Here is a 72,089-nt window from a genome sequence, read left to right on the forward strand (position 1 = left end):
AAATTTTTAAGCATGACTTTGTTTAATGGCAATATCATCTATGAATAACATATTATTTCCTGGCAAGATTACCATTTTGTGCAAGATTACCAGTATCATAAATATTTCAGAGTTGCTGAGCCGAGAGGCACGTGCAACGGCGTAAATCCGTACTGAGGAGTGGGGGGGGGGGGATGGTCACCATCACCACGATTACAAGCCCATAACCGGACCGGTGCAGCCTTGGGGGGGGGGGGGGGGGAAGCTTGGTGCCCCCCCCCCCCCACACACACACGCACACTTTACTGGGATCGGATGTCCCACTCTTTTGCATGAAATATAAAGTGAGAATAAAGTGGTAGCAAAAATATGAAGACTTTTTGTTCTTGTTGTTGCTTTTTTTTTGCTTGTCAGATGACTTGCGGCGGAAAATCAGACCTTAAAAGTATGAAGACATTTTTTGTTTTTGAAATACCTGTGAGAGAGAGCGGAGCGACCGGGTTAACGGGGGGAGGGTGTGTATGGGGGGGGGGGGTGTCCCTCTCCCACACGAGGAAGATTTTGCATTTTTAGACCTGAAATTCAGCGATCTGGTGCACACTTTTGGTGAAATTTTTGTTTGTTTTTTCTTTAAAAAAAACAATACAAAATGAAATATTCACAATATATTATTGAATGACTAAATCGTGGTATTTCAGCTCTTGCTCCGCCTGTGCGACATCACTGCGAAGGCCTACTAAATAGTGGGGCCTATCACCGGCGTAGACAGGATTGGGGGAGCGGTTAGGAGATCGTGAGGGAGCGAAGCAAGCGAGGGGGAGGGGAGGGTATGGTAGGGGGGTTTCTCCCTCCCACGGTAAAATCTTTTTACATTGAAAATTTTGACATTTTACAGTCCAAAAACTGCCGTTTGTAGCTATATTCTTCGCTTTGGAAATTAAGGGGGGGGGGGAGGCACATCGTGCGCAACTGCTGTCAATCACTGGCAGCAACATCAGGAGAATGGCACAGCGATTAAATGCGAGCGAGTGGAGCGAGCGAGCTTGAAAATTTTGACATAGGCCCTAATGCTTTTACATGCTAAAAACTGCCGTTTGTAGCTATACTTCTTCGCTTAATTGGAAATCAAGGGGGGCCGCACCGGGCGCAACTGTTGTCAATCACGGGCAACAACATCAGGAGAATGGTATAGCGATTAAATGCGAGCGAGCGAAGCGAGTGAGCTTGAAAATTTAGACATTTTACAGTCCAAAAACTGCCGTTTGTGGCTGTATTTTTTTGCTTTGGAAATTAAGGGGGGGGGGGCGCACCGGGTGCAACTGCTGGCAATTACGGCAGCAACATCAGGAGAATGGCATAATGCGAGCGAGTGAAGCGAGCGAGCTTGAAAATGTTGACATTTTACAGTCCCAAAACTGCCGCTTTTGGCTGTATTTCTTCGCTTTGGAAATTAAGGGGGCGCACCGGGCGCAACTACTGGCAGTTACTGGCAGCAACATCAGGGGAATGGCATAACGATTGAATACGAGCGAGCGAAGCGAGTGAGCTTGAAAATTTTGACTTTTTACAGTCCCCAAAATGTCGTTTGTAGCTATATTTTTCGTTTTGGAAATTAAGGGGGGGGGGCGCACCGGGCACAACTGCTGGCAATTACTGGCAGCATGCAACATCAGGAGAATGGCATAGCGATTAAATGAAAGCGAGCGAGTTTGAAAATTTTGACATTTTACAGTCCCCATACTGTCGTTTGTGGCTGTATTTTTTCGCTTTGGAAATCAAGGGGGGGGGGGGGGGACACACCGGGCGCAACTGTCGGCAATTACTGGCAGTAACATCAGGAGAATGGCATAACGATTAAATGCGAGCGAGCGAAGCGAGTGAGCTTGAAAATTGTGATATTTTACAATCCTAAAAACTGTCCTTTGTGGCTGTATTTTTTCGCTTTGGAAATTAATGGGGCGCACCGGGCGAAAATTGCCGGCAGTTACTGGCAGCAACATCAGGAGAATGGCATAATGATTAAATGCGAGCGAGCGAAGCGAGCGAGCTTCAAAATTTTGACATTTTACTGTCCCAAAACTGCCGTTTGTAGCTATATTTTTTGCTTTGGAAATTAAGGGGGGCGCATCGGGCGAAAACTGCTGGCAATTACTAGCTACAACATCAGGAGAATGGCATAATGATTAAATGCGAGCAAGCGAAGCGAGCGAGTTTCAAAATTTTGACATTTTACTGTCCCAAAACTGCCGTTTGTAGCTATATTTTTCGCTTTGGAAATTAAGGGGCCGGGGCGCATCGGGCGCAACTGCTGCCATTCACTGGCAGCAGCATCAGGAGAATGGCATAGCGATTAATGCGAGCGAGCGGAGCGAGCGAGCTTTAAAATTTTGACATTTTACACTCCAAACACTGCCGTTTGTAGCTATATTTTTCGCTTTTGTTTGTCCCACTTCTATGGGGGAACCATCCCCCCCCCCCATCGACGCCTCTGCATATGGGGGTGCTTTTGTTAAGTGAAAGATATGCTGCACACTCTTTGATAAATTAGGGAAATATAACGTCAATCTCAAAAGTGTACAAAGTCTATCGAAAGGGATCCTGCATAGCGGAGCTTTTGCATGTTTATGATTGCAATACAACGATCTGGTGCGTAGTTCTGGCGATATTTGGACAATTTTCCATTAAGATAGTTCGAGATTTGTCCTCATCTCGGGAATTGCTTGGGGGATAAATGATTTGTCTGCCTAAACACTTCCGTAGGGGCGATGCAAATGCCCCTTTGCCCGCCCTCCCCCCCTCCCCCCCCCCCCCGAGATAGATTCGACGCCCCTGATTTTCCCTGGGTATGCTCATAGATGTATCCTGATTGAGTCACCAGTCACTGTCGTTTCTCAGGAATGATTCAGGAAATGGAGGGGGTTCAATTATGGCAATATAGTTTTTGTTATTGTTTGTTTGTTTGTTTTCGTACATATCTTGCAGATGGTCCCCAGTTACTCGCGTCATACCATGTTTACATATAGGCCTATACTATTTGACGTTGTCAACGTCTGAGCCATACCTTACAGTATATGTCGATGTTACTTTCTTCGCGAGCGAGCAAAGCGAGCGAGCACTTGAAAAAATTATGTATACATTTTCCTACAAGATAGAATACTGTTCAGCTCTGTTACCTGTCTGAAGGCCGGCGTACAAACGTCATGCAATATGCCAAAATTGATACAATCACATTTCTTCTTCCTCCATTTGTTTTTTTCAGAATTCAGGGGGGGGGGGGATGATTGTACAGGCCATCCCCCCCTCCTCCATTTCGGGGGGGGGGGGATATATCCCCCCCCCCCCATCCCCCCGGGATTTACGCCCATAGGCACGTGCCATGGACAGTGTACAGAACTTGTTATTGATATGTAGTTAATCTTTTTTTCGATCATCGCAATATTAATTTTGGGGGTTTTGTTGGTCAAAACAATTATATGGGCTCTATCTAAATATTGTAGACATTTTGATATGTCGGCATGTTCGGTTAATGTAGTGGCGTTGGCATAGTCAAACAGTGCGGCTGAGTTGCGTGAGTTCAGATATCCGCACCAGCGACCCCACCACGTATGTATAGGGGTCACATGCAGGGCAACCCTTTCCCGTATGTATCTCCTGATAAAGAGGTGGATCGGGGGGGGGGGGTGCATCTTTATTTGATTTTGTTAAAACAAAAGAAATAAAAAGAAAAATGGGGGAGGGGTGCGTGCGACTCCCCCTTTAATTTTGTATATGGCTTAGTATCAGCGAGACAAGTGACCAAATGCAGGGTTTTAGACTAAAATTCGTAGCCATTCTCATAGCCAAGGTACTTTTATAATGATGTTATTATGTCATATACTTATAAATAAGATATATATATATATATATATATATATATATATATATATACATACATACATATATATATATATAGACATATATATATATATAGACATATATATATATATAAATTATATATATGCATAAATTGCAGAAAGGCAATTGGACTCTTTAGTTCAATATTTCTTTCATCCAACGAACATAGGCGTACATCCAAGGTAAGAAATGCATTGCTTGAAAAATAAAATTCTTTTATAAACTTTACATACTATTTTGCGTCATTATGCAAATTGTGTGTCTGTTTGCGTATATGTAAAATCAAATTTTGCATGACTTTGTTCCACGTTTTCCGCACATTTTTTTTTTTTTTTTTTACTAATTGAGGCTTTTAGATGGATGCATAATATTTTCGATATCTTTTTTTTTTTTGCATATTCGTTTGCACAAAATAAATTATGCAAACTAGGGCTTCTTTGTAGATAGATACAGAGTGTCTCTTTGGATGAAAACGTTTCACTTGCCCCAAGGAACATCTGTGCCAATTGGAACATTTGTGTTAAACTTGCCCGAATGTACCAAGCCTACCGTATAAAAGGGCATTGTAAATGCAACCACACATTTTCATTGAGCATCGATCCAATCATTGTGATGGGGTGTATTGACGGTAGACCACAGTGGAGCGCCTAATGTCTGTTCACGTGATTGTTATCATACAGACTTCAATATACATACGTTTGTATCCTCGCAACGTTCACAACGTACTGCTGGGGAGACGCATTTCATGGGATCTAAACCAATTCTGCTAACGCAGGGTGACAGCAGCTCTTTAGTCAAGTCCAGTGTTCTCTAGAGGCCTTTTCTGTGATGACGCCAATTTCGAGAAAGACAGTGCTTTCCTCAATCGGAAGGTTCTTGGGAATTGTCGTGTTTGTGCTTCCATTGGTATTCAATAGTGCTGGTAAGAACGTAGTGAATTAAGGGGGCATTTTGCGCGATTTGCACATCAAAGGAGATGGGGAATACCCAGAAGACATTTTGTTTGTTAATCTATTTTTGCAGTTTCAACGTTCGTTAGCTTTGGCTGACATCTACGCAACAAAATGACTTCTATTACCTTTCGAAAAACGTAATGTGACAAAGAAATCTTAACGACTAGAAACTTGATAATCGGTATCAACATTTCTATTATCTGTACGCCTAAATTATTTGCCTTTTGCTAGATTCGGAATAAAAACCCAATACAGGAATCAAAGTAGCCAGATTTTATAGTTTTGCTTAACACAGAAACCTTACGCTTCAGAACCTGTTTACCTTCCAATTAAAAATTAACATTCTACTTAGTCCTTTGCAAATGGTTCCAAAACCGCGTTGTCACGAAACAAAGCTTTTTTTTTTTTTTTTTTTTTTTTTTTTTTTTTTTTTTTTTTTTTTAGAGAAAAGACGCAGTTTAGTACTGCAAGATGAAGATTAATGGGATCGTATAGTTTTGGTTGAGACCTAATTTCAGGTTTGTTACATTTTTTGGTGAGGTAATGACAAAACTCTTATGAAATATTAAATAGCATGTTATTCCATGAGGAATTCAACGTTTATTTGATGAAAATGGGTTTTGGAATGACTGAGACATCCAAAGCAGAGCGATTCTAATAAAGTGTGGGACCCACATTTTTTACGATCGCTTTATTTTATTCTGTTTTTTGATGTTTCAGTCATTCCAAACCCGATTTTGATCAAATAAACTTTGAATTCTCAGAATGGTATGCTCTGTACTTTTTCAAAAGTGTTTTCTTGGTATCTCGCAAAAAGTTAAAAGTCCAATATTCATCTCCACCAATGCTGTACCATTCCTTTCATTACACCATAATTATCTTCTTTTCAGGAATAGTTCGTCAAAATTATATCTAGATTCAGCGAATACATAAAAATTGATGAAACACTAAGTAAAAGTACGATGAAAATTGGACAATTCACTCACAGTGATGACATTTGATGTTTTGATCAATATTTCCTGTCCTCGTACTTTCAAGATGCTAACTCTACAGATAGTCATGCGTTTATAGTAAAGCGCTGTGAGGATATTAAATTATGATACAAATACATTCTGCGATATCGAAACAGCCCTGGTCATGTACAAAGCACGTAGAATAATGTCTGTTGAAACATTGAAAACAGATTTTTTTTTTTTTTTGAAATGACATTCCACGTAAAGATCTGTCGTATTTGAGCCTGAGGGATTTGCCAAAAATGTAAAGAGGTAATCTACATCTCTTTTTATTTACATGTATAACGACGAGATGAGAAAGAACTGTTAATGTACAGTGTATATTGACGGACAGCTTAGGAAAGGGAAAGGGGGAAACATGCAATGCGTTTCACATCCTTCGAAGCTGAGTTGCTGAGGATTAGAAGTGAAATAAAAGGATTGACATAAAAAAACAAAGAAATATACAGGGAGGTTGGCATATCATGCTGGCTGGACCATCGTGATAAGTTGCTGGACAAACAAATGTTATCACAACCACATCAAGACAGCCAAATGATTAAAATGTAATTTCCTACGCCAAAAAGCCTCTTTTGGTTGTGTTTACGAATATTACGTGGCAACGGAGAATGTATAAATGCAGTAATATTATGCTGTCATGTTTAAGCCTAAGCTAAGTTAAGGCAAAAAGGTCGATGTGGAAATTTTTGTTATAAATAATGTTATTGCTTTATGTCAAAAATATAGTTACTTTATTGTGTTTGAGGACACGTCGTGAGAGAAACGCAACAATACCGATAAGATGATCTAGTATGAAAATTCAGTGGTGCAAATAAAATGATGACCTTTCACCGCAGAAAGTCATACTGATACCACTAAAAGCGATGAGGAAACTTAGGTTTCAGAAGGATTTACCCAATTGAACACTAAACGGAGGCAGCAGACATTTATCACTTCATCATTTCACCCTTACAACTTGCACGTGGAGGTAAGATTGCCAGATATACTTTCAAGCTTTAATACCCGAAGACATTTCACTTTTCTTTGGTATAACAGGTCTGATTAACTTTGTTTTTCTTTGTTTGGAAATCACAAAATTTATCTCGTTATAGCAGTAACTTTGTAACAGCTGATCTCGCTATGGAGTAGAGTTGTACATAGACTTATGGAGAAGGAAATTGTTGACCGAGGAAATTTCCTCGTCATAACCGATATCTCGTTATAGCAGTACGTGGTTGTTATATCGAGTGGGCCCCAAACACTACAGCCCCTTATGCCGTAGCGCCCCTACCCCTATTAACATGTACACAAATGCACAAATCCACAGGGGCCGCAAAGACTCATGAATTTCCAAGAGGGCGGGATCAGATCAGAAGACGACCCGAAGAAACAAACAGAGTGAATGGCATTGTGATATTGAGTGGGGAAGTTTTGCCGCAGTCTTCAGAAATAAAAAGGATTTAAAAAAGGAGGGTGTACCATTGGCCCTTTGGTCCCTCTCATGCGCAACCGGATGGATTATAACACGAAAATATATGTTGTTGTTGGTTTTTTTTCATTCATATTTCAGTTATGTATCCATGAATATAGCGAAGAAATGTCCAGAAATTGTGATTTAGAGCTGCATCAGGAGTTTGGGAATGTGTTCACTTTAAGAATACGTATATACCAAACTTACAAAAATGTAGTCATTTTACTTCAATGTATGTGGAGATTCAAACGGTTATGACTTTTTAAAATACTGTACATGAACGTGCCACCTTTGGATGATAATAATGGATAGAGATATTCAAGACTCTCGTAAATTAGATAATCTTACTGAAAAGGAGAGCGTATATTTACGAAAATTAATTGTGTATATGGCTTCTTTTTCTTTACAAAGTAGGAATCGCAACTTGAATATACTTCATACAAGCTAGTCGGTTTAGCCAGGTTTATAACCATTTAACTTTTACATCGAGACTGACATGGCATCAGAGAGTGTATGAGTGGATCTCCAACCGCCACCTATTAAATCGCCCGATTTTACCATAACACAGCAGTCATATTGACCTGAATACTGCCTTCTTTACCAGTACGAAGATTTATGTCATGATTACACCACCTTTCCAGAGGTATCAATAAACTGAAATCATACATGTCATAATGTACGTACATAGCTTGGAGAGCCTAAATCATTCTTTAAAATGGCCTACCGTCAACCACTGCATCCTGTCATTTTATGCACAGTAAGCACATGCCAGTTCCCGCCACCTTTTAAATATGTAGGCCTACATCGTGACAGTTAGTTACGTGCCACCTCGGGTCTGGCAGGTAGAACCGTTTATATTCACGCCGAAATTAAGGAGGTGCAAACATGGTGTTCAATTATTGCATAATAGGGCTGCTGTAAACAATCCATCGGGACTCCCCGGTCTGTTAATTTTAATTCCAAACAATTACACATTGTCAAAATGTCCCTCTATCGTTACATTGATGATTCAGTTTTCCCAAACACTGATTTCCCACGTTATACATGAATGCCAATGACAAAGACAGGAACTCAAAACAAGTGAACAAAGCATTTTGCACTGAAAACCAAATAAATACCTAACTCTGGACCCAATTGAAGAGTAGATAGGAAGGGTTGCATTGTCAAACATTCACGTATTTGGATCTTGAATCATACATTTTTTTAAATTTTACTCATGTCAGATGACAGTTGTCGATCTATACATCTCACTATGATGGCATTACTCCACTAGGTAGATCATTAGAAGGCAAAACGATCAATTGTAAAAAAATCCATCAATTACCTACGTCTGCTTTTTCCCTACTTCTTTTATGCTTCTTGTTTATTTCTATGTTTGTTTCGTTTTTGATGATTATTTGTTTAATCTTTTTTTTTGTCACTCCAAATTTTTCCCACCCAAACATTACAAATCTTTTCACTGGTGGGAATGGAGTCCAATAGATTAAATGATAATTGCTAACTCAGAAATCTACATGTATCATGTAAAATCTAACTGAAAAGAGGGGCATTCTTCGTTACTTGCATATTTTGACATAAACTCTGCTTCTTTGACCAGACGGAGCAAGTCCAAAATTCAAGAACTGTACCGGAAACATCGGGAATCAGTACACCACACGCACCTGTGAAATTGTGACCTGGAGAGTACCAACTGCTGAGGACGAATTCATTTCTGTCAGGTTTGAAGACCACATTTGCGCATTCTCTTGTTTCCTTCTTCGGTCTTTATCCACTCTTTACGAATATTTTGATTACTGTTATCAAGACGATCATCATTGTCAGCATAAACCATTGTCTTTATCATTAGTATCTTCACTTCCATTATCTCTGGAGGACACCCTACCTGTCAAAGCATACAGGTACATCAATTTTGCATAAGTTTTTTTTTTTAACTATTAAATATCTAAGGCCACGTTCAAGTTCAAGTTCAAGTTCAGGTTTATTTTTATATTTCCGCTCTCTCAATGATGAGATTACAAAATGATTTGACAGTAAACAAGAATACAAGATATGTACAATCATGTCTGTTGATTGAAGAAGAAAAGAAACAAACAAAACAAAACATACTTGACACAATGTATGGTCATATCATCTGAGAATGCCACAAGTAAATATCAGAAATATGATGGGGCCTAAGCTATACGCTTGGGAAGCTGTAGGTTCCCTAATTCATATAGGCATGAAATGAACGTTGAACACACTTTGAACGCATTTTCATAACTTGGGGACATTTTGTCTTAGATTCACTAATTCACATGGCTTAGAGTGAGGAAGGGAGGAAGAGAAAAATACAGACCCTTGTATCTAATATTTCCTAACCCCTCAACAAATTAAGGTGCAAAATACTGCTTTATAGGATACAAAGTTTATCACATCAAGTTAGTGTCCGCCCTGTATCAGGGGATCGCACAACCTACACTTTTGTCATTGTTATTCTTTCTTTTATGATTTTGGAAGACGATGTTGCCCTTGACAGACCCCTCCATCCGATTTGCTCCGTCAACAGGAATCTATATTGCCACAATTGATATAATTGGAAAAACAGAATCGAATTTTAAGTGTTATGCCGAAGCATTATTATTATTCGAGTATGCTATGTGTATTTTCGTGTCAGAGGCGGATCCTGGCGGTGGCGCACCGGGCGCGCCCCCTTTATTATTATCATTTTTTTGTTTAAACAAAAGAAACTAGAGAAGCACTCTGAGAGTGCAGATCTCCGCCAAGCATGCAGCCCATTTCCATCCGCACTGATCTTGTTCTTCCACAGAGATTAGTGATTTCCACCAAAGATAGTAGCAAGCGTCTTTGATTTCCACCCATACGTATACTGCATTGTGCAGTGCCGTATACAAAGAGGGTCTGGCCAACTCGGTTTTCGGCTTATGAGATTTGAAGCCTGTGATTGGTCAAAAGCTGGTCCCGTGATCTACAGGCGCCATGTCGTTACCAAAGTCAATTACGCGGGCGCGAGCATAGCTCACACGGAGTGCCCATTGTTCGTTTCGCGCAGCTACGCGCTAATATTGCTTGCCTTTAGGACGTCCCCAATATTGGTCACGGTGCAGTGGAGATTGTCATTGCCGTTGTCTACTTTATTGAAGTAGAAGGTATACACGAAATATATTTTGATATTATTATCTTACCGCGATAAACTGAAGATTCGTCATGCCTTCCTGCGCAGCATGGCGTTGCATGAAACGACCTGGCACAAGTGTAATGGCACACCGCTTTCCGACAGATCCAAAAGGAAGGAAAAAGTGGGAAATCGGAGTACGACGAGAAAGCAGATCCAAAAGGAAGGAAAAAGTGGGAAATGAGAGTGCGGCCAGAAAACTGGTCATCGAGTAGCAACTCATTTCTGTTCCAGGCGAGTTTCATTTTACAGGTCAAAGGATCAATGTTAGGAAAATGTTGAAATTCTACTATATCTACAGGTGTGATCTGTTGTTGAAATATTATTACAAATTCCTCCATACCTTGGGGATTACCCAATGCATAAAAAAACACTATTTGCATGCCACCATCACTCCACAAGGACACGTACGGACAGATTTTGGCTATGATGGTCAAAGGTCAAGTGAAATACTAACATGACGGGATTTTCCCCATATTTTTAAAATGACCGCCCAAAGTATTTGAATTGTCATAAAAATAGATTAGTCAAAGTGAAAATGCTCAAATTCCTTAATAATTGCTCAGTCTGCGAGTCTTTAACAAAAAGGTCCATCCATTCACACCTAGTTTAAGGAAAGTAAACACTCGACGCATTAAATTTTGTGACACGTTGTAACACGCCATTTTTTTTTCTACCAAGTAATAATGTGAAACTGTCGTGTAACATTAGAAAGACGTACTCCAGACCTGTTAAGAGAACAATATGGCGGAGGTCTACCAGTCGCCATTATCTTGTATAGGACATTTTCATTTGCTTTTTTTTTTACTTACTTCATATCTATCCAATGATCATGGCAATATAGTTCTAATTTGGTGCGGATGCCACTGAGGATATCCCTCATAATGTAATCCAGGTACTGTCTTGTGCTTAGTTCAATTTCAGACCTTTCTCTTTAAATCATTTTTAAACAATTTGAGATGATTTTACATACCTTAATACGCACTTATCGATGACGTTGTCATGTTGTACATTGTACATAGGTGTATTCCGTTTGAATATAGGCCTTCATGCCAGTTTCATACATATAGGAGTCAATAGGATGGTAATTGATAGTTATGTACGTGCGAATCGTTAACAATTGTGGAATTCGTCTATCGTCTGTGCACAGCTAGAATTGTAAATTTATGTATAATTTTGTTACACAACAATCTTGTTACCTGGACAACTTGCTAAATACAATATATAGCATACAGTCTGGTGACAGTGAATGACACGGCTCACTGTTACTCCTTCTTTTCTTTTCTTTTTTAACAGCAATTTATCATTATTCCTATAAAGGAACTATGCCTATTATTTATCATGTTTATGTACCTCTGTGTTTGTGTCTATTTGAATGTGTAAGAATGATTGCCATGATAGTTGGATTTGTTCAACATGGTTGGAATGAAAGAATGTCCCTTCCCCAACCTTCCCCCTTTCTCTCTCTCCCTCTCTAAGAAAAAAAAAAATAAAGTCCAGCATTGCAGACAAATAGCGGGATGACGATCGCGATGCACATCCCCAGTTTTTTGTTTTTTTTTTGTTGTTTTTTTTTTGCGAGCGTCCACACGTACCAAATTAGCGGGATAGCGATCGCGATCGGTATCCCGCTAATTTGGCGAGCGTCCACACGTACCGAATTATCCCGCTAAAATAACAAAGTCTGCAAACTGGGTCACACAGCGCCCTTACTGCCTTCGCGCACTAACTTTTGTCCATTGTCTTTTACGCGTCAGTGGCGTGGTTCGCGCGCTGTTGTTGTAGACAGTGCTCCAAAGAGGTGAAGGACCTCTTCGCAGAGGCCTCGCTGTTGTGATCACCGAACTAAAACATAGTGGAATGCGTGTTCACCCAGGAAATACGCAGCCACCAAAACTTGCTACCACCGCCATTTTGTTAGGGCGATTTTTCCTTATATGGAGTGCGGGCTGTGTCTCAGAAGCGCAAGACCATTGTCATGTACAAACGTGGATTGTTACGTCATAATCACTAACCACTGGACGGCGTACTCTTGCTTGCGCGCGTACCAGTGGCCCAGTCTGACCGCGCCTAGGCGTGCACTCCATTTGATAAGGAAAAATTGCCCGAACAAGATGGCGACGCAATACGGTAATTTGGCTGCACGGTCCCGTGTATGTTGGGAATAGGGACACGCATTCCACTATGTTTTAGTTCGGTGGTTGTGATGTGCGCATTGCATGATGGGATATAAAAACTCGAGATTCTAATCCCGACCGTTCACACGTACCAGCGCGGGGCCAATTATCCCGCTATTTTGATGAACCAGCGCAAGATTTCTTGGGATTAGCATCGCGATGCTTATCCCGCTAATTTTCGGTTTTTTGTTGTTTTTTTTTCTGTCCACACGTGCAAAAAACTCGGGATGACGATCGCGATGCAGATCTCGAGATTTGTATCCCGCTGCATTGGTGTACGTGTGAATCCGGCTTATATGTCCCTTGCGCCTTTGGGACGCCTGCGCGTCCACGCTATAGTCCCCCAAGCGCAAGCGCTACTGTCCGCTGGGTAACGACATGGCGTCCAATTCATGAGTTGGCCAGACTGTCTTTATATACGGCACTGGCATTGTGTGCTGAAAGCCGCCCGATTTCCCAATATAGCAGCCTTTGTTACGTCATAAACCCTCACCTGCACCGCGCGCCTCGCCCTGGCAGAAACTAGAGCACGCACTTTAGTGCGTGCATGCAAACCTCATTATACAACACATGTATGGAATCTTGCCATCTGATTGGATGAATGCTGGTCACATGACATTCAGAGGAATCGGCTATCCAACGCTCACACTCAATGGCAGTGCAATAGTCGACTATTGAACGGTACAAGCGAGCCGGCAGTGCAATAGACCCTAGGACACACTGAACTTGTGTATCGTACAGCTAGCTGGCATTGATGCATACGCGGACGCGTAGGGTTTGCGCTGCGCCAGCACGCAACAACCGTTTATGTGTACCATACATAGAGCTGTATTTTGATAGAGCTCTATGGTACCACCACCGGTCACCTACGCACGTCGCACGGCCATGCAACTACGTTATCATGGCTACGTAGACCTACCTCTTTTTCACCCGAGCTTTGTTCTCGTCTCTGATGAGGATCTCAACGCATTGCTAATCATGAGTGAAATGCAGCGGCAAATACTAAGAAAGTGATCAAATACAGTATGCTTTAAATAGAGGTAAGCAAACTCTCTAGACCTAGCTATATAGGGTTTAGTTAGACCTTTTTCAAGACCTAGGGGGCCTACCAGAGATCGAGCCAGTGGCAGTACGCTAGTTGGCCTAACGTTAGGCGTAGGCTTTCGCATATGTAGTTCTCGATCTACCTATTTAGGGTTAAAACATATCTATTTTTGGTCCAAACTGTAGGCCATGCCTAAATGTTTCGATATCATGTGTTGTATAAAACAAATATTCAATGTTTATCATTCGTGCGACGGTACCGAATTCGTGCGACGGTACCGAATATTAGTGCGACGGTTCCGAATATTACATTCGGTACAAGTTTAACCGTTCTATTCAACTCCGCTTCGCGTCGTTGAATAGAACGGTTAAACTTGCACGCTCATGTAATATTCGGAACCGTCGCACTCATAAACATTGAATATTTGTATATTATACAACACCTCAGAATGATGTCGAATTGTGATTGGCCAAGAACATGTCACATGACATTCAATAGAAAATACCTATCAAACTCATTGAGAGTGACAGCCATGCAATAGGCCCCTGGCATGGGCGTATTGCACGGCTCGAAGGTACTATAGCACGGCTTCGCGGGGGGGGGGGGGGGCTACTAATGCATGGCCGCTCACAGAATTCTGCAGTGGCTCACACTAGCAAAGCGCCAGCAAACTACGTGCTGGCCGGCTGCGCTGCGCTGCCGGTAAGTCTCACAGACCAGGCGCGGCGGAGTAATGCAACGTTAACGTGTACGCGCAGCTACTTTACCTAGCTAGCATGTATTGCGGCCTTTATACTTACTGCTGTGTTTTTACTTTTGACTCTGATCTGCTACGTGGACCACAGTGATCTCAAAATCAAGACTTCATTTCAAGTTGAGAAACCGTAATTTGATTATTTTTGTGTGTTTTATACAAATTCATTTTCGGAAATAGACAAAGTCTAGACCTATTACACTACTAGATCTACGACATCTCAGATCGGCCTAATAGTCAGGCCTAACTCGATCTAACGTAGCGTAGAATGGGTATAGACCCTGCGGAGTTTGTGATTCCTGTGACTGTGTGGTCGAATCATGACGAGTGTTTGAAAGCAGTACACAGGGTGGTTTACAATTCTCGGCCTAATTGTTACATTTAGTTTTGGGCCTTCCTGAGTTGGCGGTCACTAATTTAGTACTGTGATCGTGGACAAGGTGTTGTATAAAACGAATAATTTATGATTTTGTTCGTGCATTGGGGCACGTAATACCGCACTCGGCGCGAGATTCGCCACTGGTCTATTCAACGCGGCGCTACGCGCCTTGTTGAATAGACCAGTGGCTTATCTCGCGCCTCGTGCGATATTCGTGCCCTATGCACTAACAACTCATAAATTATTCGTATAATATAATACGCGCAGCCTTAACTCCCAAGTTCATTGACCCTACCTGCCAAAATATCAAAAATCCTTCATAAATTCCCCCAAAATTCTCGGATCATTACCAAAAGTTCATAGTTTGTTACTTGTGTCATTCTAAACCTTTCATGCAAGTTTCATCTCAATCCATTAACTACTTTTTGACTTATTTTGCACACGGACAAACGAACGAACGAAAGAACGAACGAACCAACGAACCAACTAACTAACAAACAAACCAACGGTAACGAAAACATAACCTCCCCCTTGGCGGAGGGAATAAAAAGAAAGAAATGGGGGAGGGGAAGGTTCGAGTGTGCACCTTTATTTCGTAAAGGCGCCTCTTACAGAATTCCTGGATCCGCCCCTGCGTATAGCAGCAAAGCTGCTGAGACGATGTCAACTGAAAGTCATTGTTGAAAGGTTATTGTCATTTTCATGCTTCGCTGACTATCATCATGATCATACAAGTATCATGTTTGTTTCTTTGTTGTTGTTGTTGTTGTTGTTTTGTTGTTTTTTTTTTTTTTTTGGGGGGGGGGGTTCTTTTTTTGCCGAAAACCAAACACTAATCTTGTTTTATAACTTCAACAGTCGAGTGTCGGGGGAAGGTCCCGGTTCTACATTTCCCGAGGGCTCCCACGAGATTCAGTATCGTGCTACGGATAATGAAGGCAACTACGCAAACTGCACTATTCGTTTTAAGGTGGTCGGTAAGTGTGATAACTGCTTCCATTACATGTCATTGTTTGTTTGTGACAATGATGGCATTTCAATGAATAAAAAGACATCCTAGTCTGTTCCTTCAAACATACGGAACAGAGGGGAGTTAGTAATAAACTTGATATAATAAAAGAGTTAAATCCGCATTTTCACGTGGGACCAAAACCTAATAAAAGTGAAATTAAACAGTCAGCCTACATACGAAGGTTTGAAGTCGGTGAGAATAACCGTTGCACCTTCAGTGCGCCGCCTGTTTTCGTTAGGGTGATTCACGTTATAAATTTGGAGTCTATTTTCTGTATATTGTTTATGGGATCTTGAGACTTGGATGAGGTTACATCCGCGTGTATACAAACGTGACGTGGGGTCCCAAGGGATAAAAGCTGAATTGACGAATATTATCAAAAAGGACCCCTAAAATGTCGAAGGGTAAGCTGTGGACATCACAGCCCGTTGGCCATGTGGTGATATTTTCTAGCCTTTTCTGCGGATTGCGAATGGTCTTTCGCCAGGGACCATACCCATTTCTGACAGGAGGGTGACATGTTATCATGTTTTTGTTTGTTCGCTTGTTTTTTGCCGTTTACGAATCCAGTCAAGACTATGGCTGCTCCCTCTGTCTTTTGTCCGCACGACGTGTTCCAAAAAATCTCAACCTCCAAAACACGGTTGGAGTTGATTTATATTCACACGGTCGTTTCGTCGCTTAACTACAATCGTGTTTTGAACTTAAAGCAATTTCGGTACATTTGAATGCTCGTATGACATTTTTATCTTTTTCTGGATGTTTTCCCGGTCTAATGCCTAATCTCCAGCATCCTGTCTTCTTTCGAGTCACTTTTATGTTATCTTTTTTTGTGTGTGTTTGTGTGTTTGTTTGTTATTTCCGCGATAGTGATTCGTTGTCCATCTCTGTCGGCACCATATGATGGACACGTGGCGTGCTCCGACATCAATAATGTGAATTCAACTTGTACGTACATGTGCTTCACCGGTCATCATCTCCATAACGGATCATCATCTAGGACCTGTCAGCTGACGGAAAAGAATACCACGGCCAGTTGGACAGGATCAGCGCCCGCCTGCTCAGGTGAGAAAGGGAGGGCACTACTGCGTATAGACCAGGAGCTGGCTGCTACATGGTAAATTTACCCCACCAAGCCAAAAAGGTTTGACCCCTAAGAGCTGCTGGGACCACCCTCCTCATTAAAAAAATGGGCGTCAGCCTGGTCCATGAGGTTGGGTTTGGCCCCCAGGGACCCCCCGAAAAAAGGCCCTCCGGCGGGTGTAATTTACCCCACGGAGCCCATGGATCAAACTTGGCCTAAATGAATGTCCTATGGGTGTACATAATCAAAATATAAAAACTGACAGAATATCTGGTTGGGAAAGGGGTTGCCAGACCGCTTGTTTGCAGGTACAAAACCTCGTTTTTGGTCAAAGAGTCTGCGCCAAGACTATACTGTCCCATAGGCCCTGTACTGTAGCGTCTCCCAACCGTCTTCTTCTTCTTGCTTATGAGGCAGCAGCAGCTAAATAATGTCCCTCAATTGTTGTAGCCAAGTTACAGTCTGTGGAGTAGGGTGTGTCAGGTCCATGTTTTCAGGAGGGCGGAGATCAGGGCACTCACTCAAGATGTGTTGAGCAGTCTGTTCTGGTGCACCACACTGGCAAGCTGCTGACGGGCGTAGCCCCCAACGATGCATGGCTGCATTGAAACGCCCAACTCCCGTTCGAATCCGATTTAGAGACACCCACTCACTCCTTGGGAGGTTTGCTCCTGGGGACAGATGTATTGGGCGTGACAACGAGTTGAGCAGGTCGTTGGGTGTCTTCCCAGCTTGTTCTCCATGTCTGGCAGATGTTGAAGTCTGATCTTCTCAGCGTTGCTGCATGGCGGGAGAAAGGGCGACGAGACTTCAGTCGCTGATGCCGCTGACCCAGAGTTACAGAGCCCTCAACTACGTCGTGGAGGAGGTCGTCCGGGTTGCTGGAGGCCTTGGTTACCAGCCTATGTGTGTGATGTTCTCGGTGCATAGGGGCAGGAGCGATGCCTGAGAGAACAGTAGGAATTCTGTTGGTGTAGGCCGGAGACATCCTGTTATTAATCTCATGGTGTCATTCAGAACTGAGTCAAGTTTCTTGGTGTGAGAGCTCCTACACCACGCAGGGGAGGCGTATTCCGCGGCACTGTGTACCAGTGCTAGCGCACTAGTGCGGAGAGTGGTTGCACTGGCACTCCATTTTGAACCTGCAAGTCGGTGAAGGAGGTTGTTCCTTGAAGACACTTTTGCACTTATGGCCTTGAGTTGTTCCTTGTAGGTCAGCTGCCTATCCAACTTCACTGCAAGGTAGGTTGGTGTAGCATTGTATGGAAGAGGTGTTCCATCAAGAATGACACTGAGTTGCCGACTAGCCTCCTTGGTGTTCAGGTGGAAGGCTGTTACTGTTGTCTTGGGCATGCTAATCTTGAGTCTCCAGATCCTGAAGTACTTCGCGATTTGCGACATATCTGCAGTGAGGGTATTCTCTACATTTGACCAGGCTCTGTCAGAGTGAAGAAGGGCAAGGTCATCTGCATAGCCATACTGTCGTGAGGTTGTGAAGGAGATGTCACTGATGTATATGTTGAAGAGCAAGGGGGATAGTACAGAGCCTCCAGAGCCTTGAGGAACTCCATTCCGCAGTTGGCATGGTCTGCTGGACTGTCCATCACTAGTCTTCAGAACGAACCTCCTGTTGGCTAGAATGTTGCAGAGGAACCTCACCATGTGGCGATCAGGGATTGTCTTTAATAATTTCAGAGTCAGACCCTGGTGCCACACAGTGTCGTAGGCTGCAGTGAGGTCGACAAAGATGGCGCCAGCTCTGTGATTCTTCTCAAAGCTGTCTTAGATGTCATTGGTCAGCTTGACAATTTGGTGGACTGTACTCTGACCATGGCGGAAGCCCGCTTGTTCATCTGGTAATTGTGGGTCAACCACAGGTTCTATCCTCGCCAGAAGGAGACGTTCCAGAAGCTTGTAAGGGACACAGAGAAGGGAGATTGGTCTGTAGCTCTTGGGGTCATCAACTGGTTTGTTTGGTTTTTGGAGAGCAATTACAGTGGCTTTCTCCATATCTTAGGGATGACTTGGTTGGTGAAACAGCAAGAATAGAAATCTGTTAACCACTTCTGACATTTGACCCCGCAATGAATAAGGAATTCCGGTGGGATGTTGTCCGGACCTTGGGCCTTTCCACTCCTAAGTAGGGCTAAAGCATTAGCTAACTCCTCCTGAGAGAAGGGGGCCGACAACCATCCATCCACTCCCGGGGCCTGCCATAGGTTGGTAGTCTCCTGTTTCACAGTTCGAGTGTGGGCCTTGTCACAGTCCTTGAATCGCCCATTGCTAACAAGTTGTTCCGCGATGGAGTTGGCTGACACAGGACATGTTCTAGGTTTGGTACTGTTTCCAGTGAGGCGTTTGAGAGTCTTTCAAGCAACTCTGCTAGAGTGAGTGAAGTCTATCCCTTGCACGGTTTCTTCCCAACGTTTACGACGCTTCCTGTCTAGACAATCAGTCAGTTCTGAGGCTTTGGTGGAAGCCAAGTCTCCAGGTTCAGATCGCAAGAACTGGCTGTAGATAGCATCACATTCTTCGTCCCAGGTGGGGATGCAGTGTCGGCGAAAACCGCGCGGGATGGAATTCGTTGCTGCCTTGATAAGTATATTGCAGAAGTGTGAGTAGGCTTGGTCGATGCCACGGGGAGTTGGTGGAGGGAGATTGCATACGGCTTCATCTACCAAGTTCGAGAATTTTTTCCAGTCGGCCTTGCGGAAATTCCAACGCTTAATAGGCTTCGTTGTGACTGGTCGGACTGGGTTTACTGGTATGAGCTGTGATGGCCTGTGTTGTGACTTGGGAAAGGGGTCTAAGATAATCCGGTGAGGTGATGGGCCTTGAAAGTTGACAAAGGCTAAGTCAGGATTTGACGTTGTATTCCATCTGCAAGAGTGGAAGCTGTCTGGCTGTTTTGGGTCAAACAGTAATTGGACACCAGATGTTGAGGACCAATCTTCTAGTGCAAAACCATCTGGATTAGTGGATGAGTAGCCCCATGAAGTACTGTGACTGTTGAAATCTCCAGCATAGATGCAATGAGCACTGAAGATAGGAAGGGTATTTGGCTGGAGTCGAAATGAGGGTGGCTTGTAGATATTTATAATGGTAACCTCTTCAACTAACGTTGCCGTCCACTCCACTGGTGAGTCTGATGGACATGAAACCAATGCTTTCCAACTGTGAGTACTCTTGACAAAAGTTGCAATCCCATGAATTTCGCTTACTGTATGTGCGGCCAGAGTGACACCAGGGATATTGAGATAAGAGCTGTCCTTAGCATGAGTTTCCTGTAGAAGAACTACTGTTGCTTTATGTGTCTAAAGTAACTGTTCAATAACATTGATCTTGGCTTTGGTTAGGCCTTCTACGTTTAGTTGCAGCATGGAGACGCCTTAATGTATGACATCAAAAGATGCTTGCCCTGATAACTTTGTTTCAGCTTCAGGCTGTGGACATGAAGGATTCATCTTATTTAGAGCTTTACTGTTGCTGCTGCTGTCTCAGATTGTTGTCATTCGCCTGATAAATCAGTCACCTGATCGATTAGTTGCCCCGGGCCCACCACAAGGAGGTTGACAACACGGACCCACAAACACTATTCAGTGCTACTCCATATTCGTGTGTATCGGCTCGAAGGCTATTTATTGCTGAAAGTTCTAAAGAAGAAAAAAAATTGGACGTGTCCTTTAGCTCTTGTGACGTCACAATAATGAATTTCGTCAAAACTGGCTGCTTACGAGTGCTTTGTGTGCGTTGCTGAAAGTTAGCTGCGATGACTGTAGGGGATGACGTCACAACGAGGTTTGTTGGCTGAAGATGCACACTTGTTGCATGTTTCTAGCGTATAGGCCTTGTTCATTAGTAAAGCTGCGTTGACTGCACTGTAAATGGTGACGTCACACTGAGGATTGTTGACTGGTACGCGATACTGAATGTTGATATCTATAGTGACGTCATAGTAGGCTGAAATCCTTGCGTAGGACTATTTGCGCGTCTACTTAGCGTATTTTTGTTTTGTTATACAAATCGTCGCCGGTCACACGAACCGACGAATCACTCGATTTTGGGTCAAATTTTCGATTTTGAGATTTTCAATCATTTCGATAGTAGACATTCCATACTACATATTCTGAAATTCTCAGTGTGTAATTCGGTGAAAGTTTTACGTAGTTATCACTTTTGTAGAAGTATGTAATTCCATTTGTGAAAATTATTTGTTTTCCCCATAGACGCGTGTGTTAAACAATCAGGCGATTCGACGGTTCGGTGACCGCGCGTACTAGAACGCGCGGTCACCGAACCGACGAATCAGTGCGCATTGACTTGCGTGTAGTTTTTGAGATTCAACAGTTCATTGACCGCGCGCACAGTGCACGTACTATGTAATACATGCGTTGACAATAACAACGCTCAATGTACATGTACATATGGACACACATGGACAATGACAACGTTCTTTGCCGACCGAAAATACATGCATGCAGCTCTTTGACGATTTCCCGCCTATTTGTTAACAATACAATTCGATAAAAACTTCACATGTTAGAGCAAGAATTGAAGTCTGATGTACTACAAAAATAATTGGAAATTATAGACATGAAAGTGTAGCAACCATAAGTCAAAAATGGGTCAACTTCGAACGCGATTTTCTCGAATTGTCATTCTTACGCAAACCTGAGGGATTCGTCGGTTCGTGTGACCGGCGACGAAATGATGCACAGGATAGAGTGTGTTAGTGAAAGTGCGGCGCGCTCGAGAGTATTGACAATGGTGCGACATGCACGAGGCGCAGCCGAGTGCATGTTTGCAACCGTTGTCAATACTCGAGAGTGCGCCGCACCTTCACTAACGCCACGAAATAATCCTGTGCATCATTTGTTTTATAAAATGGGTCGAAAACTAACAGCATTATTCACGTACCTTTGTGGGTCAATACTAGTCAGCTACATGTAGCACTCGCTCAAAAGTCAAGATGTCCGAAGATGTTCGTCCCAAACATTTACACACGTCGCACTCGGAAATCCCGCACATAAGTACTGTACGTACGTATAAGAGTATACGTACGCCACGTGTTATGCACAAGAAAGGCCGCCGGCTGTTGTGGCAGCCCGCGGCCCGAACTAGAAGTTGTTTACAGGATTGACAGCGCGTATAGTAGCGCGTGACGCACTTGTAACAACTGATTGAGTGCGCACTGCTAGTGTAAACATTGTGACGTACGTCAGTCCAGGGAGGTGGAAGAGAGACTCTTCTTAAGGGCTTTTTACACTTGTAAATTTTTGCTTAGCCCCGGACTATCGGTGGGGCTAAGGGGGGGCCTTAGCCCCACCGATAGTACGGGACTATCCTTAGCCCACTTTCTGTTTACACTCGTTTTTGCCAAAGTGGGCTAGCCCCACCGATAGTACGGTACTATCTGGCCCTGCAAAATAGCAGGGGTTAGCACCGCAATTGCGGTGCTAGCACCGCAATTGCGGTGCCAAGCAAGTGAGTGTAAACAGAACGAAAAAATAATCCTGGGCTAAGCGACGGAGACGAAGTGCGACCCTCACTGACCAATCAGAAACGAGGTAATCAAGTGCTGCCGGTGCGTGCGTGTACGTGTACAGTACACAGCGTAATTATGAATATTCATGTGGTTTGGAAAGTCCGGGGCTAAGAAAGACGAGTGTAAAAAGGTCAGTTTTCTCCTTAGCCCCGGACAAGAGATAGTACGGGACTAATTGGCGAGTGTAAAAAGCTGAAAAAATTGGTACGGGACTAACGATAGTCCTGGGTCAGAGAAAGTCCGGGGTTAAGAAACACAAGTGTAAAAAGCCCTTTAGTGCATTTACTAAGAAATTAATGCACGCACACGTGACTCATTTCAGCGCTTCCAATTGGCTACATTCTTGAACCCATTTTATAATATTGTTTGACGCTAAGTTTATTATACTTCTTCGACAAAAACGACCAGAAACGAAGAAAAAACCCGGAAAAACTCGCAAACACTCAAGTTACGCAACACATACCAGGGGACAGTGCCAGTTAGTGCAGTAGTAGTCTTGGCGCAGACTCCTTGCAGTGGATAAGCTAACACGTAAGTCAATTCAACCCGCTGTTATTAATTCAGTTTATTTGTAACCCGTTGTAACAACAGATCAAATCAAGCATCATACTGGCTGATAGACCAATATGTTTGGTATTTGTATGAAACAAATCCATTCCAAATACTGGTTAGTTCAGGAATCATAGATTGTGACTGAAACATGTGCAATGCTTATTAGGCCTACATTATACTTAGTTTATGTAAGCTTTAGTCTATCATAGAGTGTGATGCATGACTTCATGTGTAATTTCCACTAATTTCAACTAAATCATAAACATTAACTACACTGTTCTGTATATGGTATGTGACACCTTGAAAATTTAATATCTTCTTTTTTTTGGGGGGGGGGAGGGGATGTAGACGAAATATCTCTTTAATGAGGAGTTGACAAAAATTCTGAAATAAAAGAGAACACAAGAACACTACATGTAAATGCTCTCAACGTGCGTGCTATTGTTAAAGAAAGAAAGTAAGCTAGCATAACTTTCAGCTGGTAATTTCATGTTTCAATGTTGTGCGTATATGTCCAGGGTTTATGACAATCATACTATGATGTGCCGTTTGCGGTATATGTGACACGATGGGTTGAGTTTTGTTTGTGTTGGGCTGGGGAACTGAATATGAAGTATCTCCAGAAATAAGGAGTTGACAAAAGTGCTGAAGGAATAAAGGGACCACAAGACCAAATTAATGCTCTTAGTCTATATGCTATATGAAAAGAGAGGTATTTCAGTAAGCTGATGATTTCATGTTTCAACTCGGTGTGTAGGCCTAATGGTCACTGTCAATGACAGTGTTTGCAGTATGTCCACCATTTTGTGTGGGTATGGGAACTATCACAAATAAAAAAAGTACAATCTATCTCCAGAAATAAGAAGTTGACCAAAAAAAAAAGTGCTGAAGAAATAGTTAGAGAACACAAGAACAAAGTAAATGCTCTTAGCCTGTTTATTTCGTTACAGAAAGTTAGCATTCTATTGTGAAGCTTGTTGTTTCAAGGAAGTTCAGCAATGTACATGTACATAAGGTTAATATATTATAGTCACCATATGTTCATCACTCTTATTGATATGCAAACATTTGTCAAAATCCAGGAGGTCACATGCACTACTGAGTATGAAATTGGATAGATATCATTTTCAAAACCATCAAGCTCCATTTCTTAATGTAATGTTGCAGTTATTCTGATTCGGAATATATTAAAGTCAAATAAAGGAAATGTTGCCATGGATGCTGTAATCCTTGCCTATTTCATGCATCGTAGGGTGGTTTAATCAGCCAAATGCACAACAAGTTTTTAGTTTGAGGTTTTCAAAAGAATCTTATATTATGAGGATTGAGACTTGTTATTTGTATTCAAAAGAGGATATCAAGCAGGAGAAAAGAAAGTAATCCAAGCTATATCCGACTTCCTCTTGTTGACCTAAACTTTATTAAAGGTATGTTTAATGCACTGTTGATGAAAAATTAATGTTTCCTTAAATCTGTTTTACAGCTGGCCTTTAGTGCTGTTGTGGTTGGTCTGAAACTGAAGTCTACCCACAACAAAGGTTTTATTTCAGCATTTTCTGAAAAGCTCTATTTGTGTCTCATAAGGTGAATACATCGTACAGAATAAGTAGGCTGGGTGGCCAGTAAAACATTTTATACAACTCCACACAAATTTCAAATTTCTTCAGTGTTCCTTATAGATCCATATAGTATCCATGTAAAACATTCAAAAGGTATGAACATCTTATAGGCCTGACATTTATTATGTGCAAGATATTTTACAAATGATGCACAGGACAGGATGCGTTAGTGGAGATGTAGCGCACTCGAGGGTATTTACAATTGTTACGATGTTGCACTACATCGTAAATACCCGAGAGTGAGCTGCATCTCCACTAACGCCACGAAATAATCCTGTGCAGCATTTGTTTTAAAAAATGGGTCGAAAACTAACAACATTTTTGACGTACCTTTGCTCAAGAATCAAGATGTCCGAAGATGTTCGTCCCAAACATTTACGCACGTCGCACTCGGAAATCCCGCACATATAAGTACTGTACGTAAGAGTGTACGTACGCCACACAATATGCACAAGGAAGGCCGGCCGGCAGCCCGAACTAGCAGTTGTTTACAGGATTGACAGCGCGTATAGTAGCGCGCGACGCACTTGTAACAACTGATTGAGTGCGCACTGCTAGTGTAAACATTGTGACGTCAGGCCGTGCATGTTAGTGAGAAATTAAATCACGCACACGTGACTCATTTCAGCGCTTCCAATTGGCTACATTCTTGAACCCATTTTATAAAATGTCTGTATTAATAGTATTGAGAAAGCTAAGTAACATAGAGTCATGTGTGTGTGTAAGTGTGTGTGTGTGTGGTGAATTTCTGAATGCAAACTACCCTATGTCCCAGAGTTTAGCGGGTAGTTTGAAGGCACAAACCCTTGTTAAGCGTTAAGGAGTCTGCGCCAAGACTACTACATGCACTAACTGGCACTGTCCCTCACACTGTTGGGAGACGCTACAGTGCAGGGCCTATGGGACAGTGTAGTCTTGGCGCAGACTCCTTGACCATAAACGAGGTTTTGTACCTGGAAACAAGTGGTCTGGCAACCCATTTCCCAACCAGATATTCTGTCAGTTTTTATATTTTGATTATGTACACCCATAGGACATTCATTTAGGCCAAGTTGGCAATAGTTTTGGTCCATGGGCTCCATGGGGTATATTACTCCCACCGGAGGGCCTTTTCGGGGGGTCCCTGGGGGCCGAACCCAACCTCAGGGACCAGGCTGACGCCCATTTTTTTTTTTTTTTTTTTTTTTTTTTTTTTTAATGAGGATGGTGGTCCCAGCAACTGAGGGGTCAAACCTTTTTGGCTTGGTGGGGTAAATTGACCAGCAGCCAGCTCCTGGTCTAGTACTCCCAGTACTTCCAATATTCTCTGAAAACAAAATGCCCAAAGTCCGACAATCAAGGAAATGAAAGTGTCTTCTGAATATCAAAGGGAAACAAAACCCAAATAGAAATGTGGATTGAAAGCAAACAGCAACATTAGTAGAACACATCAATGGAAGTTTGAGGAAAATGGGATAATCGATGCGTAAGTTATGCATTTTTAAAATTTTGGTGTCGGAACTACTGGATGAGGAGACTACTAGAAGTTATGAAGTATGAGTGGACAACAACATAAAGAAAATATAAAGGGAATTTCACAAAATTCTATAGCATAATGAAAGAGCACTTACCGCTTTCAGATAACAGGGGAAATAATTGCTACCCTTAACATTATGTCAGTATCAAGTTGATGGAATACGTAATTTTGATGAAAAATACATTTTTGTGGAATTCCCTTTACATTTTCTTTATGATTATTGTCCACACATGACGCCATTATCTCCAGTAGTCTCCTCATCAGCCGATTCCATCACTAAAACTTTAGAAATTCATAACTCTTGCATCGATTGTCAGATTTCCCTCAAACTTTCACTGATGTGTTCTACTAATGTTGCTGCCTTCACTCAATCCACATTACTCTTTGCATTTTGGTTTCCATTAAAATCATCGTGTCTGATCCAAAATCACTGCATATCATATGAATAAACGTGCCTACATGAATGAATAAGTGTGTGTGTGTGTGTGTGGGTGTATTTGATTTTTTTTAAATCTTAAATCTGTGCTTGAAAGAGACGTAGGCCTACTCGGCCGGTGCGACCTCGAGAGTGCCCCCCAACACATATATATATATACACACACACACAGAGCTGCTTGTCCAATTATAAGCCCAAGACTTTCCATGGCTGTGACTGCCCCCCCCCCCCCTACATACTGATCAGTATCTCTCTCCTGTCAGAATCATTGCTGTTGATAGAGTAGTGGAGAATCAGTTGAAATGGGCGCATAATTCATGGCGTAGGAATCTCCCATGGATGAATACGTATAGTTACCTTACCCACGCGAGTATACTTGTCTTGACGTAGATTTCAAACTGGAACCATGGTAATACATTTTGCGAGTAGGATGTTTATGTAGAGATGGTGAATATTATTACTGAAAAGACGTCCACGTAAACAGAGGCTGATAAGAAAGGCCCAGAAGTGCAGACCTCTTCACAGTAATTTTCGTAGTCTATGGAAAATATTGGTTTTCACTATTTTTTTTTCTTCTGAGTCGAATCAGGGACTGTATACTCAATAACTCTGTACCTTTCATGCTGCTCAGAACTTCCGCAATTCAACTATGTGACGAAAGAGGGTGGAATATGTAGAAAAATATAGAAGGATAAAAGTTTTCATATCCTGCGCAGTCGTCTCTTATCCATACTATTTAAAGATAAACTGGTTATCATATGAAGCACCTTTCATTACGCCGAGGTAATCAATGATTTAACAAATTTGTATCCCCAGTAAAAACTAGAAAAGCACTCTGAGAGCGCAGCGACCTTCGCCAAGCAGGCAGACCATTTCCACCCGCACTGATCTTGTTTGAGATCAGTGATTTCCACCCATACGTACTGCATTGTGTGCTGAATGCCGCCTGATTTCCCAATATAGAAGCCTTTGTTACGTCATAAACCCTCAGCTGCACAGCGCGCCTCACCCTAGCAGAAACTAGAGCACGCGCTTTAGTGCACGCATACAAACCTCAAATACTGAGTACGCGCAGTCTGAACTCCCAAGTGCATTGACCCAACCTGCCAAAATACCAAAAGTCCTTCATAAATTCCCCAAATATTCTCGGATCACTACCAAAAGTTAATCGTTTGTTACTTGTGTCATTCTCAACCTTTCCTGTAAGTTTCATCCCAATCCGTTCACTACTTTTTGAGTTATTTTGCACACGGACAAACGAACGAACCAACTAACAAACAAACCAACGGTAACGAAAACATAACCTCCCCCCTTGGCGGAGGTAAAAATTTTACACGGTGCTCTGTTTATAATTGCACTTGAATATCTGAAGAGAACTTGGACTTGTGATAGAGCTGGATTTGTAAAAATGACTTTGAGGCCAATCATACTTATATTTTACATTTGCTTTCCAGTGTAAAAACAGGAAGCTGAACTTGACTGCGCTAAATTGCGTACAGTCAGTAGAGATTAAAAAAAAAATATTGAATCAATATGAGTAAAGAAAATATAAATGACGTATAAATCAGTATCATTGGATTGGCAAATCTTATGAACAAGATGAATACAATGATACTTCAAAGAACAATGCTATCAATTCCGTGTTCAATGCTGTGTTCCATATGAGTTAAAGGTGTTTTTTTTTCTTCAAATTAAACTCCTATCTCATCCTGAATTGTGAGAATATATTGAAAAACAAACAATGAATGAATATCATATTCATGAGCACAATGATCAGTTGTTATAGATATGGTCCCTTCTATGAGACCAGGAGCCAGTATGACTTTTAACATCATGAAAGAATCTCGAGATTATTGAAAATTATTTTGCAAAATCTCTGAAAAAAGGGGGCCATATACTACAGGAAAAAGGCCCTGGTCTGCTTGGGTGGATCGTGCTAGATAACGGTGTAGCGGCGCGCTGGGTCAAAATCGTCCTATAAAGTTAATAAAGCTGCGTGGTTCTTTAAGGAGACATATTGAAGAAATGTTCATATCACAGGATGAAAACCCATTGAAAGTTACAATGAGAAATGAGAGATGATAGGACATTGTAAAGATGTTTTGTCTATCTCACCTAACTCTGCAAGATGAAAACACAGTAAAAACTTGTCAATAGATGATGGATAAGTATTTCTGTGTTTCTTTGAATAATTTTGGAAGAAATAACACGACTGATGAATGTTACGATTCTCTGAAATTCTCTGCAAATGCAAAACTATAATGTTAAGTTTAATAACGAAAGAAATGTTGCCACAGAATACGAGGGAAACAACATATTGGGTGCAAGCATACAAGCCAGAAAACAGAATAGTTAAGGTACATAATAAAGATAGGAACGTCTAAAAGTGAAGACTACTAACTATTATAAGGAACTTCCTCTCAGTATCAATGTTTTCAGATGCAATTGTTAACATTGAATCATTAATTCTTATAATATGTCAAACTTAGGGTATAGACACACTGGTGCCCTGTACCAGTATTTGCCCAGTGCACTTATTCTTAACTGACATTTTGGAAAAGCATTACATTGGCGGGGGTGGGGGTGCTCTTTCCCTCTACACCGGCAGCAGTGTGTGTCTGGTAAGCCCCGCCCCCCCCCCCCCCGCCCCCCCCCCCCACACACACACACCTTATTTTTTCAAAGCATACATGACTGTGATGACTCTTCAAAGAAGTAGAGCATAACATAATATTATTTATGTTATTGCCCGCCCCCGGTGTGAGTATGCAATCCTTACTTTTGTTTGAGAGTCATGTGTGTGTGTGTGTGTGTGTGTATGTGTGGTGCTTGGGAATACGTTCCTGTGTAGGGCATATTTCCAATCACGTGACAAAATGCGTTGTTACCCCCACATCCAATAACTGGGGTAAACGAATGCATCAGGATACTAGAATAATGGAGAAAAATAGTATGAATGATGCATTTAGTAATAATTTCATTCTTTCAATAGAATTGGATAGCTAAAATTAATAGATTAGCAGTAACAGGCTATGTCTATTTGTCTATTGTCACCTGTAAGTTATTTCCAATAGCTTAATAAACGTATCTGTGCAATTCCATGTTACAATTTTATGTTACTTTGCAATGTACAGTATGCTGGTATGTATCTACACTGTATTATGTCATCTTCTGTATATACGTTTTGCTATTTAATGTACATATGTTCATCAATATTATTCAGGGCTCCATGGAAGACCACTATTTATTGGTGAATGGACTACCCTGACAAAAGATTAGAAATAAATAAATAAATAAAAAATAAATGAATAAAAATTAGGAGGAAATGACAGGAATAAAAGAAATTTACCCTTCATGTTAATGAGTAAGGCATTACCTATGTTTGGGCTGTTTAGAAATCATAAAGGTCTCTCAAATCCAGTAATGCAATTTATTTTTCATTTTCATTGATTTGGCGAGATCTGAAACCATCATTAGAAATCTACATGTTCATTATAGCACTGAAGACAGTGGAATTCACTTAAATGCAAATTACGGACCTGAGGAGTTACCCTGGACGAAAAATAATATGCTTTTAGGGATTAGGCGAAAAATTATGAGTCGAACGGCTGAAAATGTTCGGTGGAGTATTTGTCATGACACTGTAATTGAAATAAATGTTACACTTTGAAGCATCTCACACCTTAGCAAACTTTTGTCTGAAGACAATTATTCTTTTTTTTATATCGTTACTAATCGACCTTTCAAGTTACCATGGCAACTCTGATATCTTTTTAATTGTATCTATTCTTTTCTATATCAGATTATAGCGAAAGATTAAACAATTCTTTGTTTTTTCTTATTTTGAATACAAAACAGTTCTTCTAAAGCCATGTTTCAGCCAGTCAATATATATTCCCACGTTAAGCACTGTTAAGCATCATGTTAAAAACTTAACCCTATAATAAGCAAGACCAACATTTGTCATGCAAATAGTATTGATGCTTTAAAATCGTGGTCTTGACATAGTGTGAGAAGGTCATCCAATTTTCATAAGCATAACTTGTGCAAGTTTGTAACGTCACAAGATCTAGGGCACATGACACCTCTATGGTATTCACAAATAATGAAACTACATTCGAAAGTGGGGAGATCAAAGTATTTGAGTTCGCTATTGATGATCAAAGTTACAACAAAAAAAAAACAGTCAACATTCTTTCCTGAAATGTAAATGTAAAGTGACATTGAATATACATAATACAATATATATTATATATGATATTATATATATATTTTATATATATATGTATATTATATATACATATATATATATATGAGTTTATATATATATATATATATCTATATATAAGAACGACCCAAGTCCATTAGAGAAAATTTAGGAAAAATGGAAATTAATAAAAAATTGCCTACTCCCTTAAGTGTTTTCGTTTATTGGGGTGTTATTAATTCAAATTTGAATATAGAACAGTCACTTGAATGATTATCTGTATTTGCATGACTACGTAAATGGCTTTCAAACGCGATAGCGAAATCTGGACTTGGGTCGTTCTTATGTTCAGGTACTCATATATTTTTTTATATATTCATCCCACAAAGGGAAAGTTTATATTGACGTACTCTTACGTGTGCTTGCAGTTTGACCTGAAAACATTTCATTGCCTCCACTCGGCCTGTAGGCCTACTCAGCATTAATACTCAAGGTCAAAAAAAATATCAGTACTTCTCTGCTTCATCAAATTTATGCAATCGCTGATGACAACTCACTAAATTTGTTTTTTGACAGTGATGTTTCAAAATGTTATCTTGAACTCCCTTTTCTCTGAACACACGACAGTATGTAGAATGCAAACAGTTAATTTTATATGCTGTTATAATTGCATATTGATTTTTGTTGTTTATAACATTGATAAAGCAAGTTACATGACAGAAAACAGTTCACACAACACGTAGGGGTACACACAATAAAAATATTTGATGTCCGCCACATGCTTTATTTTTATATTAGACTCTCCGATCGGACCCAGTGTCAACCCAACTCCAGCCGAAACAAATAATTGGAAGCGCATTTTGTATATCGTTCTTGGAGTAATTGGAGCGATCGTATCAATAGCAATAATTGTGACATGTATCATTTGCTATTTTAAAAAACGCAGAACATAATGAATAGTGATTTATGTAGATTCAACTGCTCCCGATTTGCTGATGCCTCTTGTAATCGACGAGTTCAAATACGCATTTTAAAAGAGAACTGTTCTGGAGATGTCGTGTGGGAAAACTGTCAGGACAGTTCATGAGTTATTGTATTAGCTTCAGCTTTAGTTTATAGCATTTGCTATTCAAAGTCAACCTGAAATGTATTCACGTTGACTGTGAAATAAAGAGTTAAGGATTTAAAGATCGAGAAAGTAATGATATTTTTCGTAACTTCTAGGCCCAATTAGTGTTTTTCTTCTGTAATGACATACACTGTATCTGACCTGTACCTCGCTCGAATGATCACGCAACTCTCCAGAAGTTTTGTGCCGCGGATAAATGTACGATCAGTCATTTCGATAGGAACGCGTAGTGTGCAATTGCATTGTTCCCCTGTAATTAAGTTGCTTAAGGTGCTTAAGTTGTGGAGTTTACTCTAATTCCTATTTTTAGATAAACATCGGTAAAAAAACAAACAAAAAAACAAAAAAAAAAAACCACGTAATTTCCGGCCAGTTTGGACAAGCTCATCACTGCTTATATTTCTTTACAGATAGATGACTTTATATCATTCTATGCGGAAGAAAAAAAAAAAAGGTAATTCATGTCATCACTTGACGTGCTGTAAACAAGAAAACAAAAACAAAAACAAAAACGTAGATCTAATGATTCTTGTTTGTTAACAATAAACCATAATGAGAAGAAATGCAAATGCGACAAAATGAGCCTTATTTTAAAGAAATAAGTATTTTTTTCAGCAGTAGAAAACAAAATGTATTTTCAGCTCAAGTAGACATTAATGTCTGGGAATGTTCACACGCGGCATTTTTAATGGGTGAGCTATCAGTGTGCAAGTTTTCTTTGAAATGAAATAATCATCACTTATTTCTGTTTACTTTATTGAAATCTAAAATATTTCAGCAGCTCTTGAGCACCAGTTAATTCTTAATTCGTTCAAACGTATTCACTGATGCTGACCATGGAGATGTAGACATAAATTAATTCCTCGTGTAGACAGATGATAGACAAACTCTCAGGTAAGGCTACAACGAATTATATAATAGACCAGTCAAAGAAACTTCTAGATTACACAAGGAATGAAATGTGTCATAGAGCGCTGAGATAAAAAGATGTGCATCTAACCTGAAACATTTTGCGTTAGTAATAAGCAGATAAGAGGTATCAAATAACAGAATCAATTCCACACTGTTCTTAATAATTTTGACCATTATTCACTTTTCATTCAATGTTGAAGCACTACAGATCAAAGAATTTACAACAGCCGTTTTTTGCTTAAAATGGCAATCAATTATGATAATCTCTACATATTTGGGGATTTTGTTTTGTAGAAAAATGTGGATCTCGATATCTAAGATATTATACATCATACCTTTCATCACCTGTTCGACAAATTCAGTATGATGTCCGTGTGTTTTGATTTGTTTGAGGAGTTAAAAAGTGTGTTGTATCTTATGCAAGAACTTATACTATTTCTTGAGGTTCATCATAGATCATTGTCTAAATGATTTTCTTTCATGTTGCTTCAAGATTATTGATTTTATCCAAACACTGCCAAAACCTGGATTACATCCGTGAAAGGTGTCTTTGCGTTTGTATACGATTTATAGGTGAGACATTGTTTGGAAGCAAAATGTTTGGAAATATTTTTTTTTTTCCTTTCATACGTTCCTTTCCTCAATTCTTTAGATCATGAGAGAAAGTTTGATTGGGTTTGAGCTATCATGTCAAGACTAAGTAATGATAATTGAAATGATTTGCTGAGTGCATCTATTGTCGTCAGCTGTGTTTAATGCGCCAGCTCAAGTGCCCTTGTGTACAATTTATTGTTGTGTTTTTCCTGTCTTTTTTGTTTTGGGATGAATTAAAAATGAAAGGTAACTGATATTCTCGGTTTGTGTTTGTGTGTTTTGATATGTAGCATTATGCCGATGGATGTGTGTATCAAGATAAAATATAATATAGCGTGACGAGACACATTCTGTATACGAGTTCGCTGGCAGAAGCAAGTTGTCGTTACCCGTATAGGAAGGCACGTTATTCTTATTTCGTAGTCCTTCGGAGGGGACTTAACCCAGTCGGTTCAGCGGAAGCTTGCTCCTGAAAGTGTCTCCTTAACACACATAAAATAGAACAAATGAAGCGCGCACACACACATATTTTAACACATTTACAGTTCGAACGATTTTATGATAAAGACACAGTAACATACGATGAATTGACAGAGGGAGGCGCCATAAGTGAACCCTGTATCATATTAAGTGCTGAAGTTGTCACGAAAGGTACGCAAAAATTCATAGTTGACAAGGTCGCACGTCTTAAGCATGCCAAATTCGAATTCCGAGTGTCTGCTTGTTGCTTGATTAAATAATATTAACGAGCAAACAATGAAAACAAACTGTATTTCATCTTAGAAGAGGTTCATCTCATGGACAAATCTCTTTTAAAAGCGGATTTCTTGAGTTCACATTGAGAATTTGATTTTACCTACATGCCCCTTCACCTGTTGTTTTCTGCAGACTTCTTCAGACTGGCGATGACTCGTTTAGATGGGTTGTTGCACTTTGGATATAATTTGATTTTGTATCATACCACCAACAAGATTAAGTGACTTTCCCAGTTATTTAAAATTTTTGAGAGATAATCTCTCCACATGTTACCAAAAGAACTATACGTGGAGGAAAACCCAGTCCTTTGTGGAGAAGGCACAGGAAAAGAAAAAAAAAAACTATCACGTATTGTGCTTCTCTCCCTGTGATAAATATGTAAGTTTAATAGATACTAAAGAGTGGTGACTGTAGTTTCACGTTTGTACATGACATATCCAGGGTTGTATGTCCACACATAGAGAATACCAAAGCGCGATGTCTTAGCCATTCATCGACATGGAAACTATAGTTCCAAACAACTTTACCAGGCCCGGAATATGAACGTTATTATTGGCAACCACGCTTGCACCTGGCTCCAATCCAAGCTATAACAAAAGACTACGACATTATCACCGCGCAGGGCCTCCTCATTTTTCTCCGGCCAAAGAAGTTGATGAATGTGACGTGCAACACGTGATTCATCTGCCTGATGCCACATTTTCATGCCGCCTATTAAACAGCGCTGCCGGGGCAAAAACATCGCTGCGGGAGACCAAAGTGATTTCTATACTAAGGGTTGTGCTCATCATCATAATTATCCATATAAGGTCACGTGACAATAGAGCGTACCGAGCCAATGGTTGCTCAAAGATATCGAAATTTGAAAATACGGACACATCTATTGCTATTATTTAAGTCTCCTAGAATAGCTCGTAACGTGTTTGACGTTCTTTTTATTCAAAAAGATTCGTAGGAATTCGCAGAGAAAAACACTGGAGTCTATACTCTCTAAAAAAATCGAGTGAAAATATTCACTCTTAAAGGAGTGAATACAAAAAGAGTGAATTTAGAGTGAAATTGGAGTGAATATAGAGTGAAATTGGAGTGAATTTTGAGTGAAAATGTTCATTTTCACTCATTTTGGAGTGACCTCAAGGATCACCCGAAGATTTTGGAGTGATCCCCGAGGTCACTCTAAACCGAGTGAAAATGAACATTTTCACTCAAAATTCACTCCAATTTCAGTCTAAATTCACTTTTTTTTTTGTATTCACTCCTTTAAGAGTAAATATTTTCACTCGATTTTTTTAGAGAGTATTTTTGTTAACTATATTGGACACGCTCAAAATGTTGTTTTTTTTTTCCAGAAGCTTCCTATCTTCAGGATTAATGTTTATCCGTACTTGATCAAGACCCCACCTCTCCTCACACCCCATTTTTTAATTGTACATGTATTCTATTTACACTCGGGATCTCTTATGATCCCATAGGATCCAAACTCTCTGTCCCGACGCCTTAATGTGTAAGAATAACGCGTATAAAAATCCCTTCCCCTCAACCCACAGGTACATCCTCTACCCACAAACGACACCTAACCACACACTCAGTCACGCCATGGCGCGCCATGTAACCAACACACAGCTCATAGTAATTCAAATTACTAAAAGTTCCTTTATCCTCGGTTAGACTGAAAATCCAAAATGTTACAACGTGGTTTATTTGTACGCAAAATACTTCATATTTTCTGTAAGAAATAAAAAGAAATCGTTACATTTTAGCCAATTTTGTCAATTCTTAAAACAAGCAAAGAAAGTAGACGAATATATATCTGAGAAAACCAAAGGTTTTGTATCTAATATTAATTGGAATCGTATCTACATTATTTAACTGTTTCGCAGTAACCTGTCAATTTTCGATCATTTGTCTTTATGTACTGCATGATGTGACATTATTTTATTTTGTACCTGAATGTATTTATGAATAAATTTTCTTTGTGGAAAAAAAAAACCCACACAGCTCATCACCAACAATATTTATATAACGCATGACTTTTATATCATTCTAAAGCCTTTAAGTAATTATATACTCTGATCATGTGACTGCAGTCATCTAACATGGGTATAAACCATACCCATATCTACGTGAACATGTTTGTATCTATGCAATATGTCATATATTTTCTACCCGTTACATAAACATTTCTATTACTATACTGACAATACCATTGTCACCAACACACTGTCTGAGATTCTGAGGAAGCACTAGCGTTAAGAGCACGGAATAAATTCAGGAATTGAAAGAAGCTTCGTCTGGATCGACGGAACTCTCTTTCACATGACTATACGTGTAATGTATCTATTACATAAACCATTCTTTCGTTATTTTAACGATGTCTTGTTTTCTGTCAATTGATCAGTCCGAGCGAATCCTTGGTTCTTGGGTTCCCATTTGAACCAGAATCTCGCAACGTTGAGAAACTCGCGACTATAAAGCCATCAAAGAAACAGGCTGAAATCCTTTGAAAAAGCACTTGCCATACACATCACACATTGTACATCCCAGCATTATTACGAAATACATCGTACATCACTGTACTTGAAAACCGGCTGATAAGAATAACAAGCTAATGGTATGGCAATTCTAATTCCGAATGACCGTTTACATCGACATAAAGCTTAATTTCCACATCAATAATCTGTAATGATACGCGGTACATAATGTATACAAAAATACACATAACATCCAAAATATGGGGTAGACATATATCATATTGTGTTAATTTACCTGCATAAATGACACCACAAGTATAACAGCAGACCTTGGATGGCTTGTCTGTGATATCGTTACTGTAGTGTTACATTATTACTCCCCAAACTGCCACCACCATACGTCAGAAGCTATTCAATGTCATGTTTGTGACGTCAGCTCCTATAGCGTAACGCCACATCCTGTGACAATGGAAGTCCAAAATGAACGGTTGAAGAACTTGAATGCAAAAAAAAAAAAGTGAACGTCAAATATAGAGGAATATAATATTTTCAATTTTACTGCACTTGTTTGCTTCTTGAAATATTATCACAATTATCATATGAAGAATTCATGTTACGTTTTAATGGATTTGTTTTATTTTTTAGCAACTTTCATCCCTTACATCTGAAACTGATACAAATAGATATAACCCTTTTTGCGTATATACACTCTTCACTGTCTTATCAATGACTCAAAGCTTTAATGAGCATTTTAAAAAGTACATACGAATGCTACAGCTGAATATAGAAACATAATGACACATGTTATAATAATCACGCATTACATCGGTTACAATGATCAAATATGATAACCATAGTACAGGCTAATGGTATTATTTGACAAGTGTAATCAAAACAACTAGAAAACGAGAGATACCGACCACACGTGGTTCCCGATGTAAATGACTTATCATAGACAGCAGACGATATTTGCCACACACTTTGTGTTACATGAGGAACCTCCCCTAAAGATTACGAACAATCTAGATTTAATAATAGATCATGATTATGATCCATGATATCTGCATTACGATATCATCATTTACACATACAGGAAAGAAGCGTCACAGCATTACAATATGTATAATATATATACAAAATTTTAATGTGGTCAACGCCGTAAATGGGAACTTGTCTCCAAAAAGCCGAAAGTATTCCCTCTTGCCTTGTAAAGTTTTGTAACATCATATGTTCTCATCTAAAATATATCATATTAATAATTGTTTTAGTATCATTAATATAATTACATTAAGTCACACTCCAAATGATTTTCATAACTGAAAATAAGCGATATTTGCGTAATATGAAAAGTAGGCTGTATTCTGAAAGGTTAGTAAAAGAAGGGGACAAAAATGTCCCTCCTGCTCCCTGAATGTGGTCCGTTTTCCCATGAATCGTATTTGTGGTTTCATTAGAAGTGATATCGCGACGACACGATGCGGGGGAAAAAAACAGTAATGATGTTAACCCGACCGATCCGAATGCCCGATCCGATTGGTCGAAGACAATTACTGCTTGGCGTACTGTTGGTCGTTCGCTGAAATGAACCAAGGAAAACCAGCAATCATCGGACAGCGGTAAACTGTACAACGTATTTGTGATGTATTATTTCATTTCCATTGTTTTTTTGCGAAAAAAAAAAGTTTTCGCGAAAAGGATGTTGCAGTCCTATTCATAGTACGTTTGTAATCATTGGAAATTGACAATTGATTGCATTGACATATAGCCAGTGGACGTAGAACTCACAGCTTATGGTATCTTCAGTCGACCCAGTTTGCAACGATTACAAAATATTTTCATTGAAACGCAAACCCAGTGAATGTAATACGAATAGCAGAGTACGCTGCTTAAAGGGGCCCTGAAATCCAAATGCATGTTTGTTTGTGTTATGATACCCTCTACATCACTTTTGCGGTGAAATGAATATCTCGAAACATTCCATACATATTGACATGGGTGTGAGGCTGGCTCGTAATGCCATCATATCACACTTAACAAGAGACAGAAATGTCGCTAACATGGTCCACAAGGGCAGGGACCAACCCATGAATTCCGTAAAGCCAAGGGGAAGCGCCTTTGCAAAATTAAAGGGGGGGGGGAGGGGGGCACGCCAACCAATCTTTCATTTTCATTCTTTTGTTTTAACCAAAAAATAAGGAGGGGGCGCGCGCCCGGTACACCCTCTATATGGATCCGCCACTGCAAGGTTGTGGGTAAAACAACTCATGTGCCAAGAAATAAAAAAACATGATTGTGTAGGGGCCCGTTGCATAAAACTTACCGTTGAATTTCAATGGTAACTACCGTCAAAATTAGGCGTCACAGCCAATCAGCATCAAGGATTATAAAATTTACCGCTAATTTGAAGACATACCGCTAGAAAGGAACGGTAAATCCAGCGGTAAGGGTTTTATGCAACAGGGCCCAGGAGTTTCACAAAATAATGTACCTTTTCTATCTTCCCTTTGGCTGTTGTTTTTTTTTTTAAATCCATTAGCTATAAGCTGTAATTACCTGGCATAGGCACAGTTGTAACGACCACATCCTGGGGCCGAGCCTGGTATGTCTGCATTAAATGAAAAGAATGATAATGAATTATTGCAAATGATAATGAATAATTGCAATGACAGGAAAGACCATGGATAATCAGTAACACGAGGGTGATTTTTTTTTTTTTCAAATTGGCTGTCATACTTCTCACTGTAACATTTTTAAAATGTGGGTTGCGATCAGGGTCGCATCTTTTTGATTTATCCTTTTATGTTAACACTCGATCTTTGGTCGCAATCTGTGCATGGACATTAATAATGGTATGCTTATGAAGTCGCGGTGCGTCACACAAATTGTTGCGACTTGGATCGCGACCCAAATCGCGCAAAATAATTTGTTTTGTTTGTTTGTGTGTGTGTGTGCGTGTGTGTGTGTGTGTGTGTGTGTATTTTGTTCACACTGTAAACATGGTAAAAGTTTCGAAATTTTGGATGCGATTCCTATCGCGGCCTGAAATAAGGCGCTTTTTTGAGGGCATGAAAACGTGCTATTGCCAGTATGGTTTAACAATGCTTATGAAATACAAACAATGCACGCCATCTCGTGACAAAAAGGACAGAATTATAAATTTGGCGTGCGGAATTTTGGGGTTATATTATTTCCTACCGTGGCTGTGGTAGTGGCGGTGGAAGGCTGGCCAGCGCAGCAGCATGCGAGGCCTCCGCAGCAGTAGGCCGAGGCGACGATGGAGACGACGAACTCAACCAGCGCGAGGATGGCGAGCACGGAGTGGACGGCGACGGCTCCCTGATCGAAACAAGCAAGCAAGCAAGCAAAGAAGAAAGAATGAATGACAGGAAATTGTGTTCAGTTCAGTTCAGTTTATTTCATTTAATCACGGCAATTTGCTTTAGGAAAGCTGTTCTTCGGCCATGACATAAAACTATCGTCCAGGACGAAATTAAAGGAAATAACAGCTACCTCATCAACCTTCTTGGTTGCCACCCACCTCTATCTTAAAAGAAAATATATCATAATATCCCGACATTTCAGGTATTTGCATTCACAGTCACTCAGTTGGTTATAAATCCTAGTTCATAAGAAAACAAAATGAATACAACTGTACATCCTACCGTAAAACAGCAATGAAATTATCAATTTTCCGATTTCTTTATTTGCATACTTCCTGCCATTGAATAAGTTTCAAAACCATGTATAATTTCAAATTCATGAAATTCTTCCGTCGAGTTGTTTTCATTGCAACTGATTGACAAAGTGCCCTACTTCGACGTAAATAAGCACTGAATTGATCAGTGTTTTAGTAGTAGCCATGACAGAAATCATGGGCGTACATACTCGAGCAGGATTCGAACCTACGACCTCCTGATCACCGGACAGGCGTCATCTTCACTAGACCATCGAGCTTTCGCCCGAAAGCAAGTGTTGGTTCTAATCCTTATAGCATGCAGCGGGTACTGCAATGAAAACATCTCGACGGAAGAATTTCATGAATTTGAATAACAAAGCAGTACCCGCTGCATGGTATAAGGATTAGAAACAACACTTGTGGTCTAGTGGAGATGACGCCTGTCTTGTGATCAGGAGGTCGTAGGTTCGAATCCTGCTCGAGTATGTACGCCCATGATCTTTATCATGGCTACTACTAAAACACTGATCAATTCGGTGCTTATTTACGTCGAAGCAGGGCAATTTGTCAATCATTTGCCATGTATACTTTACCTAACATCATCTACGAGAATACAGCAAAAGACAAAAGGAGCCTACTCTTGTAAAAACTCGGCTTCGAAGTTTAGATACACTCAAGCTTGAGGTATACAAAGCATCTATACAGCAGAATTCAGCTAGTTGATAAACAAACTTCAAATACATAATATTCTTTCAAATTTCGAAATCATAACATCTACACAGTGAAATTGTGAGCAGTTAAAGTAAGAGAAATATCATTTTATTTTCAGGCCCATAACTTTTTCCGGATGATTTTCAGACTTTCACATTAGAACATCTATAAATTTGTAACACTGAATACAGTGTTTCAAAATTTATTGTGATTGGAGTGAGGAATAAGAATGTTTTCAAAATTAATACCAAATTGCAGTGAAAAAGGACGATGAAATGGCAGCCTCACCATAAAAATGCATGAGTTGGGGCTCAAGGAACAGAACAAAAGAAGAAGGCATGCATAGATTTTGCACGGGTGAACTTGTTTAGCGAGCAGTATTGTAATGGATTTAAACCGCTACTTTTCTGAAATATGTGAGGCTCATATGTCATCAAGACTGTTCCAAGTAATTTGTTCAAGATCTTTCAGAGTATTGATTGATTTCTCATCTCAAGGGTCACTATAATTCCATAAATCTATATGGAGCTGTTGGTTTATGTCCTACATGATGTGAAATCATGAAAATTGTCTCGATTGTCCCTTCAAAAGTTTCATTCCTCTGATGACGTTTGTTTCAAGGAAAATGCTGTCTGACGTGTCATTTCGATGCACCCTTCTCGTGAATAGCGAGCTTAAATTTGAGACGGGGACGCTATTAAGACGACGTACTCTCCCATGATGGACAATGTTTCGCGCATGTGAAAAACATATATATATATATGTATATATATATATATATATATATATATATATATATATATATATATATATTATATAATGTTGTCTAAGTAGTGTTGTCTTACCTTTCGGGTCACAGATCTAAAACTTGGTAATATCGCTAAGATCACTAAGCAGGTGCATGGAGGATTTGTTTTGTTTTCTTTGAAGATCGATGAGATATGACTGGTAAGCATTCTCTGCAAGTGACGTTAAAAGCATATAACTACAGCGATTTGTTTTAAAGCACTATTTCCGGGATGAGATGAGGTGGGCCATACTTATGTGAAAATCGTGCAAACATATTTTTCACCTCATCAAAAAAGAAAATATAACTTTGATTGTTGTAAATACTTTCATTGCTACAGACGATGTGTCGCCAGCTTTCACTTGCGATATCAGTCCAGTTTGACTTTGAAATCTATTGAAGACTCGCATGTGAAAAAAAAAAAAGATGCAACAGCACAGAAACATCAGGGACAACAATTTATAATCTCACCGTCGACAGTTGACTATCGCAATTACTGCTCCACGAGAGACCATCAAAGTAGGTATAGCAGCTGGAAATGTACGCGTAGACAGCGGCTGCCACTGACTCGTACGCAATCATTCCAAAGCTGTTGAAGGTGGCAAGGATGCTCATCACCATGTATGAAATGATCTGAGAGAAAAAAAAAAAAAACAGACAGACAGACAGGTAGACAGATGGGTCATCAATTTACACACAGAAAAAAAAAACAGACAAACGGAAAATTAGATAAAAAGTGTAAATATTACTGAAAATTCTGAGAAAAGGGGAGAACTCTGTATGGACCACATTATCTTGATATCAATTTCCTGATTTAAACAGAATCCTACCCTGATGAAAAATGTGTTACGTTGCATGACCACATGTATTCGTTAATCATTTTCCGTTTATGATTATATCGAGGGGAAAATCTTCAAAGGAGGATGGGAAAAGAAAAGTTAAAAACAACAACAATAACGCACAAAGAAACAGGATCGAAACAGTCTGTTAAACAAAAGGCACTTCGAGTGAGTTCGATCTAACTTACCAAGGCCGTCCTTCTGCCCTTGCTTACTATGCCAAGTATTCCAGCTGGAATGAAGAACTGTAGGAAAAAGAGAAAGCAAAATGGGAAGGCTTGTCCACGTTTACGTATTCTTGAAAAAAAAAATCCTTCAACCAATTACTGATTTCATATTTGGGGACATTCAAACACGCATCTAAAAGAAGACACTTCTTAATCAAAGATTCTGCGAAACTTTTTGTGAGTAGATTCGATTTACACTCTGGCTACTAGACAAATTACAAGTCCACAGGTTTGTGTAAGAAATTCGTTCACATTAACATGAATCATTGGCATAAATAGCATTAAATGAATCAGATTTTATATTACTCTTGGCACTCTTCTTTTCTTCTTTCATGTAATCTCAACTCTTCAGCTCATCTCAACTCTTCTCATTTCATCTCATCTTAAGTGAACTTAACTTACTTTACCTCATCACATCTCAACTCATCTCCTCTTCGCAACTCAACTCATGTCATCTCATCTCCTCTCATATTCTTTTTACCTCTCTCATCTCATATCATCTCAACTCACTTCTTCTCTTCTTTCGTATAATCTCAACTCTTTTCAGCTCACCTTAACTCATCTCATCTCATCTCAACTCATCTTATCTCATCTCAACTCATCTTCTCTTCTCATCTCATCTCAATTCAACTCAACTCATCTCATCTCATCTCACCTCAATTCAACTCAACTCATCTCATCTCATCTCATTTCATCTCACCTCAATTCAACTCAACTCATCTCATCTCATCTCATCTCATCTCATCTCATCTCATCTCATCTCAACTCAACTCATCTCATCTCATCTCACCTCAATTCATCTCATCTCATCTCATCTCATCTCATCTCATCTCATCTCAACTCATCTCACCTTACCTCATCTCATCGTATCTCCTCTTGTCATTCCATTTCCTCTCATGTCAGCTTTCCTCAACTCATCTCACCTCACCTGAGCTGTTCTCACCTAATGCCTTCTCATTTTCACCTCAATTCATTTCTTCTCTTCTCACCTCGCCCTATCTCATCTCATCTCATCTCACATCATATCATCTCAACTCATCTCCACTCCTCTCTCATGTCATGTCATCTCATATCATATCATCTCAACTCATCTAACCTTACCTCATCTCATCTCGTCTTAATTCATTTCCTCTCCTCTTCTCTCATCTTATGTCACCTCATGTCATCTCTTCTCATTCCATTTCATCTCATGTCATCTTTCCTCAACTCATCTCATGTCATCTTTCCTCAACTCATCTCATGTCACCTCAGCTATTCGCACCATATCCCTTCTCATTCCATCTCAATTCATTCTTTCCCTTCTCACCTCGCTTTCATCTCATCTCACCTGATCTATTTTCATCTCATCTCTTCCCATTCCAGATCATCTCATTTGTTCTCTTCTCCCCTCGTCTTCTCTCATCCCATTATATCTCGTCTCTTCTCCTCTCCTCTCTTGCCTTCACATCATCCCATTTCATCTCACATTGCACAATCAAACAAAGAACGTGGACCACAACACTCACAATGATAGAGCCCCAGATGCCATAGCTGGCGTTGTACGTTGCAAAAGCGTAGGAGGCGCCTGTGAGAATGATGCTCAACACCCCTACAACAAGCTGGATGATTCCGGTAACCAACCCGGCCTTTGCGTTGAACCGCTCCGACTCTCCTGAGCAGCATCCATCGTTGCTGCCCTGTATTATTGTTTTTGATAAAATACAACTGTTCTTCACGTCCATAGGCAACCATCATGTGTCAATTTGAAACTAATCATAGCTCGTGTTCATAAGAGAAACGTGTATATTCACAGTACACAGTCCCACACTACACATAAACAATACATGATCACCAATGCCTTATATCCATATACCCAACAAAATAATTTAAACCCGAGTGTATTTCTAATTTTATGAGGGTTAAGTATGCACCGATACTTTCTTACAAGAGAGTATGGACTATATATATATATATATATATATATATATATATATATACTCAGCAACAATGAAAGTAAACATTTTTCCAGTTAACATTTTTCATAGAATATTTGATAATAATTATTGTGTCATATACGATATTAAAATTTATTAAATTGGCCCTCAGCCTGGTGGGTTTATATAAAGGAAAGTATTGACACTCATTTGCAAATGCTCTTAAAGATAGCAATGACAACAAAAGACCAATTTAACGCAATGATAGGCTTGAATGAAATAGGAAGAAAAACAAGTTTCCGTTCCTCTGTTTCTCTTTATGTTCTCAAACAAAACATAGTGAGGAAACTGAAAGGAACATAAGAATTTTTTCAACTCAAGCTTTAAATGACATAGGGAGTAAGCTGCAAAGGTGATAAAATTGACAAAATTTCATTTCATCCTCTGATTAAGGAATTTAAGAATGCATGAGAAAAAAATCAAGAACCAAATATTACTTCAAATTTCATTACTTTGGAAATAACATTTCGAATTTCTACCATGTTCGTTGACATAAGTTGGCAAAGTATGTCTTTTGAGGATTTGACAGAAGATATTTCATTTTTCTCCACACTTTTTTATCTTTCTTTAATGGTAGAGGGTTACAGAGACATTATAGAGATCGTAGGTTGATTTTGGCAAATTAATTTGTATTTCTTATTATTTTCAATTTGCTGCTTGTTTTCATTGTTAAATGGAAGAGCACATACTCCTGGATAATATTTTTGTTGCATGTTTTACTTTTATGCCAAGGAGGAGAAAAACGAGTGTGTTCACTCATGCGTAAATTTTCCTTTTTCATTAACCTACCAGGTAATTAACCTACTAGGTTGACAGCCAATTACATTACCCTTAACATGGTACATAAAACACTACTAAGCAAATAATCTAAGAGAATCATGAACCTGCAGAAGTGATTACTTTCTTCTTTTTTGCTGAGTATTATATATATATATATATATATATATATATATATATATATATATATAAACTGTGTTTGATATTCTTTATCTTATATTATAAATGAACAAAGTTTGACAGCATAACTACTTCAATCGTTTATGTTTATCATTTTCAATTAAAGCCGTTATGTTGAAATCACTTATAATTAATTCGTTATGGTTGATTTCGTGTCATGTAGTGCTCAAAGCTTTTATCCCATCCGTGTTTGTATGCAGACAATAAAGCTGAAGAAGACCAAATGTCGAAAGGTCTAACTTTCCAGCTGTAGTCCCAGAACAGCCGCTCTGATTTATGACATAACACACACACACACACACACACACACGCTCACACACACACACACATATATATATATATATATATATATATATATATATATATATATATAGTGGTGAAAACTTTGAGCAAAGGATATATACATATAATTGCATATAAAATGACGATGAGTGTGAATTAAGTGATGCTTATGTAATGTGGCGAAATACGTGATAATGTTAAAGTTCCAACCTGGTAGACGTATGTTGTCTGCACTGGTGGAGCTGGTGCGGTATACACAACAGTGCTGGGCTGCGGGGGCATGTACACCGTCGTCTGAGGACCTTGCATGACAGGTGGTGGGTAGGCCACGCCCTGGCCCTGTGGTGCAGGTGGGTACGGACTGGGCTGCCCCTGTGGTGGCAGTGGCTGATTAACGTTGTATGCTGGTGGAGCCTGGGACATTTTGCTCGACTGCAGAACGAAAAGAAAGTTATTCAAACGATAAACCATTTTTCAAGACTTCCGACTGAGTGTAAATGAATCACTATTTGAGGTATTCACATCACACCCTCACTTTCTTTTGGTTAACTCATGTATTTACTTTACTTCATTAAGAGATATGATTTACAAATCAAATATACGTATAAAGAATAACATAAGATAACAAAGGATGGCTTATTGCCTGCATAGCGTATTTCTCTCATCGTTACAGAGCGCATTGTGAAGAATGAAAATAAGTATCGTACAATTATTTTGACTTACGATCACTTACATTAAAATGATAGTAAAGCGATAAATAAATGAAATTTTAGTGATATCTCGCTTTCTCAATATTATTGTATATTTTACGAATAGGTTTTTTTTTTTATGGCCACACGTGACAAAACGAGATTATGACTTTGGGTGCTTGATATAATGTCCAGTGTGGTGCTCCGGCAATTCACCCTTGCGCTTTTATACGCGATCGTTCCTGACACAACTTGCAAAAAAGGATCGCGTCCTTCGTCATGCAACACAAACTTCCAAATTTACCCCACGGGCAGCGGATATTAGGTGGCCCGCCTCAATTTCAGGTGATTAGTGAGGCCAGGGCCACCGCTGTATAGGATCGAGCCCAGCAAATCCACTAACTTTACCCATCAGGCCAGCCGAGATTTTTTTAGTAGGCAGTCACATCTGGGCTGCCTCGTCGGCGTTTTCACTTGGTACTTCCGCCTCGATTTTTTAGGTGGCCAGTGGCATCCGGGTCACCGCTGAGGTCGAGCACTGCAAACCCATCAAATCTACCCAACAGCCAATACCCAACAAGTTGACTGGTTCTATTTCTTCCTGGCAGTCGCTCTGCTTTTCGGGTGCTGTTTGTTATTCCGAAGGTTCGCTATTCCCAAGGTTCGTTATTCCGAAGGGTCGTTAATCCGAAACACACAAATTCCCTATACCTAGAGATTCGTTAATCCGAAAATGAAAAAGGGTTCGTTAATCCGAACATTAATTGTGGCATTATTCCGAAGGTTCGTTATTTCGAAGATTCGTTAATCCGAAAATGAAATTCGGAACAATGAACCTTCGGAATAACGAATCTTGGGACTAAAGAGCCTTCGGAATAACGAACTTTCAGAATAACGGGCTGTAACCTGTTTTTCTCCTACCTATCCCCTTCACTTACTTCATGCATGTGTATTTAGATGAACCAGGGATGAACGAAGACAGGATACGCGCTTGTCAAGGTCTCCGATTGATAATGGAATATATCTCGTGTCATAGCACATAGTTATCCTATTGCACTGTAAAAACATCGGTGTTAGATTTAACACCACGGGTGTTAAATCTAACACAGATCAAACTTCAATAAAGGACCACACCCACAGCTGTTAAAAATGCACTGTGATGGTGTTGAAAAGTGTTCACCTGACACTTCGTGGTGTTCATTTGACACTATGTACCTGGTGTTATTTTGACACTGTACTGGTGTTAATTCAAAAATGACACCACATGGTGTTGATTTGATATTTGTTGGTGTTAATATCAATGGTTTAACACCCGTCCAGCTTCAATAAGGGACCACACCAGCTGGTGTTACTTTGGTGTAAATTTATTTTCACATTTTTTCAAAAATCTAGTATTTTAATGTAAAATTCTTGATCGTCTTGTTTAAATAAAAAATCAACAAGAGGTGCAGTTACTAAGAAACTCTTCAAAAATAGTTTAAAATTGGGAAATGACACCCGGAAGTGTTAATTTAACACCATAAATGAGCACCGAAAATTTAACACCAGCTCGGTGTTCACTATTTAACACCGGACTTTTTGCAGTGTGTATACTTTCCTTGTAGAAGTTATGACCAGATTATATTGAATCTTTGTAGTTAAATACTCAATCACAATCGAGCTTGACCTTTTATCTTTCATCTCTGTTACTTTATTCAGCTATTAGTTCTTCTTTACCAGGTGACAATGATACTGATAATTCGTGACGACAACGGTATTGTTTAATACACAAGGTTCAGATTCCCTTGTCCTTTCCAACTTGAGAGATTAAGGTTGACCGAAATAAAGTATACTGCGTACATTTTGTAAACCCCATGTGGCTTGAATATCACATACAAGACATAATGCATAAGCTTTTATAAGTATGCATGAAGAGGCGATAAATTTGTAATAAGATGTTCTAAACTAGAGGAGATCGGGGTATGTTTTTAACAGCGCACATGTCAATTCTGCGGACACCCGAACAAATGACCACCACGTTTAAACCTCAACTGTGCATGTCGAGAGCCAAGTGCTTCATCTCTCTCCCTCTCCCTCCCCCCCTCCTCCATCAACTTGAGCTTCCTTGTTCCAAATCTCAAGAATACATGAATTCTCATTCGAATATTTTCATGAGAAAGTTAGGCTACCCTCGTGGCATGACGCTCTCAAGATAATGTACGCAAAAAAGAAAAGAATTAAATCGGTCACGGATACTGAAGGAAAAACTACTTAAAGCAAAGACGTCTGTTACCTAACAATGAAGCGCTGCCTTCGAAAGAGATTCCTCACTAATCTCCATTCATAGGAATTACCCTTTTGTGTGTGTGCCCCATAGTACAGCACAGTACCACACCCTCCGCTCCGATAAACCATCTTAGCTAGATCGATGCCGACCTTCATATACTGCCTACGCATATATTCTATACCGTGCAAGGGTTTGTTATTCGAAACTGTCAGCTTTCACTGAGTAGACGAGACTATGTTTGCATACATTCTGGAAGTAAAAAGGTCGAAACTACAAGCACAAGCACGCACAAAGAGAAACAACAATTAACGGAGTACGAAGTATAATGTGCAAGACTTCTGTGGTGTCAGAATCCGCGCCTACAACCTCGTAACTCCAGGACGCCATTCTACAAAATGTTCAGCAATTATTGTTATTGGTACAACCACACGAACGCAGGGGATGACATTTTAGTCCGCTCGCTATAAGACATGATTATGGAAGTTATTGAACTTTCCATTTTCCTCAGGATGAACTGGTAAATGTTAGGTAAATCTCACGAAATAGTTCCGGAATGCGTAAGCTGATGAAGTCAATACCAAACTACATGTATATTCCATTAATGATGTTAATGGTGTGTTGTGAAGCGATGAATTCAAATCACTATTATCGCACAGCGTGGAATATAATTATGCCACGGGGTCTGACAAAATGCTTTTTATGTCAGTTTATATATTCAAATATTCACATGTGAATGACGCGCCTCAAATTATAATAACATCATATCTAAGTGTTAAAGAAATGTAAAGAAGAAACCATTCTTTGGAAAAGATTCAAGGGGAATGTTTGATGTTTATGCTTTCTCCCGTCAACAATATATTAAACTTCTTGTGCAAACTTTCTGTTCTCGTCTATAATTATGTTCGCGTTGTCCCTTTATGAACCTATCTACGTAGACCTATAGGAATCCCCGCCCCAAGTTAAGTCAAAACTAGTGCACACAGCACACGATTGGCTTATTGAGGAAATGTTTCTCAGTCATAAGAATATCATTCTTTTCAGAATTTTGAGAGCCAGAGCCTGTTAATGTAGTACTGTAATGATTACATCTACGTTGATGGTACGCATAATTATAATACACTGATGAGAACAAAATGAACACTTATACATTAGGCTTTGTACAACTTACTGACACTTGACACTAGATCTTGATGACGTCACAATCATATAATCTAAAACAGACTGAGCTAAGCTGCAGCCATTAATAGAGGATCCACAGTCTTCTCTATGCAGGAACATCTGATTGCATATTACATGATCGTCACCGATTACACACCCTTACACTAACAGCATTTATATACATGTACGACAACCACGATCGACCGCATATTATTGTATCAGGGTGGTGATCCCTGATTGTACACCCTTCTAGTTGCCTTTCTCACTGAGAGACTAGACATAACCTTGGTGAAATGTGATACTCCATTTCTTACTATGGATCACAAAACTGTAACTTCCACAAATATCATCTATACCATAGTACTCACTTTGCGATCGTTGTTTTGGGAATATAAAGCCTTCCGCGAAAGGTGATGAGTCGCCAATTTACTTTCCAACAAATCAGCTTATAGGCCCACGCCCGAACCGTGGTGCGTTGATGCTCGCTGCGAACGCAATAGATAAACGGGCCCTGTAAAAGAAATACACACAGCAGCAGCATGCAACACAGGCCGATGTATTCTGATGAGAGTATCACTGATACTCTCTCTAGATCTATCGGCGCGTGAGATGAACGCTTCAGTGAATGTCATTTATCTGTCTACCGGGGGTACCAGGGGGCCGTCGCTTAATCTTTTGAAACCTCGGATAGCGGCGAGAAAGATGAGGAAATATTGTGTGTAGACAAGAAGGTTCAAAAACATGGAGTCACAACCGTCTTATTTCCTTCGCTACATGTTCGACGCCGCCATTCGAAGATATTTGAAGCATGTGCCAAACTGGAATCCCCGCGCATGATAGGGTGGCAAATGGCTCGTGACTTACCCGGTATTGAATAGTAAATCACCAGTCACTTTTAGGGAAGATACGTCTTTGTGATGGTTGTTACTTTTCGCTATCCTGAATCATAATAGATGGTGGTACATAAAGGTAAAGACACAGAGATGCGCAAACAGGAATTTTCGCAAAAGATGATGAAAATCAGAAATAAAGATTACTCTACTGTGCATGCCCGGGCAATAATCTGATATATCTATCGATAAAAAGAAATACACGTGAAGATAATTATTTCATATCAGTTTTATTTATGGGAATTAAGCGAAAAAGCGATCAAACCGGCTATCCAGGATGGTACAGTTTTGATCATTTTTCACATGGTACAAGTCTGATTTACATTTTTGCCCGAATTTCTGTACGGAATTGACTCTTTTCTTTATATTTTGTCATGAGGTTAGGTAATAGATGAACAGCAACATATAGTCAACGTTATGCAAACGCTCAAAATCTTCAGACTGCCGAGCAAGACGTGCGGCGGCATCGAACATCGTTCATCAAGGGGAAAAAGACATTGCAGAATTCCTGTTGCATCAATAGCAAACTGACAACTGTTTGAATGGTTACAGCCTGTTGGAACTTCACCTGTGGTGTAGGTGACTAGGTGTTTTCGTGTGTATATGTGTGTGCGTGGGAAGGGGGTGCATCCCGGATTTACGATTGACGTGAGTATTCACCGCAGTCACAGAATGTCGTAGCATTGTATGAGAAAGGCGGGAGTGACACGGTATTGATTATTCGGATGTTGGGAATGATGGAGATGACGATGATAAAAATAACTATGGGGCTGATCAATAGTCGTACAGTATAATAAAAAAAGACAACTATCTCAATAAAACAGTGTATATGAATTCCTGCAATTATGGCATTCACGTTGTTTGGGATTGAATTCCCTTTTTAAACCGAGAACTAAAATCATCTGCAATCGATTGTCAATCCAATCGCTTAAGATATAATATACAGCGGTTTAGGTCTATGTACTCGCTCATTTTATAACCCACTGAAAGTGTTTTTGATCTTTTTGGAAGCGCCTCCCCCCCCCCCTTATATTATGGCCGCCAGAGTGACTTACAATGCTCCGAAGTCGGATTCATATTTACGTATTGATACGAGATTTTATCGTGTGAGTCCACTCCTATGTCAGCATGTACGTTTCCTATGGCGAACACACCACAGGAAACACACTGGGCAAGCTCGATGCACTTCACAGGATTCATTTCTAAGCATGACCCCGGGTCGTAATATATCCAGCGGTCAAGACGACTATTTGAACTTCGGCAAAGATAGCTGGAGGATATTGCCATATCGACCGCTGATCGCTTATTCAATATAGGGCTATGTGTGTAAAGACATGTCAGACGGTGATCCCAGGAGGCAAGACTGTCTGATGAGGATCACGCGCACGACGTGTAAGTGTCTGACATCATGCTGACATCAACCAACACCAAGCCGGATTCACCAGACTACTATCCAATACACTTCGGTCAGTGCCCGGAAGATGAGAAAAACCTCTGTGGAATGGCGGTATTACCGTCTTAAATTAGGCCTATCAGATAAATCCATACGAAAATTCCTAGAAGTCATGGCAAATGGTGCTGATTGCTAACTGAGTAAATGGGGAACACAAAGGGATTTGGCAGTGAACTTTTTTCTATATTTTAGACGATTAGCGTTCAGCCTCCTTCCATTTCATTAAAAATGCAGGCAAAATGCAAAATTTAAACATAATAAGGAAGGAAACCGTACGTTCTATAGGTCCTACACCGCACAACTAATCTTCTACAGCAAGGATGTGGAGACTGAAATGTGGTAACTATTTTCATCATGTTTTCCTTCCTCGAAGAAATCTTAACATCCTCCAATTTTAATTGTAGGGGTTTCTCCTCCCACTTACCTTGCCAATTTGTCGTTGCCCCATTTGTCGATACGTACTCTGCATTTTCCTTTTAAAGCTCCCTTTTTGTACATGTTCTATATTCAGCCCAGAGGCGGATATTCACTAGTGTATAACTTTCAGGAGTGGAATATTTACCAGAAAAAAAAAAAGATACTTATGATAAACTTAAACTCGGGACACTCTCACTATGCTCACAAGCTGCAGTATTCAACGACACACACGCGCGCGCGAATACGTGCGCGTGCATCGTTATTATGATATGAATCAAAATAATAATGTGTGGGAGGAATCTACAAAAAACAGGTGATTGCGTGGTATAGGTTTTAAGACAAGAAATCGACACACGCGTACATACACACACTCCATGTTTGCCATGCAGGTAAGCACACCTAGCGTTGTGCGTGCACACACCAGTACGCAGCGGAGATTAGAAAATGAAGGATATATAGAAGATAGTCATGCACATAACATTAAATAGAAAATAATGTGGGTACCTGCAGCAGCGAGTGAAAACACAAGCATACACGCGATATGGCGTATGCGTTATACATTGACACTTTATGCAGATTTCGATTTTTTTACGCACACAGAGCCTTAAAACAGCAAACTGAAAACAGCAGCAACACATGTACGCGTGGAATGTGTGAACACACTCATTTTAATTTCATTGATGAATGTATAACACTCATTGACAAAGAGAATGCATAGAATTAAAGCGTTTGACCCTTTACAAATGAGAGCAATTTTGTGTAGCTGTAATCTCACTGTGGACAGTTGAAACAAAATCGTTTGTCCATGCAGTGGATTCCTCATGATTTTTCTTTCCTTAACTTGAAATTTTATCACCAATGGAATATCAGCGCGGATCATCTTACCACAACTGCCTACATTACTTTCGATAAAGAAGCAATCCATGTAACTCAACATTTTCATTCTTTTCTTTAACCTATGCACTGAATGGCAAGAGATTGCACAGTGCAAAGCATGTGCGCTGGTTACACACCTGTTACACTCTTTATAACGATTATGTTGTGAAGTGAAAAAAAAAAAGTGTCTTACATTTTTCTATACCCGAGTCCAAAGGTAAAGAAAATAAATGGGATGATAAAAACAAAACAAAACAAAGTGGCATACACTGTTCGTGAAACACAAGCCGTTGACCCTATGATAAAACGACAGAGCAGCGATATTGTGACACTTTCAAACCGCATTAAACTCTCACTTACAGTTCCAACCTACGTGATGAGTTAGTAACTAGACGTCAGAAATGAAGAGAAAGTGAAGAAAAAATATATCTGAGGTACACAAGACATAACAGGGTGGTCAGCTTACAATCTATTCACCACTAGTGAAATAGTAATCACTCATCAACTAAGTTGACATAATGGTCAACTCATCAAGAAGAAAATAATTATTCATATTATACCGGTTGTCTTTTTGCTGCTGACTCTTAGCACTGAGTACAGTTTGTGACATGCTTACAAAATTTTCAGATCATTCAGAATAAACACCTTCGTTTCTACTTGCTAAACTCAATGCTGTTCTTATGTCTTCACTCGATAAACTGCTGAAGATAACTTAAAAACAAGATCCTTTATTATCTATTCATACAGCACAAAATATTTACAATGCGACATTGTTAAGGTACCCGTACATTTTTTTTTTAGGCTGCAAAAACAAAACAAAACAAAGACAAAAAACAAAAACATTGCAATACTCTGAGCTTCTTTCTTTCTCTCTCACTCTCACTCTCTCTCTCTCTCTCTCTCTCTCTCTATCTTTTCAAAGCTGTACACTTTTGATACTTATATTTGATACGGGTTTACCGTATGTGTAAGCAAAAACCCCTCCTCTACTTGTAGAAAAATGCATTTCGCTTATTTGCTTCGACACTTTAAAATTAGCCTAGAAGAACTATGTGTTCAAGAAAAAGTCCCCAAATCATCCCAAAAATAAAACATGCAGTCATAACGCATCACATGGACGATTTAAATACTCCTATATAACAGCTTAGATTTCAGCAGGTTTCACTGTGAAGCTGATGATGATTCTTGTTTAGACAACGGACTCAACCGGGACAGAGTCTAAGAGGATAACAGACAGAGAATGAACAATATACACATAAATCGACATCCACGCAGATATACAAAAGGATAAAAAAATACAATCCAGTCAACAAAGATGCATCGACATAAGCTATATAGGTAAAAGCTAAAAGGATCCCAAGTACCCTATAATCGCAGAAAGGATCGTTAACATGTGAAGTACCATCATATTTTTCCCTTCACCGTGATCACTGTCCTTGAGTCTCAAAATATTTACATCATCAGGATTACTTTACATTTTATGTGTATACACACACACATAAACATATGTGTATATATATATATATATATATCATAAATATGTATATATATTATACACACATCCATAATTAAAAACATATGCTTTTGTTTCTTTCCCTTGTCTATGATGCTTTAATGTTCTTGATTTGACTCGAACACGTTTGGTAGCAAGACGTTTGGTATTAACATCAACTGCGGGTACCAAAAAGTAAAATGGTAAGGGATTAGATGTATAAGTAATTAGCTCTAATTTTTACCTTGCGCAGACCCTCCGGTATGTGCACAGTTACAGGAGTATACCTGAAGCTTAAAAAAATAATGTTAATTGAGTAATGACATCAACATTAGCTCCCTGGAACAATGAATCTTTGACGAAAATGACATAGATACAAGGGTTCAATATCAGAATTTTAACAATTATATAATTATGGACTGAATGGTCTTATTGCCACTATTTCTCTCTTTACAAATTGCTGATATCTTATTCAGGTCAGATCCCAATTCTTATTTCGTTGAAAGTAAGTAAAGCGATGCCGAATTTGTGCTCGCCTTATAGTACCTCTCTTTACTGGGGTAGCTGGAAAGATTTTATCATTATTGTTATCATTATCGTCTTCATCATCATCTTCATTATTATTATCACCATTATTATGGTGATAATAATAAGTTTTGCTGTGCTTGACTCGCTCTTTCTTTTACAAAAGCGCGCTATTAGAATAGTTAATAAGACTGGGTATTTATCTCATACAGATGAGTTTTTCCATAAGAACAAAATTTTGAAATTGTCAGATTTGTTTCATTATAATTTAGGGATATTCATGTATAAATTATCCAAAAATGATCTTCCTGATATTTTTTGCATATGTTTAAAAGAAACTATTCTATTCATAATTATCCCACCCGCCAACGTGACACTTATCACCTTCCACGTACCCGAACCATTTTTGCGAAAAAAACCAATTATGTATACAGGGCCGAAATATTGGAATGATCTCCCCATAGAACTCGTAGGTTGTTTGTCATTGTCGACCTTCAAATACAAATTAAGACAGAATTTATTGAATAATTACATTGCGTAAGTTCATTGAAATTTCCTTCTATCTTGTTTATGTGCCTTTCGCTGCTGTGTTGGTTGTTGTCATTCAAATCAGTTAATCCTCTCTGTTTGCGCTCTTGAATTCCCCCACACCAGTACCCTTTTTCGTACCCTAAGACTTCGCAACGCGTGAACAGCTGGCTTGTTGTATTCATCTCAGTGCTATACTGGCTGGTAATTCTAATTCTAATTCTTTTTTGAATGTTAGTATTTGTATGTTCACTCTTTAGGCTTCCCGTGTCTCTTTCGAGGACTCGCATGCCGAATTATTTTTTTTTTTAGCATTATTCAAATCGTATTATTACACTATATTGCCAACATTGCTAAATCAACTGTTCTTACGTCTGCAGAATGTGGTTGTCTGTATAATATTTATCACTATTTGTATTGAGAAGATTCTGTTATTACTCCGGGTATTTTTGCCTTTCATTTTTGTTTTTCTTTATTTTGGTCCTACGTTGCATCTGTGCTCCTCATCTGTATCTTACACTCTGTTCAGAATTTGGGACCTACGGTTAACAAGCTCGCTTTTAAGTAGGTCCTATAATATTCTTTAGCGTTATGCATTGAGCCAAACGTACGATGATTGACCGCTATGTTTATATGTTTACATTAATTTACTGTGCATCCAAGCCGGATATGATGATTCACTATGCTTTATTATATTTGATGTACATTCCTTTATTGAGAAATATGAAAATAAAATTAAATTGAATTATGATTATCATCATCATCATCTATTATTATTTTGTGAGAAGACAAAAATGATAAACCAATTAGCCTTTCCTTAATAGGTAGCTATCAACAAAGATCTAATAATTGCTTTCCAGTTTGTGTTCAAATGATTTTTTACAATAGTTTTGAAATAAAGGACGCCAACAAATTCGACCAAGCATTACACATTGATGAAGCGAGGTGGGATTCGAACCCGTGACCTTACGTAACTCAGCAATAGACCGCATAATCAATTCCGCGTCCCTCACTCCACACACCTTTTGTTGTGTTTGCTTTAATGAAAGTGGACCTCACGGCCCGTTTCTCACCAGGACTGGTCGGTCCGAACCAGAGCGGCAGCAGGTCAGGCCCTTGCAGCAGAAGACAGCGCCGACGATTGAAGCGATAAACTCGATGATGTTGACCACGACGATGACAAACTGTATCCACAAAATGCGCTGCAGAAAAGATATCATATCAGAAAAATATACAGAAGAATGAAGAAATGAAGGCAACCAGGGACAGTCTGGTGAAAGTTCGGAAGCCCGTAAGAATGAAGGAAAGGTCGTTCAATGCAATGAATTCGAGAGAACAATCGGCTGCTGTTCACTATAGGAGTCTATGAAATTTTGTCTGTGTGTGTTTTTTTTTAGCATTTTGATATAAAATACTTAGTCTGCTTTGAAGGGTTATCATTTTTGGAAAAAAAAAGCAAATGAGATCACAAAAAAAAGGGAATTTCAACTTTCATAAATTCGTTTGATTTGTAAAAACATCGTTCTGATAAATCGATTGGAAAACAATAATTTACATTGACATGATTAGGCAGCATATCCGAGCTGCCACGCATAGAAACTTTGTTAATGACCATAGGTTTTAGGACTAGTACTGTGACTTGTTGCTCTTTTTGTTGTCATTTTAAGACAAATAAAAATCTATGTCTAGGAGGGCGAACAAAAAATGCTAATGGACGGGTATTGAGATCGTACAAGTAAACGAATTAAAAACACAGCAAAGCAAGCAAGCAAACAAACATCAACAAACACACAACCAAACAAATATCTCCCAGTCATTCCCACCTCATGTAAGCAGATGTGATGGTGATTCCGACAGCAGTTCAGTGCAATAGATAATGCATGCCACAGAGCGCATGAGAGTCCAGTGATGGCGGACAGTATGGACATCACAAGGTAAGCTATGATCTGAGAAAAAGAATAACAAATATGACCAGATAAAGCGTTACGAGACAGTATTAAACGAAAATACATTTAATGTTATTTTCACATCTGGTCTTGCTTTTATTTTCCTAGAAACATTTCAATAACCTCATTTCTGGAGCATAACCTTGTGCTCAACTCTATCATCAACTTCAATAACAGCAAATTATATTTGTATAAAAGTTTTGACGAGGACCATATACAGACTCCCATGCGGCGCGTTACACTTTGTTGAAAAGCATTTAATCTATGAAACGCCAATTTCTTGAAAATGTTAGAAAAACAGTTTAGAAGTGGCATTGAGGGGTATCTTTTGCACAAAATATAATCACTTTTATATTAAGATAAACAGGATCAGTCTTAAATAGCAATTTTCACTTCAAATAATATGATACAAGTATTAAACGAGAGGTTAAGATAATACGAAAGGCTGAAGTGTGCAGGTAATAGCAATTTTACCGGTTAGTTTGATATCATACCCACATTTGCCTCCACTGTCAAACAATTAACACGATTAACCACTTTGAATAATGCATGTCTCAGTCTGTTACTGGTTTAAGAAATAAAGAATTTAAAAGTGGTTTTTGCAAATATTATCAATGGAATTGCGTTATTTTAACAATGAGTATTGCAAACATTGGGTCGAATATACATAAAGATAGATCATTGAAACATTAAACAATTTCCACAGGGTCACAGAAAATGTGCTATCAAATACAATGTCTTCATGTATATTAATTGCCAGCCGTTTTGAATACCAGGAACGGAATTTAATGATCATATCTTTTTTAATGATTGCATTAAATCTATAACTTCAGTTTGATTACCGCAAATAAGTTGAAACGTCCTAACGTATAATTTTTCTTTGTGATTGCATCACGGGAGACTCTGATTTGATTAGATTTTTCTTCCAGAGGGCTTCCTTGCATTGGTTTTAACATTGTGTTTCTAGTTCTTGATCTCTTTTTTATAGAGAATTTAATGCAATTCAATGTAATATCACATAATATAATACACAATGTGTCAGTACAAACGATGAAAAACACAATAACTCTCAGAGAAAAGCGATGCACAAACCACTTCTTACACTTATTTTGCCAGATAATACGTGGGAAACAACAATACTTTAAATCGTCTGTCCTGATCCTTACTGAAATATCAGAGTCCTTGCGGTAGGAGGAACTTGGAAGCTGCATTTATAGTACTCACCACGCAGTCGACCTTTTTTCTCGTGCACATGCCGATGACACCAGCGGGGAAGAACAGCTTATGGAGGCAAAATATACATAACACAAACTTTCATATTGTGTTCCACGCTGTGGGACACTGTGTTCATCCCGGCAGGCGATCAAATCAAATGAAATAATTTCAGATCTCTCCTTTTTTTTCTCTCTCTCTCCCTCTCACTTTAATCGATACGTCTTTTTGAGTGTGTGTAGCATACCTCCGTAAAATGCAGTATAACCAAAAGTTTCTACTGTGTTTACCCGACATAATAAGATTATATAGATTAGAAGCTGATTACATATATTACAATTATTTTCATGTTGTATTAGGTTGAATGATTTGGATATCCCCTGGTGATAAAAGATAATTTTTCTCAAAGAAGCAGTTATTTTTAAAGCATCATAAACTTTAACACTTCGAAACCTACACCAATCAGCAGCCTGATTATACCATGGTAAAAATTGTTCGTTTTAGGTCGATATCTTGATATAGGGATAACATAATTCTCAACAATTGTGTACTGGCTTCACTTCACGTATTCTAAAATCATCAGCTTAATCAGCAAAGCACAATGATAAAACAGTGTCTTCAAACTGTCAAACTCACACTGACCGCGAAGACGACGTCGTGGAAAAAGACTTCCCCTGAATCAGGGCATACACCCCAGGCGACAACGAAGAGGACGGCGATCAGGACCGAGCAGACGAACTGGATATCTCCGGTTGGTCGGGCGAACTGGAAAGAGAACCTCTCCGAGTGGCCTACGCAGCAATTGCAGCATACTCCGTCATGGAAAGGGACTTGGGCATTCTGCGTGTAGCAGAGGAGACACCGAAAATACGTGCTTTATCTTATGAGTCAATAATTAGGCTAGTGGTACCAACCACGTATCAATTATCTCGTGTACAAAAAGATGCAATACTACTCCAGATTGTTGCGAGAACATCATCCGCTATGTGTAGGCACTATAGTCTAGCGTCAATGTAGGTAAATAATCATACCTATAGCACAAAGAGGCAATTCTTGTGCAATTAATGCATCCACAAAAATTAGCCTGACAACATGGACAAACCTTGCGAATAAAATCGGGCGACTTTGTCTTGGGCGTAAATCAGCTTTCACATGTATAGGCCTAATACCGCATCCTCCGAATAGGTCCTTCGGATCATCCTTGAGGATGGATCAAAGAGGAGCTTCAAACGGTGACGCTCCTTGTTATGGCTGCCCCAACGGTTATTACCTGAAAGGTGACCTTCGGCTCGGGGTTGCACATCTGGGTGTTTTCCCCTCCCTGCTGCAAAGAACCGTTAAGAACTTCACATATCTGGTATTCCTCCCGAAAATTTCGATCTTCGTCCATTTCGACAGTTGCCTGTCTGTATCATGAGACATAAAATGATTAAAAAAATAAACAACTAAAAACTATGGCCACTGATACGCCTCCGCCATATCGCACCATTCTCCCATACGTCTGTGGTACATCTTGACAACGAAAGACGACAGATTCACATGATTGGCAAAAAAATTGAAATGACGTGTTTGAAAGTTTAATGGCAAAACCCGAAATGTGTTAAGCGTTTATGCATTCCTTAAACCACATTTAATTTGGACTGCTTAATTTGTTCAGAGAGCAAATATTCCGGATTGTGATCATTTTAACTTGATCTTTAATCTTTTTTTCTAAATAATCAAGAACTGGTGATATCCAATTTTCATGACAAAGCTTTGAACTATTATGAAAATATGGCAAAGACAGTGACGTTTTTAGTAGCATTATCATTCAACCTTTGACCCAATGACCCAAATCGATCTTTTCAGAATCATTGAGCAGTAATACATATGTATATAGCCTCCCTAGTTTAATCAAATGTATGCAAGGAAGCATTTGTCAAGGTCTGGAGAAAAACGGGTAATTTCAGTGTTAAATCAGATTTGTGGATTTTGACCTTACCTTTGACCCCCTGAACTTTGACCCAATGACCCCAAAACCCCGAAAAGAATCATTGTCAAGGCAGTACATGCATTATACGATATGTTTCATAAAGAAAACTTGAGCCATTTCTAAGACTTACAGAAAGAAAGTGAAATGTTAGCATTTTCACTTGACCCTTGACATTTGAACAGTGACCCCATAGCGACAAACGTTCCCAGAGAATCTTTCTCTGATATTGCATTTAAACACTACGTTTCATGGAAAATACCGTCACCTTGAATTTCATTTAGGCCTTTGTACTTAAACGTGTGCACCGAAAGGTTGATAGAGATACATTTGCAAAATTTCATTTGGATACCTCAAAAAGCTCGTACGTTACGTTGTCCAAAAATCGATTACGGACCGAAGGACGAAAGGACGGACAGACAACCCGAAAACATAATGCCTCAGCCAACACTTGAATTGTGGTAAAGGCACAAAAACACGAACAGGACAACTGGTGACGCAGTTCATTGGTGGATACCAATTGTTCTATTAAATCAAACCATCAAAAATATCATCTCCTCCGAAAATTATACTTTCATTCAGTTCATGTGTATTTTGAATTTCAAAAGCAATCGCACTCTGGCTTCGTTGCATTCACTTTGGTCCATTTCAATGCAAAATAACATTTGCAAATGTCAAAATACATTTGTCATGCTGTATGTCTTATATGGTGGGATGATAAGAAGCACACACGGCTTGTTGGAAATGATCTATGCAAAGGATTATGATCAAAATTCAACAAATATGAGACAATTCAACTTATTTTTCCCTTCTGGCACATGGTGTACTCTGTTTTCGTTCATAATCTAGAGAGAGCGAACAATAAAAGCCAGTTGTAGATTAAATTTAATAATCATTATGCCTACTGCACTATGCCATAACAACGTCATACTGCACAAATTGTTCACCTCCCCCCCCCCCCCCCATTGTGTATCTCATGTTCAATAATGTATGTAGGTCAGTTTTTACCCTTCAGGTTGTATGCTCGCTTGTTTTACAGCTGGTACTCTCTATTTTTACGAAAAATGATTTTCCTTGTTTGCAACACTGTTGTCATCCATTATTTTCATTCCTTTTCAGAAGTATCAAATCACTTTTCCACATGAGTTTTCTGATAATCTGTCTTGAGATATCCATCACTGGGCCCGATAGATATAATCCCCCTTCTTTTTTTATTACCAAAGATTTACTTAAAAACTGGATCTTGATGACAATTTAATTTGAGAGTGAAATAATATTTCGAAGAATCTACAAATAGGTCATTGTCTTGATCAAACATGGCCTATCTGAAATATTTCTGACTCCTTTCTGAGTGTCTTAGATGCATCTTGAAAGTGCTTCTCTGTGCATCCTTAAGCTGCCGTCAATTAGTATGACAAAAACAAAAACAAACAATGGGGTTGACGGTTTATTCAAAATCAGACCCAACAATATCAGGGCCAACGTGAGAAAAATTATCGAATCTTAAATCTTTACATCTTTTCATGAATCAGTGATAATACTGGCAGGGTGGTAGTCTCTTTCTACTTCTCCGATAGTAGATAATAGAATTTATTCTACAATAAAAAAAAAATAAATAAATGTATTTCTTTAAGCTGTTCTCTAGTTCACTTTGTCTTCTTACCCTTTTCAAGAAATTTGAAATCAGTGGTCAATTCTCTCTTGACTTTTGATGATATATGAACAAAAACTGTTGAATTGTGTTAGAGTTATTTTGCATAACATGGTAATGTGTCCACTATTTAGCATATTAAATTGTGAGAAAATCTGTAGTGTGTTTAGGAAAATCATATCTTCATTTTTCAAAATCAAAATCAATTTATGAATTTTTTCATCAATTCATTTTCTGCATTTTTTACTCTACAAAATTAGATGTTCAAATTGAATATAATACATATGACTATTTAAATGAAATAACTTAATTTTTGTCGGAATGAGTTCACATGTGATGAAGCAGCAAAACACGAACAACTGATTCAACATTTTTACAATGGCTCCATACCACTACTTTGTGTGATCTCTTTATATCAAACTGAATTTTCTTTGACAGTAGAATCCAGAAGAAAAAATATGAAAGTATGAAAGTTTAGTGGTTGCCTCCATTATAAGACAACTTTCTAACTTTGAATTTAAAGAAGGTGGTGGGTGCCACTGTCTTACAAGTCCCCTTTTATATTACGTTCAACTCGTTTCCTTGGGTTGAGCTGAATTGAATTGAATTAAACTTATTTCCAAATCAGTCACAAAAATCAACAACATTTGTTACACAAGCAAGAACATACGGAAGATACTGAAGGAATCACAAAAATCACACAATAGAGGAGTATTCATAATATGAATCTCTATATCATAGAGATTCACTAGATGAAGTAACACGGGTTAGATTTACAAACAAACATCATCAGTTGATATCATGCTAAAACTTTTGGCAAACAAGGACATTGCATTTCCTTGTTTCCCGAAATAGATAACAATGAGTCTTCAAGTTTATCAGAATTTGGTTTTTAATAGAGTCTCTTGAGTTCAATCAAAAACTTTCTTTATACACTTAATTACTTAATGATTGTTGAATAGATTCACACACACAAAACGAGCGTCCATTGTTACCTCTCCTTTTTTTTTTCTTAATCAAGCAATAGGAACTTAAATGAGGAAATACTTTATTTTTTTTATTTATTTATTTATTCAAGATTTCATGCGTGTTCACAAAATAGGAATGCATACAAATGTATGCAAGTACATCTCATATAGCCAAGACAGAATATATATAATAAGTATACATTGATAAGAAGCAGTTACAGGATAGCATACAACTCCACTAAGAGAGCTACATTATTCAAGGTAACGAACACGCAAAGGAATTGCAACATAAGCTTAAAGCTTGAAAATCGTTGCGAACCCCCGTGAACACAATCTATACGCTTGCAAATAGTTTAAATGATACTTGATAGGAGTTGGGGGGGGGGGGTATTTACAAAGAGAGCATGGGAACATGAGGGGGAAAGAAGAAATACATGTGTGGTGCCTATTTGTCCTGTCGGACATTGACAAGAGAGAGCAAGAAAAAGTTTAAAGTGTCAAGTCATTATAAGCATATTATACTGATTAAATTGATTAAATTTCTCATAAATCCCATTCAAATGTCGATTTCAGGGGAAATATATGATCACAGCAAGTTTAATAGTTAATAGTATCCAGGAGTTCAGCGTGAAGCTGATGATAGAATATGTTTGATCGATCTTTTGAAAGTAACTATTTTTTGTAAATTGCGAACATGCTGAGGTAGTGCATTCCAGACATCAGGACCGCTATGTCTGACTGATTTATAGGCTAGTGCAGTACCAGGGTTCACTAAATGTATATCTGATGCTTGTCTCGTGGGATACGAGTGAACTGCACTGTTAAGTTGAAACATTGTCGAAAAAGAGACAGGTAATAGGTCTTGCTTAGAACGAAACATGAAGAGGGCAGTCTGTAGGAAATGTATATCATCTACTTTTAAACATTTTAATTTCAAGAACAATGGGTCTGCATGTTCTAGGAAACCAGACCCTGTACGTATGCGAACAGCTTTCTTTTGCAACAAAAGAATATTATCTGTCAAACTCTTTGACGTTTCCCACAGAATATTACAATACGAAATATAAGGTAAGATAAGAGTGTTAAATAACATCAAAAGCACTTTGTCAGAAACAAAACTTTTTACTTTATATAATTTACCAATATTGCGGGATATCGGTGTAGCGATATGATTCACATGGTCACTCCAATTAAGTTTATCATTAATATATACGCCAAGGAACTTTGTACACGTTTTCCTTTCAATGCGGGTACCATCTAGATTGACATTAATTTGTTGAGCACCTGAGCATTTCCTCCCTTTAAAGTGAATGAAATTAGTCTTCTGCACATTCAGAGATAGTATGTTACTTCTGAACCATGACGTTAGCTTTGGTAATTCTGAGTTAATAGTGAGTTCAAGGGTTCGAACATCACGATGAGATAAGAAAACACTGGTATCATCAGCAAATAAGGTGTAGGTCAAGATTGTTGAAACATCACAAATGTCATTTATATAGATGAGAAATAAAAGTGGGCCTAGAATGGATCCCTGTGGAACACCACATTTCAGGTACAGAATGTCAGAATTAACAGAGTTGCAGTGGGTAAACTGTCTTCTCATTGACAAGTAGCTAGAAAACCACTGATAAGCCACACCCCTTACACCATAGTGACAGAGCTTAGACAGGAGGATCGAATGGTCAAGTGTGTCAAATGCCTTACTAAGATCCATAAACACACCAATAACATGCTCACGTGCAGCTAGAGCACTAGAGGCACAATCATAAAATTTCAAAAGGGCATGGTCAGTTGAATGAGACCTCCGAAATCCATACTGTTCAGGATTTAGAGAGTTATGTTTCTCCAAGAAATCATAGAGCCTGTTATATACAATTCTCTCTAAGATTTTAGAAAAGGCAGGTAAAATTGAAATTGGTCTGTAATTCGAGATTAACATTCTGTCATCTTTTTTTGTGGATGGAGATTACTTTGGCTAACTTAAATGAGGAAGGAAATACTCCAGTCACCAGAGAGAGATTACAAATATGAACAAGTTGGGTGATGATTGAGCCAATGATTTGTTTCAATAAATGTATACTTATTTCATCATGTCCACAAGAGTGACTAGATTTGAATGCAGTAACTATTTCAAGAATTTCAATGCAGTCAGTAGGCTGCAAGAAGACTGAAAATTCTGAAGGGCCTTTCAGATATTCCCTAAAATTCAAGCAATTCCTATCTATCTTTTTAGCCTGGTTAGGTCCAACATTTGCAAAATAGGTATTGAAAGAGTTTGCGATATCATCAGGAGAAGTAATTTCTTGTCCATTTTCTAAGATTTTCTCTGGGGCAGAAGTATTGCCTTGATTGCCTAAAATGCCCTTTATGACCCTCCAAGTGGAGGCAATGTTGCCTGTAGTTTTTTTTTTTTTTTCAAATTGTGTAGAGTAAAACAGTTTACGAGGGGATCGAATAATTGATGTTAATCTATTCCGATATTTTTTGTATTTTTCAATGTTTTCCAGAGATGGTTTCTTTATTTCCTGGTTTTTACTGGGAATATGATGCAGTGGTCATGAAAAAAAAAAAAAAAAAATATTAGAGAAGCATTTTTACGTAGATGACCAGTTTGCATGAATATTATGTACTTGCGACGAACATTGCTATTCTTTTACAATTTTAATATGAAATTTGAAGAATTTTGATAATTCCGTGGCTCTCTTACTTCATGTGCGAGTTTCATTACCATTCTATCGTGTTCTCCCTATCAAACATGGTGCAGAATTGTACCTTTTGTATGCTCCTCTCTCAGTTGGGTGATTTCCTCATACAACGGAGTACCTGCAGTGATTATGCTCCACTGAACATGCTGAATAACAGTAATTTTGACATCAATCTGAAAAATAAAGTATGAATGGCATCGTTTAACCTATGCCCTATCAATGACATTCGGAAAACCTCATTGTCATTGAAAATTGATATTTTTATTCAATATCTCGTACAGCTGTCGGGCAATCCTCAGATAACGCTATGTCAAAGCAAATGATCTAATCATATTAGACACGTTAGATTATGGCATTATCACTATCTGATCTAGTGCATACGTAAAAGTAAAAGCAAGTAAAATGTTGAAATTCGAAAACTTCCTCATTCCCGGCCCGTTATTGATGAAATCTCAATTTAAGAGGTTTTCTGCACAATCGGATATACAAAAGTTGTCTACAGCTGATCCCCAATTAGATTATCCCATGTAACAGACATCAACTTCCATATCTTTGCCCGGCATTTCTTCAATTTCACTGAATTGCTCAAAACTATTTTCAGAAAAGTATCTTGCTATGAAACTCTTATAGTTTCCTACCAGCAGAAATATTAAAAGAGAAAACAAAACCACGAGTCAGGCCGCGTGACAATGCAGCTCAACATTTTATAATCATCTGGCTTTTATGTAAAATGTTATCATTTTCCGTCTAACTGACGCAACAGTGTTTTATCTCCGAATTTCCCTATGCAAGAAGTCCTACCAACTCAATTAGGATGGCGTTGAAATTTGACCATTAACTGATTACTTACGGTCTGAGGATAGTCACCAAGACGTAAATGCGGAAGCACGTAGTTTTTTTTTTTCCTTCGTAATGAGACAAACGAGTTTTGAGTGGTTCCGGTTAAGCCATGACCGTGACAGCAGGGAGGCGAGCAGGTACTAACGACGTGCGAACAACGTGACTGTTATCACGTTGATACGCATGTCATGATATAACGTGCAGTGTTAAAACTTCAGGATACCTTTGTGCATTTACATATAATATGTCTGTTCCCCAGCACTAGTAAAAAAGTGCAGTGTTTAGATAGTGTTGTCTGTAGGCATTTTTTTTTTATAGGCATTATAGTTTATACCCATATCTTTTCTAATTCATTCGCGTCGTCAGCGCGTGGTCATGGTACACTGCGTTGTCAGCTGGTTGTCACCATAATTTCCTTATAATATTTAGCGTTGCTTGTCTTGAATCTAGCGAGTCCATGCACCACACAGGGAGTCTACTGAGATGACATACTCGCTCACAACTTCCAGAACCGAGTGCCTTTTTATAAGATTTATGCCAGTTGAAAAGGTGTAACCGACACAGTAAAGGTGGTTAGATACTGCGTAGCGTATCAGGATAATCACCCCCGGCTAAATACTGGTTAGTGATAAGGTTAGAGTAAAGATTAGGATTAGGGTTAGGGTCAGGTGAAGAGCCTGGGGTAATTGCCCAGGGGGGTAATTGTCCTAGACACCTGCATAGCATTGCATTGTATTGAATCGTACATCTTGCATAGTCTGCATCGTATATTATATGCAGAGGAAAATAAAGAAAGTAACAACGTTTATAAACCCTGCATCTCCTCACGTGTATGACAGCCTGTCCACTTGGAAGTTTGCCAAGTGAACACAACGCAACTCCCTTTGAAGAATGATATTTGATCTCTGTAGGGGAATCGTAAAGTGACAAAAGAAGCAGAATTTAGACTAAGTTATATGGAATTGCTGAACGCCATATTAAACAATGGGTGAGCTGTTGGGAATGGAAGGACAACTATTAAAAAAAAAAATCATCTTGTATGTATTGCAGTGCCCTCAGTTAAACACAACAAACCCACATACATTAGCAACACTTGCTGTGATTTTAAAAAAAAAGTTAGAACAAAACAAAATGCACTCTGAGGTAATCATAGGTTTAAATTCCTATGTTCTTTCCTTCATTAGATTTGCTGTTTGGTAGGTATTCTGGGTCAGCGTTTCGTTATTCCAAACAACAGATTCATTCTTGTCAGTGTCATATTATAATTATCATGTATGTTTTGCATACTGTTATGTAAATATGTTTCTCAAATGACGAAGAATCTTCAAAGTGGATTACAGGTTATATGTTGTATGTTATGATGCATGCCTGTTGTTCCTTATTTTTATTTTTTTTTCTTGCTTTAATGCTTTCTGTCTTCTTGCTTTATTTTCCTGGACGTTCAGCTCTTTCCTTTCAACGTTCTTGTTACATATTGTTTGATAACGACCTTAACTTTCTAATCTTGGGACCTATACAATACAAGCTTAGCTTTTTAGCATGCTCCCCACCTTTCATTATTGTTCAGCAGGCTTTTCTCTTGATTACGACGTATTATTTTGTCTTCTGTCCTATCGATTGTATTATTGTATTTAAGTTTGACATGTAGAACATTAAAATGAAATAAGATCAAATCAAAACGAAGTTATGATGACGATAAATGATTTAATAATGACAAAAGCTAGAATAAATCTGGATCCATGCCTGGCATGTAATTCATTCCTATCATTAGGTACAGATGTTACGCACAAAAAAAGTGAGGACATTAAAAGAAAAAAAATGTTGAAATAAAAATTTGACATTAATTTGGAAGAAACAATAATGGGAAAATATATTTCATTCGTAAGGAACATATCTGCCGACCCAATCCCCTACACCGGTGAATTCGGAAGGGTGATACAAAATAAAATCGTAATCATTTTTGTATTACCTTTTATATAATCTTTTTAACATAATTTGACAATCCCATCCCCTACACCAGTGCAAAAATTGCGTGAATATAGACGATTTTCTTGATATCATATTCATGAAGGGGAACACAAAATAAATTATAATTGTTATTTTATTACAGACATGGTGGTTTCGGGATGACGAATTTCACTTACTTAGGTGTATAAATAAGCACAAGGAAGTGTTGTTGTTTTTATATGGATACTTATATGGGAAATAATGTAGAAGCAATATTTTGACTACAAGTATCAATTTCAGATTTTACATGGAATCATGAATATGATGTTAGGATCATCATCTAGTCCGATTTGCATTGGTCCGCGGTAGGAAAGAAGAAAAAACCCCATAATGCTTATTTCAAACAATATGAATAATTATGCTCAAACCGTTCGGGAAAAAAAAAAACATAGTTGGAAAGATGTTCGGTATGTAACTGTCTAAAGTACAAGCCATGACACACACACACACACACACACACACACACACACACACAAACACAGACACACAGACACGCTATGAGAGTAAGTTTACAACGTATGAAAAAAAAAAACATGCTTAGGTGTGTTTCTCAATATACGAATATAATTTATTTGATGAAACTTATGACAAAGCAAAAAGCATAGACAATTTGTTTTAAGTTTATTTTACAATCCTACACGCAATTCTATTTGAGAAACCGGAATGTTAGCTCTTTTCTTTTTTGAAAGAAGCAAATTAATCAAGGTTCTTCTATATACTCTTTTTTTACATTTTACAACTTCGTGTCATTATAAAAACGTTGTGACATTATTGAACAATGTTCTACCAGCTAAGCAGCAATAACGACTGTTTTGATACCACCTCTTTGGGGTTTATGTAAATAGTTTTTGATCGCGAGCAATAATCATTTTTTCAAATCTACTTTGCCTAACACAGCTTTTGTTTGTTAGGATCTCGCTCTATAGTAATGATTGTTTACACTAAACTGACAATACGCTGATAAATTCACTTTTGACTGCGTTGTCTGCACTATTTTCCACTGCAGCGTTGACTTTGACGTTCTGAACAACTTGGTTCAACTTTTCAGGCTTTTCGCCTTTTAGAAACGGCATTTTTGCAACTCTTATTCTTTGTGGGCAATGTGAAGAGAATCTATGTACGAAAATTAGAATGAACTGCATAAAAATTTCTAACATTTAAGACATTAACTCAAAGAGCTCATTACGACCTGCACATGCACGCCAATAGAAATGCGCAATTTGAAATTTGAAATTTGATAAAAATTAGCACAAAATGTTTTCAATTTGTGTGGGTTTTTTTTTCAAGCGACCCATTTATCAAATCTGTATCACTGAACTGTATAACGAAAATTAGTGGTGTCGCAAAGAAAGTACATACATAATGTAGAAACATGGGAATAATTTTTAAGAGTCGCATTATCTCTCCGCTTGGAGAATGTTGTGTGCCTGATTATGCTTCTTAACGATGAGCAGTATAAGTATATACATCATTATAGCAATACACAACAAAAGGTGATAGCTGTCTAACAACAGAGTGTAGTACAACAAAGAAAGACATGTTTTGCAAAACACTAAAAAAGAGTAATTTATCAGTGGAAGTTACTATTGGCTGTCTGGTTTTATCCTATCACATTATTTACAATAGATATAATCAAAAATGAAGCAGAGACTACAAAATACATACGATGCGTTTAACCTTCGTGTAATGACTATTAAGACAAAAGAGGAGTACAGATAACACTGCGTGCATTAGATTAAACGACCCGAAACCGCACAAAACTGTAATCACGTATTTTATGTCAGAATCATGATGTTACAAAAGCCATTTACACGCGAACTAGCTAACATTGCAGAAGATTTCCTGCGAAGCTGACGACGATTCCGGTTTAGGCCTTGGAGGCATCTGGGGTGAAGTCTGAGAAGACAAGATGAAGAATGAATAGCATGCTTATTACAAACAAGAAAGCTGCATGAACACTTACATTAATACATGTTTATGTACATAATCATAAACATTTGCAAGTGTAGAGGTTTCTACGTTCACAAGGGTTTCGATGCATCGGAACAAGGAGGTAAACGATTCTGCATACTGTTGTAATCATAGAAAATGTATTTTATCAATTACCCATTCCTTTTCTCAGTAAGCTTGCTATTGTATCAAAAGGGCATTTATATAAATCATATATATATTTGCAATACATGAATCAATTTATAATTCTTTTAGCATGATTATTATTGCAGTTTATTTGATTCGATTATGTGAGACTGCAATATCAAGTTGCGTGGAAATGAAAAAAACACAGGAAAATGTACATAATATATTGCATTCTGATTTCTTACCTTGGGTTGGAGCTGCGATAGGTGCAGAACCACAGTCGCAGACCTTTGGCATAAAAAGAGGGGAATGAATAATAA

At 38.8% G+C, this 72,089-nt stretch overlaps 1 protein-coding gene and 1 non-coding gene across 2 annotated transcripts; both read left to right on the plus strand.

Annotated features, from left to right (window-relative positions):
* Positions 1-4,701: 4,701 nt before the first annotated feature.
* Positions 4,702-34,331, plus strand: LOC140243596 (sushi repeat-containing protein SRPX-like). The gene is made up of 6 exons (XM_072323261.1): positions 4,702-4,795; positions 8,887-9,007; positions 15,675-15,793; positions 16,699-16,893; positions 31,586-31,680; positions 34,311-34,331. Exons 1-6 carry the CDS (start codon positions 4,702-4,704, stop codon positions 34,329-34,331), a joined length of 645 nt encoding a protein of 214 aa, XP_072179362.1.
* Positions 34,332-40,738: 6,407 nt separating this feature from the next.
* On the plus strand, positions 40,739-40,812 carry Trnat-ugu (transfer RNA threonine (anticodon UGU)). The gene has a single exon. It is a non-coding gene; the product is annotated as a tRNA-Thr (tRNA).
* Positions 40,813-72,089: the final 31,277 nt, after the last annotated feature.

The sequence above is a fragment of the Diadema setosum genome, chromosome 20, assembly GCF_964275005.1.
Source record: "Diadema setosum chromosome 20, eeDiaSeto1, whole genome shotgun sequence".
In the NCBI taxonomy this organism is placed as follows: Eukaryota; Metazoa; Echinodermata; class Echinoidea; order Diadematoida; family Diadematidae; genus Diadema; species Diadema setosum.

What these genes read in the sequence shown, in the direction of transcription:
- LOC140243596 (XM_072323261.1), top strand. Translation starts at nt 4,702, where the DNA reads ATGACGCCAATTTCGAGAAAGACAGTGCTTTCCTCAATCGGAAGGTTC. An exon ending in ATTGGTATTCAATAGTGCTG is followed by an intron (nt 4,796 to 8,886) that starts GTAAGAACGTAG and finishes TTCTTTGACCAG; the next exon opens with ACGGAGCAAGTCCAAAATTC. An exon ending in ATCAGCGCCCGCCTGCTCAG is followed by an intron (nt 16,894 to 31,585) that starts GTGAGAAAGGGA and finishes TTTTTATATTAG; the next exon opens with ACTCTCCGATCGGACCCAGT.